Source organism: Schistocerca serialis, chromosome 8, assembly GCF_023864345.2.
Source record: "Schistocerca serialis cubense isolate TAMUIC-IGC-003099 chromosome 8, iqSchSeri2.2, whole genome shotgun sequence".
Classification (NCBI taxonomy): domain Eukaryota; kingdom Metazoa; phylum Arthropoda; class Insecta; order Orthoptera; family Acrididae; genus Schistocerca; species Schistocerca serialis.
Window position 1 is genome coordinate 148,247,433 of NC_064645.1, and position 72,089 is coordinate 148,319,521.

At 41.2% G+C, this 72,089-nt stretch overlaps 1 protein-coding gene across 1 annotated transcript; it reads right to left on the reverse strand.

Moving 5' to 3' along the window:
* Positions 1–7,371: 7,371 nt before the first annotated feature.
* On the reverse strand, positions 7,372–41,427 carry LOC126416887 (odorant receptor Or2-like). The gene is made up of 5 exons (XM_050084770.1): positions 41,207–41,427; positions 32,909–33,008; positions 31,347–31,460; positions 14,961–15,152; positions 7,372–7,419 (listed from the first exon to the last, which is right to left on the reverse strand). Exons 1-5 carry the CDS (start codon positions 41,425–41,427, stop codon positions 7,372–7,374), a joined length of 675 nt encoding a protein of 224 aa, XP_049940727.1.
* Positions 41,428–72,089: the final 30,662 nt, after the last annotated feature.

Below are 72,089 nucleotides of genomic sequence, written 5' to 3' on the forward strand. Positions count from 1 at the left end.
AACGGTGAGGACCCAAAACCTGAGTCTACAGTATTTGCAATATTGTGTTCTGTCATTTCGGATTCCTGAGGCGAGCTGTTGCCGACCGATCGATCGATAATGCTTCCCTTTTCACTAATTGTTTCGCTGCCTACACCATTATTTACAGCCCGCTCCATTTCCCTATGCACACTTGCCAAATTACTACTTTGAACATTAGTTAATTCATTACTCTGCGGCGCTAACACACTGCTTTCGTCTTCACTGTCACTTCTCAGTTTACTTTGAAGCCTAGTATTACGTTTTTCACACGCCATTATTGTCACAATATTTCACACGACAACACAGAAAAGCACAATTTGAAGAGCAAAATAACAAAACACATTAACATAGCATTGAAAATAATATCTAGTTAATTGCAAGCGCAGCTGCGAAATACTTGGTGCAAATATACATGCATGCCACAACTGTGTACGACAATGAAAAACTACAACTACAAAGGAAATTCTCTCTATAATTATGCGCTAGCAATAAACAAAAGCTACACTAATTACACAAACTACAAGAAAAAATCAGAAGATACCATCCTCGGCTAAGGGTCAACATATGAAACGTCCCCTTTGAACAATTATACAAGACTGTGCTTAAACTGACACACAATATTTTTAGCGCAACGCAATCTGACTTTCGCTGATGTCCGGGGTGTGCGGGGCCGACTGCCTTCACGTGTGTGGCCTTGACTGACTTCCGAAACCGGTTTCAGCCAACTGCTGCCGCCGCTCACTTTCTGCTGCGTCACGAGTCACTACTGCCCGAATTTTTTTGCGTACCTCTCCGCTGCCTAGCAGGTTACATATAAACGTCATGCACTGATTATCACATCTCACTCTCTCCGCGGCACTGTTCTCTCATAACACTAAGGAAATGTTCACTGTTTAATCACTGTTTACACTGTCCAAAGTCACTGTTTAAGTCACTGTTCAGTTAATTCTTTTTCCCTACCTCACTGCTCATGTTCAAGTTCTTTATTCACTGTTTAAGTCACTGTTCATCACGTTTGTATTCTCGCATGTACTGCTTTATAGCGTGAATTCTGTTACAATGACTGCTGTGTTACTCCACTTAGCAGAATACTCTTCAACTACATTCCCTCCAGGGATGCCATGTACAACGTCCCCAGTGGCATTGTAGTGAGAAGCAAGCGACTCTACCTTTCTACTCTGGTTTCTGTATCACTAACCTGGTGTCTTGCTGCTTCGGTAGTCCATCCCTCGTCGCAAAGTACTAGCGCTCAGGCGCCAGGTTCAATGTAGGTGATCCTTAACTGGAGTGTTTCGGGATGCCAGTTGTTAAATGCCAACAACGATTTGTACTATACTCGTTTTAATAAAGAAAATACTTTGACACACACTTCACAGAATTTCCAATATGGCAGCTATTGGCTGCACCGTTATTCCAACCTTTACAACACATTAACGTCTTTCTGACTTTCCATGATCGTGATACGTACTGCCCCCGACACGTGGCGTTCACAGATAACTAACCTTCACTTTGTCTCATGTTTCACAGCTGGAATATTTACTCAGGACCGATCTTTTAGCGCCGCCCACTCAACCATGCTTTTTGAACGGCGCCTCGCTACAAACTCGCCCTGTCTTCCCAAAGAGAGACCCCCCTTTTCTCCCTCAGCCAATAAGGACACATCCAAACTTTCAGCCAATGGGCGTTCAGATCGCTGTTGCTAGGCGGATCTGACGTCACATTTGCGGACATTGTGAAGGAAATTTATCTCGGAACACTGTATCAGACTGTAAGATCCTACTTCCGAATAGTCGGATCTTGTCCCTGGTAAGTTTTCACTACATTGCCTCCTATGGTTTCATCACTAATGCTCGTTGCTGATGCTTAATTGTTAAATGTACATGTAGCCTGGCTTCTACTGAGCATTCCCGATCGCATAAATGTGCATAATACTTGGCTTAAACACGTGAATGGAGTGCACATGTGCATTACAAATCAATTTTTGGTGGAGGTCACATGTTTTCAAGTTATACTTTGCTTGCTGTTTCATTTCTGCAGCAACGATCTGTCGTACTTCTTTAAAAATGTTCCCAATCTCTTTTATGAAATCGGATTTGATGCAGATTCAACAGATATGGCGTTCATCGTTCACAAACCTTTTTCGTACTTAATTTTCAATTGAAATGTATAATACTGTTTCTTGTGATATGCGAGTACATTAGCTGTTTCATAATTCTTTGATCGGCGGTCCTCCAATTCTATATTGTGCTCCTAACCCATATATCGATCTGCAGTCTGTCAAGCCTTTAATGTTGATCGTCTGCATAAGAAGAGTGTCCACGTTCATGCTACCATGCACTTGTAATATCTGTATATGAGGAGACCACCGACCTCCGCAGCTGAGCACACCTGGGCAACAGCGCTCGACTTTGACGTAAGCAGTTTCGAATACTCTGTATAATTTTCTTAACACAAATTATCAACAGGCGTTATATCTGTTGCAAAAATTAATTCTAGACGATTACCCATCGTCATACAATGCTGATTTCACTTTACATCACAGGTGGCTGCCGTTTATCTGTATGACTTCTGACAAACCCTTCATATATGTAACAAAAATTAATCCAGTATAACTAATAAGGAAATGAGAATTATACGTGGCGTGTTTGAATAAGAGATGGTAAATTATGTAGACATGTCACATACCTGATATTGTGTCTAATATGGCTCAACTAAAGTAAAAGAAAACCGCTCGTTTTTCAGTAAATTTCTGTCAGGAAACCCATACTTTAAATTTTATCTCTGTTTATGATAAATCTAGATGAAAAATACAGGATGTCTCACACCTTTTGGGTCAAATTGAAATAGGTGATAGTGGATCCACAAATGATTACATTATTTTGAGATGGGTAACCCATAGTCGGAAATCCATATTTATTGTGTTATGGGCGTACACAGCGCACACTGCATGACAGCAACGCAGCGCGTAGTAACTGTTCAAAGCGACAGCCGGCGGTCTCAGTGCATGTACTGCAAGGGCGCAAGCAGTTCTACTGTAATCTCGCAAAGATTCCTGTTGGCTGTTATACACTGGAATGGGGAGAGGATGATGAACAGCATACAAACATGACCACCACCAGACGTCTGTACATAGTTTGGGTCGTAGCACACGCGTCATGCAACGACCGCATCTATCGCACCAGCACGTTAACGGGTGACGCATGCACATCACTATCCCTGGTGTCACTTGTCCGCTGAATCAAACAGCTTGTAATACATAGTGAGTTGTCATAGCGTGTAGGCTTTCACGGCCGGCGTCTTCAGTAATTTAAACTTCCGGGCTAAGAGGCCGTGGTCCAATAGTAGAAATACTTCGCCCTGACGTTTCGTTGCCAGCTGCGGGCAACATCATCTGATGTGAGTCTACGACTGGCTGCTTGGCCGTGGAGGTCCTGTTTATATAGAGCGCGTAAAGGGCGCCACCACTCGTCACGTGTTGTCAACAGTAAAACTCTCTCTGGCTGGCGTCATTACTCTCGATCGAAGGTAATCGATTGTCACATCTTTGGTACAAAGTCGATCGCCATATCTTATCTAACTTCAAGCCTTCTTCTTTCCTGTTAAAATTATTGTGGTGTTTAAAAATCTCTACAGCCTCTCTATACAGACGTGCATAATAATGCGATGCCTTAGCTAGCATGATCGTCTCACTAAATTTTATTTCATGGTCACCCGTTTCAAAAACATGTTCCGCTACAGCCGATTTGTCCGTGTGTCCCAATCGACAGTTCCTTTTATGTTCAGTTAGGTGAGTACTGATACTTCTTTTTGTGGTTCCAATGTAAACCTTCCCACAACTACACGGAATCTTATACACACCAGGAGTAGCTAAAGGGTGTCGTGCATCTTTCGCCGATCTTAAGCATGCGCTAACCTTCTTGGTGGGTCTACAGATTGTTTCAACTCTGAACTTGACCAGCACTTTCCCGATACGGTCAGTAATATTGTGGATGAATGGAAGAAAAACTTTCCACACCGATGGTTGTTGTTGTTGCACGTTTTCGGACATTTTTCTTCTGGGATGGAGTGCTCGATCTATCTCCTTGTCAGCGTACCCATTTTTCTCGAAAGCGGTTCGCAAGTGGTTTAGTTCCTCCTGCAAATAAGCTGGCTCACAGATTTTACTAGCCCTGTCCACCAATGTCTTGATAATACATCTCTTCTGCCTGGGACGATGGTTTGAATCCTTATGAAGATAACGATCGGTATGCGTATCTTTTCTGCAGACTTTGTGACCCAGAGTCCTATTTGCTCGTTTAATTACTGAGACGTCAAAAAAATTAATCTGTTCATTACTTTCTGTCTCCATAGTGAATTGTATTTTTGAATTGATGCTATTCAAATGCTTCAAAAAACGGTTCAGTTCTTCTTCACCGTGATTCCATATGACAAAAGTGTCGTCCACATACCGATACCACTTCAAAGGCCTTTTTCTGGCTGACTGCAGTGCTTGCTGTTCAAAAAATTCCATAAACATATTAGCAACGGCTGGACTTAGAGGGCTACCCATCGCCACTCCATTCATTTGTTCATAGAACTCATTGTTGTACTGAAAATAAGTCGTGGAAAGGCAATGTCTAAACAAAGCTACTATACGATAGTAAGTGCTATTGGATCCCCTACTCAAGAGTTGGCTAGACATCTTGCCACTTTGTTACAACCGTTTATTGGAAAAACTGATCATCATATTAAAAACTCTTTGCACTTCATCGAAAAATTGGAGGAGATTACCGTCAGCCCCAGTGATATTCTTGTCAGCTTTGATGTGGTGTCTCTGTTCACCATGGTTCCTGTCAACGAAGCTCTTGCTTGCATATCTGACATATTTCCTACTGATATAGTAGCTTTGTTTAGACATTGCCTCAAAGTGTGTGTGTCATCGGCAAGTTGATGGGTGCTTATTTCTCTGAGTTCGGCTAACTATCCAACACCACAACACCATCTCCTCAAAGTCTAGTGTTCAGACACGTCTTTGGAAGCAAAGTTGGTTGGATCTCTGTGGCGTGAACGCCCTGATCTTTTGTAAGTTGGTACCCATGGACATAAATTTCTTCCATTTAGGCCGGCCGCGGTGGCCGTTCTGTTCTAGGCGCTGCAGTCCGGAACCGCGGGACTGCTACGGTCGCAGGTTCGAGTCCTGCCTCGGGCATGGATGTGTGTGATGTCCTTAGGTTAGTTAGGTTTAAGTAGTTTTAAGTTCTAGGGGACTGATGACCAAGATGTTAAGTTCCATAGTGCTCAGAGCCATTCTTCAATTTAGGATGCCACTCACTGAAAAAGCGATCTCTGGAAATTCGTGCTGCTTTGAGGGCACTACATCCTGCCACCCTGTACGTTAAGTAGTTGACTGCCAGCTCTCGTGACGAGTAATGACGTGCCCATGGTGAAATGTGTTATTGAGTACAGTGCATGATGTTACAAGCTGTCCAATGCAGTGGACTTCTGACACCATAGATTGTACATTCAGCACAGTTTGACAAGCCAGCGCGATGCACGTGGTCGTCGCATCACGCATGTGCTCTGACCTCAGCTGTGAATAGTTTGTATGTTTGGTGGTTAGGGGTGTACGCGGTTTATCACCCGCTGTCTATTCCACTGTACAAGAGCCACACGGGATTTTTGCGAGAGAACGGAAGGACTGCATGCGCCGTTACAACACATGCGCTGAAACTAATGGCTGTCGCTTAGCACAATTACTATGAGCTACATTGTTCTTATGCAGTGCACGCCGTGTACATCCATAAAACAATAGATATGCATTCCGACCATCTCAGTATACTTTAATCAGTTGTGGTCTCACTATCACGTGTTATAATTTGACCCAAAAGGTTTCAGACACCTTGTATATAACGCAATTCAGTTAAATATCTCATCAGATACAGTAGCCATATCTGGTGTAATAAATGGAATGAATTAGGGTATGTAAAATTTAAGACGTATCAATTTTCGCCCATTCACAATTCTCAAACTGACCATAGGTTTTTAGAGTGCCTTCATGACTAGTCTTTGCAAAAGTAACGATATCGACAAACTCTTTAATTTTAAATATTTCATCTAAAATGTAATTACAGATTAGTTAGAAAGTATGTAATTAAGGTACATTATGGAAGAATAAGACGTTTTACACCTCATTCATGCCGCACAGGTACTTATTTTCCTCAAACTATAGCTGTGCTTTTCTCATAATGCTTTTCTTTCATTTGCTTATGTTGCTGTTTTCAGAAATCTACGATAAAGACTGTTCTTACTGCTCGAGATGGTTCCTATTTTTTAGCAATGTATTTTTATCCCAATCATTTAATGTCAACTTTTTTCATTGTCATATCGTAATTTTTCTTCACAAGTCTATATTACTGTACTCTTTTCATTCCCCAAGGCGCAATTAGTGTTGGTACACACACACACACACACACACACACACACAGTGTGAGAAAGAGGGAGAGGGAGAGAGAGAGAGAGAGACTCACGCATGTATGCAATAGTGCAGTGTCTGTTTCACTTTAAAGAAATCATATTGAATGCTGGAGGCAATGTGTAGGATTTGAAGTGGTAATAACAGAGAACAGGAAAAGCATTTTATGCAAGAGAAAATTTTATTTAAGAACATGGTGCAGTTAGTGTCCTCAGATTTGACACAGTATCACGAGCCTAACAATAAAATATTCAGGGTCAGTGCGCGTGCATCTTATAAATCATTTTCTGTGTTGCATCTTGTCAACATCGAACTGTTTTTGAAACAGTACGTGAGAAGGAAACTTGCTACTCGCCATACAGCGGAGATGCTGAGTCGCGATAGGCACAATAAAAAGATTCACACAATCATAGCTTTGGCCGAAAGCTATGATTGTGTGAATCTCTTTATTGTGCCTATCGCGGCTCAGCATCTCCGCTGTATGGTGAGTAGCAACTTTCCTTCTCTCGTATTGTTACACTCCATACTGGATTTTCCATTGTTTGTTTTTTTAATAGTTTATTCAATTGTTGTTTCTAGTACTTGCTGCGTTCTGTAGTACAAATAATAGTACACTTATTCTATAGTCCCATTCTCCATACATGTGAAATCGTGACTTAGATCACTTGTACTTCTCGCAAAATTTGTTGGATCGAAACGTTTCTTTTACGTATTGACAACGCAGACTTCTAGAGTTATCAACGTTACAGTTTTCCTAGATGAAACTGGTCTGATAAGGAGATGCATTCAACTGTGTGCAGTATAAAAAGTGGCACTTCTTTGTGTGCAGTAATTGATATTGATCATTGTTGAAATAACAGCGGTCTGAAGTTGAAGCATCAGAAGCGCTCATTTCTTCTTTAGAAACTGATCATCATGTTGAAGATGGTGTACGATGTATTCAAAATCTGAAAAAAAGCAGAATCAGTTACAGTGAAAGGTAAAAAAAGACTTTCAAAAATTTCGAAAATTTGTATAGCAGTACTGCAAAAAGCGGTTACAGGCAAAATTCCTGCCGTGAATAACGTAGGTGTCGCGATGTGTAAGATATTAAAAGTATAAAAAGGTGTCGATCGTTGCAACAAACAAGTATGAACACAGAGTGGGGAGGAGAGGGTGGGCAATGATGATAAGTGAAGTGTTTGTAATAAGTGGCTGGGTTAGGGATAAATCATTGAGCTGACTGTGTGTGCAGAGCGAGAGACTGGTCATAGGACTGTTCCATGTCCGAGGAGACAATAATAGTGGATTTTTTGGGCATTGAGTTGGTGTTAGGAGATGAGGAAGGTAAAGGAACCCGTCACCAGGGGAGGAGTTGGGACGAAAGCCACACTGGTAAACAGGAACAAGGTGGTGGTGATTCAGGTGTTGGATACTTTGGGAGATGATGGATTAAAAGATCTTGAACAATGAGGCCAAGCTGGTGGGGCGATAAGAGGAGGTACCTGTAGGGGTCTGTGAGTTTGAGGAATCGTAGGGTTTTGCAAGTTTGCTACAGTTCAGGATAGCAACCTATGGAGAGGATCGTGTTATAAAGCATTGCAAGTGTGGCAAGAAAGGAGAGGGGACATTCTCTTAGATGCCGATAGGTAATGCGGTCGTGAGCATGGGAAAGACTTGTTTTGTGTCATATGCTGTTATACGAGTATTTAATTCTGTGTATGGTAAGTTGTCGTAGTAGTTGAAGCTTGTATCCAGGGATAGGACAGCAGTATTTGTGGTTTCAGAAAGTATAGGGAATCAGGAATGAAGAAGATGTCGGAGAGATATGACGCAAAATGGTCATGTTTGCTCAGGTTGTCAGGTAATGGATGGTTGTTGTGGAGGAGCGGTTAGTGAGGTATGTAATAACCGCTGTTTTGTTGATGGAATGCTTTCCAATATTTGGATGGGTTAATGCGTAGTGTGGCGTTGAGTCTCATGCATATCTGGCGTCAGTCACGGCGTTTACTCACATATTCTTACATTAAGAGCGTTATTGTGAATTACAACTGTGAAAATAGAAGCTTTGTTTCACATTACCTGAGAAGAATCTGACAAATGACGCACATGTGTCCTTAAACTTAACAACCAAGTGAGCAAAATTATTAATGGTGACTAACATCGTCACAAGATTCAAAAGCGTGATAATACTGTGATGAACACTCGTGTCCCGAGATGTAGCACCACCGTTCGAATGCTGTGCCTACAGCTGAAATATAAATAGCTTAGGATGTTCAGCCGATAGATGTCGCTGGCTGCATGTGCCGCGTGTCAGAATACCTGAGATATGTCGTAAGGTAAACATAAGCCAAATTAGGATTCGTCAAACACGTAAGAAAAACAAAGTTTAAGCGCAAAATTGAGTCTGTAATAAGACGTTAGGTAAAATCACAAATGCAATCTCTAAAATATGTGTGTACGACGTAAAAAGGACACTAGAAAATAGTTGAAAGCACAGTACTGAGACACGAGACAAGTCACAGGCTAAAGGTGCCCTCTACCACAACCACGATACGGTCGTTTTGGTACTCTGATAAATGACAGGATTACCTGTAGTATCGGTAGGAAGAGAAAAATAAATAAATGTATGAGAGAGAAACCGGCAGCCGACGACTGATTTTCTTTTTCTTTCCTCGCGTAACTAAAACTTCACATCGTTCAGTGTGACCCCACAGTGTATTCCAGCTGTATATTCTTACAAAATATAAATTGCATTTTATAAGTAATAAAAATTAGCTGATCGCATAACTTCTGCGCTCTATGTAATCAAAGGAATTACTTTCGACACAAGTATAGTTTACACGCACAAACATAAGAAAATTAATATTATCACTGCTGTATTTTGCGCTCAATAGAAGGGTCAACATGATCAAAGGCAAGAAGAGTGAAAGTTGCTTATGAATAAATAACATGTTTTATACAAGCTCAACGAAGTACTGAATAGATATTTGATGTGTTTTTGTTTTGCTTCTTTTTTTAAAATTTTACCTCTTTTTGAGGAAATAGCATTTTATTTCATTGTATGATAAATTTTTATATTTTTTCTTGTTTGGTCTACTGTATTTCTATATTTAACGCTAAAAAATCAACAATTTTCGAATAAAAACAGAATTAAATATTAATTTTTGCAATTTTCCTATATTTACATTCATTTTTAAGTATCACACAGGAGGATAACTATACAGAACAAAAATATTTTGTAGATTCCGTGCCACTGTATTTATCTTCACTCAGTTTCTAGACGGTTCACCACTTTTAGTTTCTTGGTGGATCTTGTGAGACAGTGATCGCATACACAAACAAAACGATCGAAATGACCTAAAGCCCAAGAAGTATGCAACACACCCAACCTACAAGTAACACGGTTACGGTCGTACTGAGCGAAGCTACTGGGAAACTATAGTAGTCTACGCATACTGGTTACAGTCTAATGTAACCTACGGTAGTTATAGAACTCTGCCACAGGCACAACGAGCTCAGAAAAAGAGAACAAAGACGCCGTGAAAAATCCAAAAGGGAAGGGATTTACATACTTGCGAACAAGCCGTCGACGGTGTTTGGCAGAGAATAGAAAGCAAACCAAAATGTAAAAAAAGCGGCAACAACATGTTATGCAGTGAAGAACGGGGATTCGTGCGAATTCGATTTGTTCATTCAGGATTTTGGGGGAAGTGGTGTTTCTTGTAACCTTAGACGTCTACTTTCTCCAGAAAGTTTATTAGGCGGCCCTTAGGCGCAGTATTTAATACTGTTATCTGTTATCTGTGTTATTTACTGTGTACTTGTGTTTAGTGAGGTGTGAATGAAATGCAGTTTTGGTCTGCAGATGAATGTTCCCTAGATCTAATACTAAAATTTCTAAGCGCCTGTCCAATGTAAAATTTTTCACTGTGTTTGTACCGTATTTTATAAACGCCTAAATTAGAAAACCCACTTTGTTTGTTATCTATATTATGTCGAAGCCGCAGTTTTAGAGAATTATTTATTTTAAAATCGCATGTGACCGTTGTGTTCTCAGAGTTTTTCTCACCGTTCAGAAACTTTCTACAATATGTGATCTGGGCCTAATTTTTAATATGTCCTGTGCTCTTAGATGTTCATGGTATTCCTTTTTTCTTTCTCGTAATATATGTTAACATGATAAAGCTCTCTGTGTGTCCGTTTGATACGGCTAATTATTTAACATGTGTAGTTCTTTCCATCTTTCTTGTCTAATGGCAAAAGAATAAGTTGGCATATCACGGATGTAATAAAGGCACCTGTCTAATGGAATGAAAATAATTTGGTACAGTATGGAAGTAAAAAAAAGCCCTTTCATATCACATTAGATGAGAACATTTGGTGAGATTAATATTATCAGTGCATGTAGGTTGTCCTATAAATGCTGAGCTCATGTCTATTGTTATTTTTAGTAAGGTCCGAACAGTTAACAGAATTATTTTTTTTCAATTTTTGTGGTGCATGGATGTGAACCGTCGCGCAAAGGCATCGATATCATTTATGTTACCTTTTATCATTGCTAAGATTGCTACATTGTCATCTATAGTAACTGACCTGGTCTTTCCAGCTTGGAAATTTATCAAAAAATTATTTGTAGGTCATAAATTTGATGTTCCAGCTAAAGTTTTTGTCCATTCAAAGGCCCTTTTTTTGGCAATATATTTTATGACCGAAAGAGAAAAAGTTGTAGAAAAACACAAGTGAAGCTTTTCAACGAGCTCAGTGTCTTCTGTTGTACTAATCTTCTTGTGAGTCTGTGGAATACGCTTTATAATCCCAGTGATTTAGTTAATGGGGACTTTAATATAAGTATTAGTAAAATATCAAGTGATTCTAAAGTTGTATCATCAGGAACGGTTACATCTTTAACGGCGGTCCTGCGTAACGCGCTGTGAGTGTTCAACACAGATTATCACGTTTTTATATCTTCTGGTGATGCCAGGCATTTGCTTCTTTTACTAAGTTTAAGGAGAGAGGCTTGTTATTTCTCAGGTGTAGCTCAAGTCATACAAATCAACACAGGAAATTACCCTGTAGTAACTTACCATAACGCTCTTACTCATACGGGAGTTAGAGGTATAGGTGCAGATATTTTTACAGGTGCCTGAGGAGAGTGTACTGAACAACATTATATCAGAATTTACTTTATTTTCAGACTAATAATTATAGCTATTGGGTGTAGTATGTAGTATATAGGTTCAATAGCACCAGGTGGCGAGGGCAGGCCATTAATGCTTATTTGTAGGATGATTAGAGGGGGGGGGGGATGGAGTGGAGCAAGTCAGGTGTAGAAGTGTGGACATATAGATGCAAAACGGATAGACGGAATCCACTTAGTGGTGCAATTACGAGCCTGCCAGCAGGAAGACTGTTAGAAGGATAGAGAACACATCTGACCCACTAAAGCTGGTATATATTAAGGTCCCAACGATGACAGTTTCTGCATTTACACCCCTAACACCATGAATATGTTCAAGTTAATCCTGTTTTAGATCGATCTGATGATGGTTGTAATGGCCGAAACCAGTAATTAAATAAAAAATTCCGACTAAATAGTGTTTTAGTTTCTGCAAATGTAAAATTGTACAAAATATTACAGTTTTTAGAAAAAATATTTGTAAGATATTGACAAGGACAAGTAATATGCAATGCGTACAAAAAGCAAGAGGGAACAATAAGAATCGAACATCTAGAACGAAGTGCAGGGAAGCATCTTTCGTCCCTTCTGTGCATCGAAGAAGAAAAGACGGAGGTAAATGGATAGTTCAGGAGTGGGATTAAAACAGAGAGTGAAAAGTTATCACTGATGACATAGCTTTCCTCTGCTGAAAGTGAAGAAGAGTTACAGGACTAACTGACTGGAGTGAACTCTAATGAGTACACAACGGTTGAGGGTAAATAAAAAGAAGACAAAACTGATGAGTAACAGAAATTAGATTAGCGAGAAACTTAAGACCAGAATTATTGACAACAAATTAGGTAAAGTGAAAAATGCTTCTGCATTGGAAGCAAAATAATACATTACAGATGAAACGAAAACACAGAAAGCAGACTAACACAGGCAAAGAAGGCATTCCTGGTCAGACGAAGTCTAGTGATATTAAACAGATACCTTAATTTGAGGAAGACATTTCTGAGAATGTTCATCTTAAGCACAGCATCGTGTAGAAATGAATCACGTGATGTGTGTTATCTTCCGTCCAAATACTTGTTTGATGCAACTCTCCATGCTACTCCATCCTCTGCAAGATTTTTCATCTCAGAATAACTACTACAACTTACATCCTTCTGAATCCCTATTCATCTCTTGGTCTCCCTCTAAGCTTCGCTAAGCTTTGTAACCCCCCCCCCCCCCCCCCCCACACACACACACTTCGCTCCAACACCAATCTGGTGATTCCTTGACGTCTCAGAATTTGTCCTGTCTGGTCAGGTTGTGTCACAATTTTTTTTTTTCTCTCCAATGCTCTTCTGACTTCCTCATTAGTTACATGATTTACCTATCTGATATTCAGCAATCTTCTGTTGCATAACATTTCAAAATTTTATTCTCTTCTTGTCTAAATTTTATCGTCCATGTTTCACTTCCATGCGTGGCTACACTCCATACAAGTAATTTCAGAAAATTCCTAGCACTGAAATTTATGTTAGATGCTAACAAATACGTCTTTTTCACAAACGCTACTTTCCCATTGCCCTACATTTTCGGTCGTGTCTACTTCGGAAGTCAATAATTTTGTTGTCTAAATAACAAAACACACCTATTACCTAAAGTGTCTCGTTTCCTAATCTAATTAGCTCAGCATCATATTATTTAGTCCTATTGCGTCCCATTATCCTTGTTTCCCTTCTGTTGCTGTTCATCTTATATCCTTCATTCAACACACTGTCCATTCCGTTTAACTGCTCTTCCAAATCCTTTGCAGTCTCTGATAGAATTTCAGTGTCATTGGCAAACCTCAAATTTTTATTTCTTCTCTCTGAATTTTAATTCCTACTTTTGGTTTCTTTTACAGCTTGCTAAATGCATAGACTGAGTAACATCGAGGTTATGCTACAACTGTGTCTCACTCCATTCTCAAGCACTGCTTCCCTCTGAAGTCCCCCAATTCTTATAACTGTCGTATAACTGCCGTCTGGTTTGTGTACTAGTCGTAAATAGCCTTTCGCTGCCAGTATTGTACCCTTGCTACCTTCATAATTTTAAATACAATATTCCACTAAACATTGCCGTAAGCTTTCTCTAAGTCTACAAACGCTACAAAAGTAGGTTTGCCTTTCCTTAATCTATCTTCTAAAATACTTCGTGTGCTCAGCATTTCCTAGCATTATCATACATTTCTCTGCAATCCAATCTGATCTCCCCCAAGGTCGGTTTCTACCAGCTTTTCTACTCTTCTGTAAAATATTTTTGTTAGAATTTTGCAACTGACAGTTCATCATTATAAATAACAGAACTTGGGAAAACCGGAAATGAAGAGAATCAAAGCATTTGGGATGTTATGCTATAGAAGGCTGTTAAAACGTAGGTGAAATAAGATACGACAGGGTTCATTGCATGATCTGCGAAGAAACGAACCTATGAAAAAGACTGACAACATGAAGGGATAGGATCACTGTACATTTAAAAACGTTCAAATGTTTGTGAAAGGCCGGCCGGAGTGGCCGAGCGGTTCTAGCCGCTACAGTCTGGAACCGCGCGACCGCTGCGGTCGCAGGTTCGAATCCTGCCTCGGACATGGATGTGTGTGACGTCCCTAGGTTAGTTAGGTTTAAGTAGTTCTAAGTCCTAGGGGACCGATGACCTCAGAACTTAAGTCCCATAGTGTTCAGAACGATTTGAACGATTTTTTGTGTGTGTGAAAACCTATGGGACTTAACTGCGAAGGTCATCAGTCCCTAAACTTACACACCCAGCCATGCCCGAGGGAGGACTCGAACCTCCACCGGGAACAGCCGCACAGTCCATACTGCAGCGCCCAAGATCGCTCGGCTAATCCCACGCGGTTCACTGTACATTTGTTAAGACATCAGGAAATAACGCCATGGAAGCAGAGGGAGCTGTAGAAGGTAAAAACTGCAGAATAAGACATAAATTAGAATACATCCCACATATAATTATGGTCGAAGAGTGCAAGTCGAAATGAAGAGGTTGGCATAAGAGGCGAATTCGTGACAGGCCACATCAAACGAATCAGAAGAGCAAGTTTAGTCGGTAAGAAGAATATCGCTGCAGAGACAGTTGGAAAGTCTGTTCTGTACTTGTTTTATTGTCTTATAATGTGTCAATCTAAGACCGAAAAGGATTTTACTGAAATTAACGCTGGACGCCGTAGGCTACGAGCTTAATAAGTATGAACAAGTTGCGAAACTCCAACAATCTAAATATTAATTTTCAGACTACCTTTCAATCCAGCTGATTATCAGTGCCTACGGCATTAAAGCATGTGTACACACGTCTACATACCTGCAGGAAGAGGTTTCTGGAGAGCGTGAATATCTTGCCTATCTGCAGCTTAAGCGGTCGCGACGCCTGCAGCATGAAGATGCGCAGTGAACTGCAGAAGCGCTGGTCAGCGTCCGACCAGCCGCAGCTGAAGGCAGACTCCAGCAGCCGCTCGCTCTGAAACCACACACGCTGTAGAGTAAGACGATGCCTCTGTAGCAACGAAAAAACACATTTCAGCAGTACCAGGCCTAATAAACTACTTATCCACCAGTCACACAAATGAAAAATTTGACCAAAATCATTTGGGAAGTATAAGTGTGCCGAGAAGATGTGATAATTGGTTATACAACACGAATAAAAAGAATTAGAGGGACACTTTTGAAACCCCACTGCGACGCATCTGGAGTGCCCCAGGGAAGTGTCGTAGGTCCGCCGTTGTTCCCTATCTACATAAATGATCTTTGGATAGGGTGTATAGCAATGTGCGGCTGTTTGCTGATGATGCTGTGGTGTACGGGAAGGTGTCGTCGTTGAGTGATTGTAGGAGGATACAAGACGACTTGGACAGGATTTGTGATTGGTGTAAAGAATGGCAGGTAACTCTAAATATAGATAAATTTAAATTAATGCAGATGAATAGGAAAAAGAATGCTGTAATGTTTGAATACTCCATTAGTGGTGTAGCCCTTGACACAGTCACGTCGATTAAATAATTGGGCGTAACATTGCAGAGCGATATGAAGTGGGACAAGCATGTAATGGCAGTTGTAGGGAAGGCTGATAGTCGTCTTCGGTTCATTAGTAGAATTTTGGAAAGATGTGGTTTATATGTAAAGGAGACCGCTTATAAAACACTAATACGACCTATTCTTGAGTACTGCTCGAGCGTTTGGGATCCCTTTCAGGTAGGATTGAGGGAGGACATAGAAGCAATTCCGAGGCGGGCTGCTAGATTTGTTACTGGTAGGTTTGATCATCACGCGAGTGTTACGGAATTGCTTCAGGAACTAGGGTGGGAGTATCTGGAGGAAAGGAGGTGTTCTTTTTGTGAATTGTTTCTGAGGAAATTTAGAGAACAAGCATTTGAGGTTGAATGCAGTACAATTTCACTGCCGTCAACTTACATTTCGCGGAAAGACCACAAAGATAAGAGAGATTAGGGCTCGTACAGAGGCGTATAGGCAGTCATTTTTCCCTCGTTCTGTTTGGGAGTGGAACAGGGAGAGAAGATGCTAGTTGTGGTACGAGGTACCCTCCGCCACGCACCGTATGGTGGATTGCGGAGTATGTATGTAGATGTAGATGTAGATGTAAAATTAGGCTAAGAGATGTCCTCTAACTTCCACTGCAAGGATGCAAAAGCGTAGCGCCCTGTGCAGTCATCCTCAGGAACGGCGGCGCTTCAAATAACTGAAGTGTTGACGCAAACGAAAAAAGGGCCAGACCTCAGTTCATATGAGGTGTAAGGTGAGTTCTTGATTTCATGTTGGCACCAAATACCACCAAAATTCTGCCCAGGGCCGCCGTGGACGTGACGTATGAGGAGAAGTTCACCTCTCACCCCTTAATATCTCATCCCTTCTCTAGACGTTTGTGCTGTGGAACTCACAACCACGACGCCATGGCTTGAAATCACACAGATTTCTTACGGATGGCCGAGGAAAACTTTTCAGACCATCGCCGCTCAAAATCGACATGAAAAGGCCTCAGTAAGTGGCATAAAGGGCATCAATGAAACCGTCCCTTCGCTTGGGGCGTTCATTTACATACATTTCATGGTCAAGAGAAAAAAAAAGTCTGCACAGTGGTGTGCAACAGAACGACGTTCTTGACACTTCTGATGCCCCACGGACGATCGGACACTTTTCTGTGGACATCAAAGGGCTGCAACCGGTTTTTATGTGATCTGACCCCTTCCGAGTGTAGTGTGACTGCAGTTTTTCTCCGTTATGCAGGGTGGAGCCACTAGGGTCCGTTCAAAACCATCTGACGAAATTTTAACGTGATATAAAACAGAAAAAGTTATTTACACTTTTTCGGCTGTCCTGCTTCGTGTCCTCATGTGGCGTTGCCAAGGGAGAGTGCGTCATTGATACGTGCATGACTAAAAGGAAAAGGGGCCCAAAAAGACCCCCTCAGTACCACCCATGCACTTTTGTTGAGACTTTAGAAATGTACTCATACAGAGACAACCCATAACTGATTCCTAGGCACCTGCAGGCAGGCAACCCCTTTGATATCCTACTGATTCCGCGTATCTGCAAGTAGGCATTGCAGCAGCAATGTAGCGCCACTCATCTGTGGGATGTGAAAAGGGTGTATTTACGTTGCTTTCTTTTACGCGAGTCATTGACACAATTTTCATACATTTGCACTAGCGATAATGCTTTTAGAAAACGCTTACTTTTTCTGGTGTGGACTGTAGTAAAATGCATGCCTGACAAGCCGCAGAATTCCTGACATTCACGCTCTTCTCAAATCCAGAATTAACTAGTTTACGTGGCATTCCATTCTTAGGTACTAATTGTCTTAGGGACATATACATGGAGGAACGTACTAGGTGTACCCAGTGCTTAATGTTATCAGAACGAAGTAACAAGATAACACTCGATTACAGTATGATAAAGTAGTTGTTGATTAGCTCTTGTTAAGGAAAATGTACTGAGTGGTATAGTATGAGGTGGTGAAATAGTACAATTAATTAGTTTACAGGCAGTTAGACATAAGATACGGATTGACACACAGTGGCATCTCACTCTGGGATCACATTAACAGCATAATTTAAGATCAGAAGATACCACTAACTCATATTTATGTAGATAAATTGAAGAATAATAATGATACAGCTAAGCATTCAAATTAGGAGATAATGATAAGAAATAACACAGACCTACATACATCATGAGAATATGTAGACAATGCCCTTTCTGAACAACACAAAACATTTATGAATAATTTGTAAGTCTTCTGCTATTGAGACCTTTCATGCTATTCAAATACTCGTGTATACGTAAGCCCTTGCATGTTAAGAAGAACATACAGTCAGTCTTCTGTCAGTTAGAGCTGCTTTGTCTTTGGTTGAGAACCACAAAAGAATGTCTGTAGCACGATACTCAGTCTTTGATACTAGACAGCCAGTATTACAGCTTGGCAGTGAGATCAGATAGCAGGGTCTCGTAGCGTGTGGCTTGTGGGACAAAGGACAGAGAACAAGCGCCAGCCCCAGTATTCAGATTGAAGGAATCGCAGGACAGTAATTATAAAACTGGGATCTGATAGATTGACTTTGGCGCTCTGATTGATGATTATTTGCCTTTGGGTCTGACGTAATCCAGCTCGAATCTTCCTGTGTCACTTGGCCTTTTCCAAGTATATCTCCACCTTTTACGAGTTTTGAACACTGTATTTTCTATTACTAGCTGAAATACAGGTAGTTTCTTGTAACTTGAGATAACTCAATATCTCGAATACGACCCACCATCTAAGGAAGTGTTCTAGGCGAAAAGTCAATATTAGCAGAGCTGACATCTATCTGTCTTACAACTGGCTACTTCCTAACAACCTTTCCCGCATGGGAGTGGTTAACTTCGTATTTTCAAATGGGAAGCACTCCTACCCCCCCCCCCCCCCCCACCCACCATTTTATTGCATATTTGAATTCGACGCAAAAATATCGATGGTTTACTCAAATCATTGCTTCCAACTCGTGGTAGATGGTGCTGTAATCGACATAAATCCCGTGTGCCTGTTTTTGTAACCGACGCATTTACGATGTAAATGTAAACCTTTCCGTTCTAACGGTTGATACTGATGCTCTAAATTTACTTTGGTGTAGCGAATGCGATTGTGCAGTACAAATAATATGGCTAGAAATTAACATTTCTGGTAAACAGGCTACTTGTATGGTAACGTAGGTTTCTGTCCCTAGGGGATTGATTGAGGTAAGTCCTAAGCATTGAAATGCTTGATTTCGGTGGGCGCCCTCGAACCCCGTCATCAGGGTGATTGATTTCAGTGTGTGTTTCCATACAACTGACGTAACTCTCGTGCTGGCCGGTACGGGGCTAACAGCGGAATACAAACCACAACCACTGCAATGATTTTAAAATTATATTTTTGTGGGAGTCCACAAGCATGAACGTGCTTTGACAATGAAAACAGGGTCGAAGTAGGCTTTATTCTTTTTATTATCTGTGTGATCGACCAGTTTCAAGTTTAGGTCACTTTCAAGCACGTATTAGATTATAATAAATAGCTGGTACATGTGGACACATTCCTGTCCATATGTACCAACAATGTATTACAATGCAAAATGAGCTGAAGACTTAAGTACGTGCTTGAAAATGGCCAAGTTTGAAACTGGCCGATCGCGCAGAGAATAAAGAAAACACGCCCTAGCTGAATCATGTTTTCATTCTCATTACAATAAGGTAAGACGTCCATGAAGTAGTAGTGAAGGGAGCACCTGTCATGGGCACTCACCACCCCAGTGGTGCCAGGCAAGGGAAACCACTGAAATCAAGCACATCAGTTGTGAGAGGTAAGGGGGCTCACCCAAATCAAACACGCCAATGACGAAAGGCAAGGCGACTCACCGATACCAAGCATCCGGTGGGATGACGCTAAACGTAATTTCTAATCAGACCTTTAATCGGCTAACCGTATTGTACCGTAAAATCAAATTCGCCGCACTAAAGTAAATTTCGGACATAAATGTCAACCACTAGAATGCAGAGACATACATTTACATCATTAATTCTAGAATCAAATGCAACGGTTCCTAACTGCAAAAAGAGGCACACTTGATATTTGTCGATTATAGCGCCACCACGAGTTAGAAACAATGGTGTGATTAAACTGTACATAGTTTTCGGCGTAGGATTCCAATGTGTAATAAAAATGGAGGGGTTCACAATTTTAAAATTCAATCTTGACCCCGTCCAAGCAGGATGAACGGTTAGGAAGTGGCCATATGTAGCACAGTCAGGTGTTCGCTTTACTGATATTAACATTTCAACCAAAACTTTTTTCGTACGATTCGTCGTTTTCTAGATATTTAGTTGCCCCAAATTAAAACTGACACATTGTACCCTGATAAGGCACAACATTATGACCACCGACGTACTATATACACTCCTGGAAATTGAAATAAGAACACCGTGAATTCATTTTCCCAGGAAGGGGAAACTTTATTGACACATTCCTGGGGTCAGATACATCACATGATCACACTGACAGAACCACAGGCACATAGACACAAGCAACAGAGGATGCACAATGTCGGCACTAGTACAGTGTATATCCACCTTTCGCAGCAATGCAGGCTGCTATTCTCCCATGGAGACGATCGTAGAGATGCTGGATGTAGTCCTGTGGAACGACTTGCCATGCCATTTCCACCTGGCGCCTCAGTTGGACTAGCGTTCGTGCTGGACGTGCAGACCGCGTGAGACGACGCTTCATCCAGTCCCAAACATGCTCAATGGGCGACAGATCCGGCGATCTTGCTGGCCAGGGTAGTTGACTTACACCTTCTAGAGTACGTTGGGTGGCACGGGATACATGCGGACGTGCACTGTCCTGTTGGAACAGCAAGTTCCCTTGCCGGTCTAGGAATGGTAGAACGATGGGTTCGATGACGGTTTGGATGTACCGTGCACTATGCAGTGTCCCCTCGACGATCACCAGTGGTGTACGGCCAGTGTAGGAGATCGCTCCCCACACCATGATGCCGGGTGTTGGCCCTGTGTGCCTCGGTCGTATGCAGTCCTGATTGTGGCGCTCACCTGCACGGCGCCAAACACGCATACGACCATCATTGGCACCAAGGCAGAAGCGACTCTCATCGCTGAAGACGACACGTCTCCATTCGTCCCTCCATTCACGCCTGTCGCGACACCACTGGAGGCGGGCTGCACGATGTTGGGGCGTGAGCGGAAGACGGCCTAACGGTGTGCGGGACCGTAGCCCAGCTTCATGGAGACGGTTGCGAATGGTCCTCGCCGATACCCCAGTAGCAACACTGTCCCTAATTTGCTGGGAAGTGGCGGTGCGGTCCCCTACGGCACTGCGTAGGATCCTACGGTCTTGGCGTGCATCCGTGCGTCGCTGCGGTCCGGTCCCTGGTCGACGCGCACGTGCACCTTCCGCCGACCACTGGCGACAACATCGATGTACTGTGGAGACCTCACGCCCCACGTGTTGAGCAATTCGGCGGTACGTCCACCCTGCCTCCCGCATGCCCACTATACGCCCTCGCTCAAAGTCCGTCAACTGCACATACGGTTCACGTCCACGCTGTCGCGGCATGCTACCAGTGTTAAAGACTGCGATGGAGCTCCGTATGCCACGGCAAACTGGCTGACACTGACGGCGGCGGTGCACAAATGCTGCGCAGCTAGCGCCATTCGACGGCCAACACCGCGGTTCCTGGTGTGTCCCTGTGCCGTGCGTGTGATCGTTGCTTGTACAGCCCTCTCGCAGTGTCCGGAGCAAGTATGGTGGGTCTGACACACCGATGTCAATGTGTTCTTTTTTCCATTTCCAGGAGTGTATATATATACCCGTCGAGGCGATAGCGACGTCATCTGGCAAGGAATGGCTTGTAGTCAGACACACGCACGGTGCATCTAGTATCAGTGACCGTGCTGTCCGTGTGTAAAATGGAGAAGGCGCGCGATATGTCTGAGTTTGACCGAGGACACAGTGTGATGGCTGTAGGTTCGGCACGAGCATTTGGGGTGTTCGAGGAGTGTTTGGGTGTGTGTCTTCAACACGTGGTGAAAGCAATGTAAAACCGCATCATGACGTTGGGCGGCCACTGCTCATTACATATCTCGGACATCGTAGGTTGGGCAGACTGGTAATACAGAACAGACGGCGAACTGTGTCGGAACTAACATAAGATGTTAATGCTGGCAGAGTACAGTGCACCGAACACCCCTAACCCATCCATGTGCCAATGTTAACACCACGACCAAGGCAACTACGACTGAAATGGACACATGAACATCGGTGCTGGACGTTGGCGCAGTAGCGGAGCGTTGCATGATCCGATGAATCCCGATACCTTCTTCTTCTTGCCAATGAGAGGGAGCGAACCCGTCGTCTTCCAGCGGAATAGCTCCTTGACATCTGTACTGCGGGGCGGAGACAAGTTGGCGGCGGCTCCATTATGCTATAGGGAACATTAACGTGGTCATTCACAGGTTCAGTGGAGCTTGTGCAAGGCACCATGACGGCCAAGGAGTATCGTACACTGGTTGCAGACGTCATGAAGATCATATTTCCAGACAGCAGTGGCATTTTTCAACAATATAATGCTTCACTTCACAAGACCAGGAGCGTGAGGAGTGGTTCGAGAAACTAAGTGGCGAATTCCAATTGAAGTGCTGGCCCCCTATTTGCCAGATGTGTACCTGATCGAACACAACTGGGATGTCATTGAACGTGGCATCAGACCTCATAACCCTACCCCCCAAGTCACATGACCAGGAGCGTGAGGAGTGGTTCGAGAAACTATGTGGCGAGTTCCCATTGATGTGCTGGCCCCCTATTTGCCAGATCTGTACCTGATCGAACACAACTGGGATGTCGTTGAACGTGGCATCAGACCTCATAACCCCACCCCCACGTCACATGACCAGGAGCATGAGGAGTGGTTCGAGAAACTAAGTGGCGAGTTCCAATTGAAGTGCTGGCCCCCTATTTGCCAGATGTGTACGTGATCAAACACATCTGGGATGTCATTGAACGTGGCATCAGACCTCATAACCCCACCCCCCACGTCACATGACCAGGAGCGTGAGGAGTGGTTCGAGAAACTAAGTGGTGAGTTCCAATTGATGTGCTGGCCCCCTATTTGCCAGATGTGTACCTGATCGAACACAACTGGGATGTCATTGAACGTGGCGTCAGACCTCATAACGCCACCCCTTTCCACGGAATTTACGGCAATTAGGTGACTTGTGTGTGTGTGTGGATGTGGTTCCATCTCTCTCCAGCGACCTGCCAAGGCCTCATTGCTCCCATGTCAGGAGCGTCGCCGCTGTTGTCCATGACACAGGTGGACGTACCGACTAATAAGTAGGTGGTCATAATGTTCTGGCTGATCAGTGTGTATTGCAGATGTCAATTAGTGTCTCTTCAATCTAATCTCCCCCCCATGAACCATGGACCTTGCCATTGGTGGGGAGGCTTGCATGCCTCAGCGATACAGATGGCCGTACCGTAGATGCAACCACAACGGAGGGGTATCTGTTCAGAGGCCAGACAAACGTGTGGTTCCTGAAGAGGGGCAGCAGCCTTTTCAGTAGTTGCAGGGGCAACAGTCTGGATGATTGACTGATCTGGCCTTGTAACATTAATCAAAACGGCCTTGCTGTGCTGGTACTGCAAACGGCTGAAAGCAAGGGGAAACTACAGCCGTAATTTCTCCCGAGGACATGCAGCTTTACTGTATGATTAAATGATGATGGCGTCCTCTTGGGTAAAATATTCCGGAGGTAAAATAGTCCCCCATTCGGATCTCCGGGAGGGGACTACTCAAGAGGACGTCGTTATCAGGAGAAAGAAAACTGGCATTCTACGGATCGGAGCGTGGAATGTCAGATCCCTTAATCGGGCAGGTAGGTTAGAAAATTTAAAAACGGAAATGGATAGGTTAAAATAAGATATAGTGGGAATTAGTGAAGTTCGGTGGCAGGAAGAACAAGACTTTTGGTCAGGTGATTACAGGGTTATAAATACAAAATCGAATAGGGGTAATGCAGGAGTAGGTTTAATAATGAATAAAAAAATAGGAGTGCGGGTTAGCTACTACAAACAGCATAGTGAACGCATTATTGTGGCCAAGATAGACACAAAGCCCATGCCTACTACAGAAGTACAAGTTTATATGCCAACTAGCTCTGCAGATGATGAAGAAATTGATGAAATGTATGACGAGATAAAAGAAATTATTCAGGTAGTGGGACGAAAATTTAATAGTCATGGGTGACTGGAATTTGTCAGTAGGAAAAGGGAGAGAAGGAAACATAGTAGGTGAATATGGATTGGGGGGAAGAAATGAAAGAGGAAGCCGCCTTGTAGAATTTTGCTCAGAGCATAACTTAATCATAGCTAACACTTGGTTCAAGAATCATGAAAGAAGGTTGTATACCTGGAAGAATCCTGGAGATACTAAAAGGTATCAGATAGATTACATAATGGTAAGACAGAGATTTAGGAACCAGGTTTTAAATTGTAAGACATTTCCAGGGGCAGATGTGGATTCTGACCACAATCTATTGGTTATGAGCTGCAGATTGAAACTGAAGAAACTGCAAAAAGGTGGGAATTTAAGGAGATGGGACCTGGATAAAATGAAAGAACCAGAGGCTGTACAGAGTTTCAGGGAGAGCATAAGGGAACAGTTGACAGGAATGGGGGAAAGAAATACAGTAGAAGAAGAATAGGTAGCTCTGAGGGATGAAGTAGTGAAGGCAGCAGACGATCAAGTAGGTAAAAAGACGAGGGCTAATAGAAATCCTTGGGTAACAGAAGAAATATTGAATTTAACTGATGAAAGGAGAAAATATAAGAATTCAGTAAATGAAGCAGGCAAAAAGGAATACAAACGTCTCAAAAATGAGATCGACAGGAAGTGCAAAATGGCTAAGCAGGGATGGCTAGAGGACAAATGTAAGGATGTAGAGGCTTGTCTCACTAGGAGTAAGATAGATACTGCCTACAGGAAAATTAAAGAGACCTTTGGAGAGAAGAGAACCACTTGTATGAATATCAAGAGCTCAGATGGCAACCCAGTTCTAAGCAAAGAGGGGAAGTCAGAAAGGTGGAAGGAGTATATAGAGGGTTTATACAAGGGCGATGTACTTGAGGACAATATTATGGAAATGGAAGAGGATGTAGATGAAGATGAAATGGGAGATAAGATACTGCGTGAAGAGTTTGACAGAGCACTGAAAGACCTTAGTCGAAACAAGGCCCCGGGAGTAGACAACATTCCATTAGAACTACTGATGGCCTTGGGAGAGCCAGTCATGACAAAACTCTACCATCTGGTGAGCAAGATGTATGAGACAGGCGAAATACCCACAGACTTCAAGAAGAATATAATAATTCCAATCCCAAAGAAAGCAGGTGTTGACAGATGGGAAAATTACCGAACTATCAGTTTAATAAGTCACAGCTGCAAAATACTAGCGCGAATTCTTTACAGACGAATGGAAAAACTGGTAGAAGCAGACCTCGGGGAAGATCAGTTTGGATTCCGTAGAAATGTTGGAACACGTGAGGCAATACTAACCTTACGACTTATCTTAGAAGAAAGATTAAGAAAAGGCAAACCTACGTTTCTAGCATTTGTAGACTTAGAGAAAGCTTTTGACTATGTTAACTGGAATACTCTCTTTCAAATTCTGAAGGTGGCAGGGGTAAAATACGGGGAGCGAAAGGCTATTTACAATTTGTACAGAAACCAGATGGCAGTTATAAGAGTCGAGGGGCATGAAAGGGAAGCAGTGGTTGGGAAAGGAGTAAGACAGGGTTGTAGCCTCTCCTCGATGTTATTGAATCTTTATATTGAGCAAGCAGTAAAGGAAACAAAAGAAAAATTCGGAGTAGGTATTAAAATTCATGGAGAAGAAATATAAACTTTGAGGTTCGCCGATGACATTGTAATTCCGTCAGAGACAGCAAAGGACTTGGAAGAGCAGTTGAACGGAATGGACAGTGTCTTGAAAGAAGGATATAAGATGAACATCAACAAAAGCAAAACGAGGATAATGGAATGTAGTCAAATTAAATCGGGTGATGCTGAGGGGATTAGATTAGGAAATGAGACACTAAAAGCTGTAAAGGAGTTTTGCTATTTAGGGAGTAAAATAACTGATGATGGTCGAAGTAGAGAGGATATAAAATGTAGACTGGCAATGGCAAGGAAATCGTTTCTGAAGAAGAGAAATTTGTTAACATCGAGTATAGATTTATGTGTCAGGAAGTCGTTTCTGAAAGTATTTGTATGGAGTGTAGCCATGTATGGAAGTGAAACATGGACGATAACCAGTTTGGACAAGAAGAGAATAGAAGCTTTCGAAATGTGGTGCTACAGAAGAATGCTGAAGATAAGGTGGGTAGATCACGTAACTAATGAGGAGGTATTGAATAGGATTAGGGAGAAGAGAAGTTTGTGGCACAACTTGACTAGAGGAAGGGATCGGTTGGTAGGACATGTTTTGAGGCATCAAGGGATCACAAATTTAGCATTGGAGGGCAGCGTGGAGGGTAAAAATCGTAGAGGGAGACCAAGAGATCAATACACTAAGCAGATTCAGAAGGATGTAGGTTGCAGTAGGTACTGGGAGATGAAGAAGCTTGCACAGGATAGAGTAGCATGGAGAGCTGCATCAAACCAGTCTCAGGACTGAAGACCACAACAACAACAACAATCTGATCTCTCTTTCATTCCCCCATAATTATTAGGTTTTCATCTCTCTTTACATGTTATACTTCCGCAGAAGTAATTAAAAAGCCAAGATCGTTTAAATAATGTTTAGTGGATAACCGGTTTCAACACACTTAAGGTGCCATCATCGGATCTGAATGTAGCTTAACATTTATAAACCATTTGGATCTAACGATACATGAGGCAGACCAGCTAATATAAAATCACTGTCACAAAAATAAAAAACAACTGCTCTCATGGTCATTCTCACATGCCAACCGTTGTTAGTCGAGCCGCGCTCATGTACCAAATAGTTTTATCTTGTGACTTCGGTTTTACATATCTGATGGAATAAAATGACCATGAGAGCAATTGTTTTTTATTTTTGTGACAGTGATTTTATATCATCTGGTCTGCCTCGTGTATCCTTATATCCAACGATATTCAGTTGCGATGATGGCACCTTTAGTGTGTTGAAACCAGTTATCCAGTAAACAGTATTTAAGCGGTCTTGGCTTTCGAATTATTTCTACAACAGCGTGATCGCCCCACAACACACTAAGTGTTCACTGCTGTTGTACTTCCGTTGAATGTCCTCATGTTCTTTGTGCATCTCTTCATCTTCTGCTTGTGACGTCAGCGTGCATATCGGAACAAAGGAGTTGGTGTTGGTTTTCTTTCGATTATGTTGAGGTTAATCATGTCACTAAACTGTTCACACTAACTCAATATCTTCCCTACTTTCCTGCTCAGTGCGAATGCTACTCCCGTTATACCACTTTCTGCTGCTGTTGAAATGATCAAATTCTCGCCTGACCATATATGTACAGCCTAATTTCGATTGCCTGTTGACTACTGGCGTCACTGATACGGTCAAGAAGGATGTTGTTGTGGTCTTCAGCCCAGAGACTGGTTTGATGCAGCTCTCCATGCTACTCTATCCTGTGCAAGCTTCTTCATCTCCCAGTACCTACTGCAACCTACATTCTTCTGAATGTGTTTAGTGTATTCATCTGCCCTCCAATACCAGCCAATCCCTTCTTCTAGTCAAGTTGTGCCACAAATTTCTCTTCTCTCCAGTTCTATTCAATACCTCATGATCAGTTATCTGATCTACCCATCTAATCTTCAGCATTCTTCTGTAGCACCACATTTCGAAAGCTTCTATTCTCTTCCTGTCTAAACTATTTATCGTCCACGTTTCTCTTCCATACATGGCTACACTCCATACAAATACTTTCAGAAACGACTTCCTGACACTTAAATCTGTACTCGATGTTAACAAATTTCTCTTCTTAAAAAACGCTTTCCTTGCCATTGCCAGTCTACATTTTATATTCTCTATAGTTCGACCATCATCAGTTATTTTGCTCCCCAAATATCAAAACTCATTTACTACTTTAACGTCTCATTTCCTAATCTAATTCCCGCAGCGTCACCCGATTTAATTCGACTACATTCTATTATCCTCGTTTTGCTTTTGTTGATGTTCACCTTATATCCTCCTTTCAAGACACTGTCCATTCCGTTCAGCTGCTCTTCCAGGTCCTTTGATGTCTCTGACAGAATTACAATGTCATAGGCGAACCTCGATGTTTTTATTTCCTCTCCATGAATTTTAATTCTTACTCTGAATTTTTCTTTTGTATCCTTTACTGCTTGCTCAATATACAGATTGAATAACACCGTGTAGAGGCTACAATCCTGTCTCACATTCTTCCGAACCATTGCTTCCCTTTCATGCCCCTCGACTCTTATAACTGCTATAACTGCCACCTGGTTTCTGTACAAATGTATACCAAGATAAAGGACACAAACAGTCAGACTCTAGACGAAGCGCTGGGAAACACAGAACATAGCTTATTACTTAGTAATCCTTACCACCAATTTACTGAAAATCAAAAGTGTTTTCTAATAGGTTACAGGGTGCAAACATAAATGTGTCTTTTCTTTTGAGCAATACAAGCTTTCAAAAAACCCAAAGCATAAATATATGTTTTCTTTAGAACATTATAAATTCTAAAGGACACCAAGCATTAATGTCTCTTTTCTTTAGAACGAACAAACTTTACTGAATACAATTTTACTCGAGCCTCACTTTAATTTCCAAGCATACTTCAAGATTTTCTTGTCGCGAGAAGGAAGTATATCAAACATGAAAAAGTTACAGTTGATCAGGCCGACGTCAGATCATGGCACAAGGGTGCTGGCGACACAATAGACACAAAGGTACATTTCCATAGCCAGTTCCCGGCTTCAACGGGTCAGGAAAAGTAGTGTTATTCCTAAAACACACATAGCAAAGCTCACTTGGACTATAAAAAAACACAACAATAAACATTTGGCCCGCCCTGGTGATATCGCACTTAAGGGAAGTAAAAATGTGGGCACAGAAAAATTTAAAAATCATCAAATCATTAAACACAGACAATATTTTATCCACCTTATCACATGTAAAAGCAGCTTTCAAAAAACAGCCTCCACAAGCCACCAACCACGTTAACAGATGCAATACAAACGCTACTAGGCTAACCTGACAGTCTAGAAGAATTTAAGGCAGTTGAGTTATCTTCAGAATACAGCTACTGGATCAATTCAACCAGAAACGTAGTGGATGTTACAAGCTTCTGAGCATTAAAAAGAATCTACTACCGGCCGTTCTGCAAGATGGCTGTGGCACCTTAAAACACAAGGGCCGGAGTGGCCGAGCGGTTCTCGGCGCTACAGTCTGGAACCGCGCGACCACTACGGTCGCAGGTTCCTGTCCTGCCTCGGGCATGGATGTGTGTGATGTCCTTAGGTTAGTTAGGTTTAAGTAGTTCTAAGTTCTAGGGGACTGATGACCTAAGATGTTAAGTCCCATAGTGCTCAGAGACATTTCGAACCATAAAACACAGGTTATGCTACCATGTACAAATACGGTGGGTGCTACAAGGCAGAGCGGAACTATCTTCTTAACCTAAAAGAGTTGCAATATTAGATCCCACTTACAGCACATCCCACACCACTAGGCCTTAAAATCACAGCACTAGTCACTGCCACTAAATCTTGAATTATTGAATTAAAGTAAGGCGCCCACAGTTTTCTTGAGAGTAACAAACTCTAATAGGTAAACCATTTGCTCTACGGGAGAGCTGATCACGCGTTGGTGATTCGTTTAGCTAAGAACCAGTCTATAACCGTGGGGCCGTATGACTACCAACTTCAGACCACTAGGCGAGGCAGCCACCAAGATGTTCCAACACAACAGCAGTCCGCCAACCAAAGATCCTCTCAGGAGCAGACTGTTTACAACCAACCGTGCGCGAGGTATCGATCACGCCGCGCGGCTCACTCACATGCTGGTATGATGTAGGGCAATGCAAAGTCAACATGCTTGCCCATCAACATAAAACCATTTATGATTTGTACTCTCCGTAGTCTCTACTATCTGGAAGTTTTCGTGACTTTCCACAGTTAAATGGTTTGCTGAGACGGAAAACACTTTCTGTTACGCTTTGGAAAATTTGAATGAAAGAGAGTGGAACGAATCATACCACAGGTATGTTGGGAATAGTCTCCACTATTTTACAAAGCACGTACATTTGCTGAAATGTTTGGCAGTCGAGACGTCGGATTCCGTTGTGAGATCCCCACAATATTTCATGCGACGAACAGTGTGAGGTCCCGACCGAGATCCATTTCTACAAGTAATCCTTCGGGAAAGCATCAAGCAACACACACACATTTAAATGACGAAAACTTCCATGAGAGTACATTTCCGCAGTTGCGGGACACACTCCTTCATTGCTGTCAGTCACAGCAGTAAATAGAGAACGCATTTACTTCGAGAAAACCCTTTAATCTCGTGGAAACTTCCGACGCCATCGAAGTGATGGACGGCGGATATCTACAAAGAGCTATGAGTTCAATTTTAGTATCCCGAAAGCAATTTCGTGATGTTCTCCACAAGTTATAGTTATGTCACCCAACTGTAGTTGTGAGTGTGTAATGATTGTACATGGAATACATTTTCCGAGAAACGTAGTCTAAATGAGCTTTCGCAAACATATCACCAAATTCATTCCACTGTAGTTTTTTTAACCCCTCAGTAAATCTTACACCTGCTCTCGAGACGTAGTCTCGTGTCGCTGACAAACCGATAAAGTTCATTAACTTTTCATAACTGGGATTTCCACTATAGCAATTTCGACCTTAGTCCATTATCAAGTGCAGATGTTTTGGCTTTAAGACATGTCTACTTTATACAAGGTGATATTTGCTGTTATATAAATACACATAAATGTGTCAGCTTGTGTAAAGTAGACGTGGCTTAAAGCCGAAACATCTGCACTTGATAACGGCCTAATGCCGAAATTGCAATAGCGAAAATAACAAGTTTAACAGCCACTGACGTAAACATGATATCTTTGCAACAGCAGTAATTTTTAAATTACTATTTCTGTCGTAATTTCTAGTCGGAGGTATAAAAAATTAAAATGCTTATTTCCCACGTTTGTCACTAGCTGCTGATATTTCGACCTAGGTTTTGTGTTATTAGTCCACTGTACGGCAGCACTGTTGCTCAGCATAATGGCACAAACATAAACAGGAGACAAATCACAATGATTTAATAAGTGTATCGTTAATACTAAATATGGAGAAAATATATTACTAATAACAGAGCACTAAAAAATTAGTGAAAGAAGCTACACTATTTATTCATGTAATATTGTTTCACCAAGTGCCTACAGTTGAGTCAACAGAAAATCTGACTTCATCGAGTGTACCTTACTTCACGTAATAATGCTTCGCCAAGTACCCACAGGGAAATTAACAGAAAAACTAATTTCACTAGCTTGTTTGTGAACAGGGAAGGAAACTTATATAGTTAAAACATTAAGCTAATGAACAGTCCACCCATCTAACGAAACTGTCACATAATCTCCCAATCACCGGCATCAGTCGACTCCACCACGTACCTGGTCTATGATTTCCTGGCCGTACCAGCAGAAGTGGGCGGTCTGGTTGATGTACGCTGGGAAAGTCAGCACTTTCTTCAGAACAAGTGTCCTCTTCGCGCCAGGACGGAAAGCCTAGCGTATACAAATAGAAACCAACATTGCATCTCAACTTTTGAAATGGCTGTATAAAAACAAGATCTGGCGTATATATTAAACATCAGGTTTTTCACGTAAAAATACTGTCGCAAGTATATCCGAAAGAAATTTTTAGTTAACTACACACAGGATCTTAAAAATTTAACCTTTACGAAAGTCTCGAACAATAACTTGGAGGACAGGTTCACAATTTTCAAATATAACCATGACTATTTCTTAAATGAATGATATGTGTAATCCGAAACACAGTGAGGCTTATTTTTTGTGAGATCTAGTTAAATCTGTTTTTCTTGCTATTCTCTCCTTCTGCCATCGTGATTTATTTTGCTTCCTCAATAGATAAACTCATTTATTGGTGCAAGTAGTAGTTCTATATCATTACAACGTGTCTGCGGAGGGTAGCCGTGCGGTATAAGGTGCCTTGCCACGGTTCGCGCTGTCTAGGGCACCTTACCACGATTCGCGCAACTCCCCCCGTCGGAGGTTCGAGTCCTCCCTCGGGCATGGGTATACGTGTTGCCGTTAGCGTAAGTTAGTTTAAGTCACATTAAGCAGTGTGTAAGCCTAGGGACCGATGACCTTAGTCCCAAAGGAACTTACCACAAATTTCCAAATTATATCATGCTGTAACGTCATCCACTTTGAAATGAGCAACCAATAACTGATTCGTACCGGCAGGAAATCTCGACTGAGCTCATGAAGTGTGATATGAGCGTCATCATCTTTTCTTCGTTTGGGCATTCCGACTAATATGATGCGACCCTCCACGAGTTCCTCTTCTGCGTCAGTCTCTTCATCTGAGAGTACCACTCACATTATATCTGAACAAAAGTATCCGTAATCCACTATATAAACGCGAACTGAGCACCAGGTAATTACGAGAGGTGGACCCGCCGGTATAAAAGATGGCGGGGAGTATTTTGCTGTCACTTGAGAATCGGTAATAGCGGAATGTTTCGGCCAGGCGAACTCAGTGTCTTTGGCCGTGCACTTGTCATTCGATATCACCTGAGTATCAGATCCATCAGGAACATTTCAACTCTTCTGAAGCTGCCAAGGTCCACTTTTGGCAATGTGATTTTGAAGTGGAAACTCCAAGGAACAACCGAAACCTGGCAGACCTCACGTAATGACAGACCTCACGTAATGACGGGTAGTCGAGCCCTGCGGAGGGTGGTTGTAAACTATCGCCCAAAACCAGTTGGAAGGACGACTCACGAGTTACTAAATGCTACCTGCAGCCCAGATTGCACAACGACTGTGCATAGGGAGTTACGAAGAATGGGGTACATCTGTCGAGCAGCATAAGCGATACGTCAGACGATACCGTTGGAGGTAAGTGACTGATGAGGAAGTGCAGTTTTTTTTTTTACTCTACTGTAGTTACCTTATCCACAGTACTCTAAACATGATGCAGTACTTACGTCTACAAATCCAAGACCTTGTAGGCAGATGTTTATTGAATTTACGGCCAGCATGAGGACACTCGATTCGCTCATGATAGATTCCAAGTCGTTGATGATTCTGTAACACCAAAAATACCAAATGTGTTTCACTCGTTGACGGCTCGTTTCTCAATATATTTTACGTCTTGAAAACAGCAAGGAGAAATAGCGACTTAGTACGAAATATTACTCGCTCGATATGTTTGTCTTCACTGTAGAGGCAGCTAAGGTTCTTGAAAATTCCTAGCGAGATACAACGTGGAATAAAGCACCATAAGCTTGTAACTTGTGGTTGAATGGACTGAAATATGTGGCTTGTGAATGTTTTGGAGGGTACGGAAATGAAGACTTTCTCGGTGATCATCACTGAATAAATCTTCTCGGCTTATCAATGGATTCTTGACGTCATGTTGCAAAGTTTCGACGAGTTTCCTACTCGTCATCGTCAGATGACAACACGAAGCCACGACTCGGCTGATAACCCGAGAAGATTTCATCAATCTTTGAAGTGGTTTCGTTCACATATTTTCTCTTCGTGTGCACCGTTTCAGCGCAGCTGTCTCTGGAACAACAATAGATATTGAAAAACGACTTTCACGGATATCAATGTCAGGCAGGGGCTCATCAGAGAAAATTCTATGGGACATTCTAAACCGTAAGTATATATTGTTTTCAACTCAAACTTATGTTGTTTCTTTGAAATAGACAGCCCTTGTTATTTCTTAAGCCATCAATAACGTAAACTTCACAAAATAATGACGTTGTTTGCTTCACAGTACATCAATTACATTCCGAGAAATTGCAAAGGGAATTTGATGCTTGAAATAAAGAAAGCGCGCCGGTGTTGCACATCCAGAGATGCAAGTGTGAACCCCATATTGCTCGTCATTGCGATGCGACTGACGTCCGTAATCTTGCTTTCGCTGTTATCACGAGGGCCGAAAGTAATAGTAGAGTTTCCTGCCACAAACACTCATACATATGTAATGGTTTTCCTCTTGTATGTTCTATTTCTCTACTTTCACAACAGTATCGGTCAATGGACGCTGACCTGTTATACAACCCAGTACAACCGCTGGCTTCTGCAGCTGTTTACTGAAAGGGACAGCAGTCGGCGCCATGTGTGCGAACAACAACTCACTGTGAAGGAGACTGATTTGTGTGGAGGCAAAGAGCGCTTGTCTACTGTACACTGTAATTGGTATCAGTGTCGATCTGGTACAAGAGAGTAACATATGAAGCAGCAGCAGTTACTGTTCTAGCGGCCGCTGCAAAAAACTCTCATGCCAGTCTCGTGATATCCAAATAGACTGGCGGGAATCCCTAAAACGAGCATGCTGTGCATCCTTCACAGGCATAAATACTACCGGTATCACGTTTAGCTACATCAAGGGCTTCAAGGCCATGACTTTCAAATCAGTCTGGAATACCGTCCGTGGGTTTTCCCATACGGATAAGACTCTGTGCTTAGGGTACTGTTTGATGAAGCCATGTTTACAAACCATGGGAAGGTCAGCTTACACAGTATGCAATGCTGGTTACCGGAAAAATCATATTTCCTTCGTCAGGTGGAACATCTAAGTCAGTGGCGTGTAAATGTACTGTGTGTTATTGTAGGACAACACGTCACTGTCCCATATTTCATTGGTGGCACCTTCAACAGGGCAACAGTAATGTCGGTTCTGGCGAAGTACTTTATCTGGAGAGATTGAAGACCTACCTCTTCATTTGCGTCAAATACTCGTAATGGGGAATCAGAACGATGAATACCCTGGGCATAAGTCATGTGGCGAGAAATGCACTAAATCAACAATTCCCATATCGACGGTCCTATGGATAGTGCGGGGCAGTCCTGCTCAGAGGTTTCCATCGCGGTCGGCGGACCTAACCTCCACGGACTGTCTTATCCGAGAAAAGATGTGGTATATCAGCAGGTCCCAGCAATATAGTACAACATGAAACCTCATGTTACAGTTGTGTGTGCTGTACTAACACCAGAAATACTCACAGCAGTGAGTCGCTAAGTGTTGCAGTATGCACAGCGGTGTTTCAAGGTAAATGATCATCTATTCGAACATACGTCGCAGCGTTTCTGCTTTGAGAAATGTGATTGCATACCGATGTACATTTTCTCTATTTCTGAGAAGATGTGTGTTTGTTTTGTAGGTACTACAGTATTGTACGTTTAAGTACTCGTTTCGCCATTGCAGAAGCTCAGTTGTAACGCTCTCATTAAAAGTGTTTACTGATATGCCTGTACGTGTCATGTACCGTTATGTCATTAATTTACAATTACTTGCAACTAGCATTTACCCTTCTGTTAGATTCTTGGTTAGCCATTAATTATGTTTTCCTGGGCCGATGATATTCAGTATTTCGTTAAAGTTAGTCCATTCTAGAACTGTAGTAAAGATAAATAAAGAACGAAAGAATATACCTTTTACTTACACTTCATTGTGCGTGATTGGGCATTTGTATTGTTTCCAGTCCACGTAATAGTTGTGTAAATCGCAATCAGTCCAGCGTTTGTTGTATCAATCACATTGCAGTTATGTCAACGAGGGCTTCACGTCTGCATATCGGAGAAATATCGGAGCGTTTATCTTATTTAAAGCATGAACTTCGCTTTGTAATTTCTCAAAATGAAACTGACTTATTACGATGCAACCAACGCCATTCTTTTTGTTATTTTTCATGTTATTGATTGCGTGAAAAATAATGTGGAGTGCCTATTTATAAAAAAAAACAACATAAGTTTGTGTTGAAACTAGCATCAGCTTACATTTTAGAACATCCCATAGTATTTACTTTCATGAGTCCCTCCCTTATGTTCACACTTGTGAAAGTCGTTCTTCAATTATACCGTTGTTCCAGAGATATTTGCGCTGATACTTGTAAATGGGCCACGCTGTGTATATGTATACATTTGGAGTGTTTGTCAGTAACAAAAAGGTCATAGAGAAATACGAGTAAAAGCCGTGGTGTCTTTTAATATAACCAAGAGTTTGGGACAAACGAATCGCTTATGTCCTTCAACACTGCATTAGAAATGAAAACACAGCAAACATCCAACAATAATTTTCGCGCTGATTAAAATGTAGCTAATTCAATGATCTTTTAGAATTCTTTTCTTCTTTTTAAGCAGAAGGCAGTTACAAAACTTCATAAAAACCATTAGTAGGTTTTAGCAATTGAAGCAAAAAGCACACATATTTTACAGCGCTCAAAAGATTTAGGGGAACATGATTTTGGTTGTCTGCCATACTACACCGAACAATAATGGAGGACTGGATACGTTATAAAACTACACCCTTCTCTTTCGCAAATGAAGTACACAACAAAACTTCATTATATTCTCAATAATTGTTTGCCCTCCGTGAGCGTTTATCATCGCCTGACACATACGCACCATGCTCCGTGTAAGTGTACAGAGATCACCCTGCGATATTCTTTCCCACTCTTGAATGGGAGCCCACGAGAGCTCTTGCAGAGTTTACGGTGCAACCGGACGACCGCGAACATGCCTGCCAAGCATGTCTCATGTATGCACGATGGGGCTCTTGTCGGGACCAACTGAGTGCCATTCCATTACTTCAGTATCCAGGTTTCGCAGAACATCTCTTCTGACGCCCGCTACGTAGGCCCTGGCATTAGAAGCATTTCAGGGCCACCACCGTATGCAGCAGTCACTACATGGCCTAACAGGATCCCTTCGACGTACTGCCTGGCGGTGAGGCGACCACGAAAAACGATAAGACCCGTATAGCTATCAACATTGCAGCCCTCCCACAACATCACAAAACCTTGAAATCTGTCGATTTCCTGCACAACATTTGGCAGGTACCTCTCACCACAGGTCTTCGCACACGAATGCGACCGTCACCTTGCGTCAGAGGACATCTGGACTCATCTATGTATCACACCTTTCGCTAGGAACGTAGTTGCAAGTTGTCATCGGAACAGGAGAACTGAAGGCAAGCTGCAAGCTTTTGTGTCTAGCGGGGTAGTCGAACACGACATCTCTGTGGCAACGTCCTTTTCCGTAACCTATTACATTGTAATCGAACACAGCGACTCCAGTAGCACTTCTGAGATCGTCTTCCAGTGTGCTGGCGTTATCTCTCTGACGCCGCAAAGCAAAGATGGCCAGATATCGTCCTTCACGTGCTGTTGTAACGCTTCGACGATTCGACGGCCTATCCAACTCGCCTTATGTACTGATCTATGTCCTTGTGGCATGTCCTCAACCTACGCTTGACACATGGAGAAACATTGTAATCTGCAGCAACACGAACGGCAGTCCATCCTTTTTGGATCAAACAGAACGCCCTTGAAGCTTGTACTGCCTGAAAATGTCACATTGCATATGTGTGGTTGAATATAACGTCCATAAATGACACCTACCATCCGTCTGGGATACCGGTACTCGCTTCTTTCTGAGGGGTCAACTGACACTGTAATGCTTAACACAGCGACCAGGTGGTGAATGATTTTAATTGTTGCCAGCACTGAAACCGAAAATCTCAAATCATGCAATAAGGTCAAAACAGATTTAACATACCGGACACTGACATACGGGTTCCCCTAATTCCTTTGAACAGCGTGTACGCGATCACCACAGAATATGTTGAGCACTGTAAAAAAATTTACAGAGAATAATTTTATAAGTAAATTGAAATAAAAACACTATTGTTATTCTTATTACAGAAGTTTATTCACCCAGATCGCACAAAAATACACAATTATTGCAGGTTTCAGTGAAATTAAATCGGCATCTTCCGATCACTTGTATAGAAAAAACATTTTATACAAGTCTTATGCAATTTAGTTGAAACTGTTGTGCACTGTTCGCACAGATGTTTTCTTATTGTATGACGAGAGACGGTATTATTCTGTGTCACCTATGTCAGTTATGTCCAACTAATGTGAACAGTTGACGAAATGGATTGGCCATGTAAATTTTTATTTATGCCAATGATTTGAAGATAACGATTTAATTTCGCTGAACCTAGTAACCACTGAGTATTTTGGTGAGATCTGGGCGAGTAAACTTCTGTAATAAGAAGAACAAATGTGTTTAAATTCTGAGATCGCCTCCGAAACAGCTGACAGTTTCAGGTAAATATCATAAATTGAAAAAAAAAAAAAGTTGCGTGTACTTTCCTACTGGGGCAAACCTATGAAGACTGAAATTTGTCTTCCTTTGAGAGTTGCTAAAAGAACAGAATAGTTAGAGATAAAGAAGTCGCGGAATTGGAAAGCAGCTCAAATCGTAAGACAGACGGTGGACTATAGAACATGAATTGGCTCCAGTGAAATTCTGTCTTCAGTAACAGGAGATAAGAGAATATCTTCTAGCATCAGGTTACCGTAGACCCTGTAACAACACCATTTCACGCGACTAGCGGAAGGTGGCACTCACATCTTCACTGAAACTTTGTTGCAAAGTAGCGGAACACATACTGCTACTCGCGAGTAAAGCAAGGCTATCTCGAGTAGAGAACAATGACCTCTACAGCGGATAAAAAGAGATGCAGGAACTGTAAGTGCGATGGAAAAGTGAATGTCCCTAAAATTAGTGTAGGAAATGGTTGTTTAATCGTCGTAAGCGGTAGTAGTTACAGCAATCAAGGTAGGTTAACAGTTATACATGATTACCGTTTCAACTCCTTCTTTCACGACTGGTCAGTTCATCGAACCAGGTAACTAAGGAGTGTAATGTAAATGTCTGTGCCTCTGAAACATGTTCTGTGATTATGTATCATTTAAGTGAAAATAGTAGAATACGTCTGCTGAGTCGCATACTGTAGCAATTGATGCAAGAAAAGTTGTAGAGAGAAATCCAAATGTTGTCTAACGAAGCTACTCGCCATCAAAACACAGTAAACAGGTTTCTATGAATTGACTTAAGGCGGCTTGGATTCGTTCTCTGGTGACGACTGAAGATTGTGTTTTATGGAAAAATAGTGGAGTCATGTAACCGCCACAATCTATGTATTTGCGGTGTGATATACAGCCTATGTCTTCGAGCCCGTACGTTATTCTATGGGAGATGCGTTGTAAGATGTGTAGAAATGTTGGAGTCAGGCGATTTGAGCACTTTCAGAAATATTGTTGCTCCACTTTCAGCATCAACTTGAATAACACACCTTACGTTTTATAAGATATTATATGTACCGCTGCTGTAACATATCATTTACATATCTTATACTTCTGGTTTGTATTTATAATTCCTTTCCCTTAAATTAAAGAACCTTTTTTAAATTTTTCAAGTCTTTATGGTCACTTTCGTGTCTCTAACGCACGAATGACGTATTAGTACGCACTGATGCCCAAATTCCAAAATTTTCGGTACTACGTTGCATCGCTGGTTACCGAATCCATCACACTTTTAAAGTTTTTCCGTGTCATTCTTGAACAGCCCGTATGATACGCTGAAAAGGACGGTTATCCGTTTACTTTCGCAGCCCAAATACGTTTTTTCTTACATCAGAGCTGGGATTTCCGAATTAACTTGGCAGCCCATTTTGTTTCACGTCATAGCAGGTAAATGTAAATGCCGTGTGGCCAGAGCCTCCCGTCGGGTAGACCGTTCGCCTGGTGCAAGTCTTTCGAGTTGACTCCAGTTCGGCTACTTGCTTGTCGATGGGGATGAAATGATGATGATAGGGACAACACAACACCCAGTTCCTGAGCGGAGAAAATCTCCGACCCTGCCGGTAATCGAAAGCGGGCCGTTAGGTATGACATTCCGTCGCGCTGACCACTCAGCTACCAGGGGCGAACATAGCAGGAGATAATATGCGGGACAACGGTGGTTTAAGCGTAGTGATCGATAACGGGGAGAACCATCGCATGAACAGTTGGTATACAAAACAAATTGATGTGAACCGAAAACAGAACAAACAGTACTCCTAGAACGACTGCGTTACTTTCAAAAGCGGAACGAATCGAATAACAGGAAAATAAGTGAATGAAAAAGAGGGGAGAAACAATGACAATAGCCGGCCGAAGTGGCCGTGCGGTTAAAGGCGCTGCAGTCTGGAACCGCAAGACCGCTACGGTCGCAGGTTCGAATCCTGCCTCGGGCATGGATGTTTGTGATGTCCTTAGGTTAGTTAGGTTTAACTAGTTCTAAGTTCTAGGGGACTAATGACCTCAGCAGTTGAGTCCCATAGTGCTCAGAGCCATTTGAACCAATGACAATATTGCGAGGAATAGAGCACCTGCGATAATGGGGTTGCCGAGAAAAGTAAACAAAAGGGTTGTTGAACAGATATTTTGCAGCGCTGTATATGTACAAATGTGCAGTTATATGGATTTCCCATTAGGGCTTAGTGTTACCATAAACATTTGCGGTTTCCGATTCAAACATGGTAAGTTCTGAGTTATTTTCGCATATAATTCGGAAATTAATGACTGAAAATCTAAACGTATTGAATTACTCTGAAATAATTCCCAGTTACGAGAATGAATAAAACTGAAACATTATCCAAGAAATATAACTGCAAGAAACTACGTGTAGATTACAGCAAAAATCATGTTGTTATTTACATCGAGGTTTTAGGTTCCAAATGCAAGAGTATAATGTTCAGATAATCTCTGAAACAACTGTGCTTATAAGAACGCAAAAACTAGGCCCCATTCGTTTCAGTCATTACATCTGCAAACAGTAATATTATAGAGAGATCTTAATAAAAGGATGAAAATGGGAGAAAGAAGAAAATAATGAAAATAAAACTTACGTGCAGGATAGAAAACTACACGACTTCATAAAAAAAATTCAGGAGACTAAAGAATGAATGTGAAGTTTCTTGTGACTACTTCCTCTACAAGAGAACAATAAAGTGCTTTTGACTGACGGGTAATTCTACACTGCTGGGGAACATTTTGTTTAACTTCAAACAGATTTCTGTGCTGTACACCATTCGTGATCCTCTTGCGAAGTACATTCAGTATCTCACGAATAACCTATTGAAATCTGAAACGTTGTGAAGGGGGTAAAACGCCAGAGCAACAAAGCCTTATTTCACTGGTAATATGTTTTGGAAGGAGAATTTTCCAGGAAGATGTATTAGAAATTCGGTATCTTAATTAAGGCTTTCTGATCATGTATTAAATAACCACACCCAAGAAAACTGGCCAGACTAACAAACTAGCATTTGTGCAGGACAAGAGAATATTTATTATAGTTTAGCTTTAGTCATACTTCGCCGCATTTGGTGGTTGCACAGCGTTGAAACTGAAAAATAATGAGACAGAAATGTAAGTACTTACGACATTATAGCTTGATGGTGCTGAATATTCTTCGCTAACATTCTGTACAGTTGCACGTTGGGTTCGGTGGTATATTGTGTGGTCGTGGCTGCGTTCTCGTCGTACGGTTCACCTTTCTCTGCTAGTGATTTTTTCCTCTTATATATGACTTCCCGCGCACCTGATATCTTGACTCCTTCCGCCGACTTCTTTATAACTCCATTTTCTTTATGCAGTCGCATGTTTGCGATGTTATCATTCAGTATAGCTATATCGGCTGTTATATTGATCATTAAGCAGGCGAAAAAAAGATCAACTAAGACTGTCGCTTGGACAACGCCAACAAGGAGTAAGATCTGTATCACGTACGTTATTTCGTAGTTTGGATGTGTCTGCGAGTCAATAGGCATCCACATGACTAACGGAGTTTTCCGAATGACAATTGTGGTGTTTTCAGGTGTCGTAACCAGTGTCTTGGTCAGTGCGGGCTCCATAAACCACATGGGTATGGCGAGCAGCGGGAAAACCTGCAACATACAGTTCCATGTTGAAGATGAGCTCCAAAGAGCAGTACTCAGTTATTACTCTTCTTGTACTCTTTTGGAGGTATTTCCAAAATGAACACTTTTATCTTTTGTGAGGTAATAAGTGTACCATCAGCTCTCAGCGCTCCAAAAGCACTGTGAGACAACGACATTCATTTTAAGAAAATAATTCAGTATATTGTTGATCTGTAACATTACAGAACTAAGGAGAATTTTCTGTAGACTCATCCGCGACAGGGCAATAGAATGGTACTGACAAGGTAACGTTTAGCATGGACAAAAAAGTACAGTTAGATGCCATTCCGCAAGAAGTTTTGGACCATAAATCTGATAGCTGTACAGCATTAAACGCACCGATTGTGTGTCACTCACTAGCCACCCTCAGACGCCTGACGGTCGAGTGCCAAGTTCTGTTTGGCCTGGTTACAACCACAGCCCTCCTGTTCTTGGGATGTTGTAGGCAGGTCATACCTGCCCAACGTGTTTTGATATTTTGTTCTGGAACACCTATTTTCTACTCGAAAAAGGAGCAAGTAATCTCAAGCCAGGCTAATATCCATTATATACACAGCATAAATTACGACCAATCCATTGATGTGAATATTGATCGTTTAAAAATGTCCTTACGATTCGTGAGTAATGTGGCGATGCACCACTCAATTGCATCCACATTCCTTTCTGGTCTCTAAGTCAACAAGTAAGCCAGGCAAATTATGTCTCAACGTTTGAAGAAAACTATGTTGATTTGCGTAACTGTTGAAAACAAGGACCGTTCAGCCAGCCATTGACAATTCCGAAACAAACGTTAAGGATGCAAGGATGCTAGTTGTCAACAGCTCTATCCAGTGTTGATGGGTATCTAATCAGTAATGACAGTTGTGCCTCACCAGCATTTGTACACTACTGGCCATTAAAATTGCTACACCAAGAAGAAATGCAGATGATAAGCGGGTATTCATAGGACAAATATATTATACTAGAACTGACTTGTGATTACATTTTCACGCAGTTTGAGTGCAGAGATCCTGAGAAATCAGTACCCAGAATTACCACCTATGGCCGTAATAACGGCCTTGATACGCCTGGGCATTGAGACATACAGAGCCTGGATGGCGTGTACATGTACAGCTGCCCATGCAGCTTTAGCGCGATACCACAGTTCATCAAGAGTAGTGACTGGCGTATTGTGACGAGCCAGTTGCTCAGCCACCATTGACCAGACGTTTTCAATTGGTGAGAGATCTGGAGAAATTGCTGGCGAGGGCAGCAGTCGAACATTTTCTGTATCCAGAAAAGCCCGTTCAGGACCTGCAACATGCGGTCGTGCGTTATCCTACTGAAATGTAGGGTATCGCACTTATCGAGTGAAGGGCAGAGCCACGGGCCGTAACACATCTGAAATGTAACCCCCATTGTTCAAAGTGCCGTCAATGCTAACAAAAGGTGACCGAGACGTGTAACCAATGATACCCCATACCATCACGCCGGGTGATACGTCAATATGGCGATGACGAATACACGCTTCCAATATGCGTTCACCGCGATGCCGCAAAACACGGATAGTATCATCATGATGCTGTAAACGGAACCTGGATTAATTCGAGAAAATTACGTTTTGCCATTCGTGCACCCAGGTTCGTCGTTGAGTACACCATCGCAGTCGCTCCTGTCTGTGATGCAGCGTCAAGGGTAACAGCAGCAACGGTCTACGAGCTGATAGTCCATGCTGCTACACTTCTCAACATCCCTAGGTCCACTGTTTCAAATGTGTTAGTGAAGTGGAAATGTGAAGGGACACGTACAGCAAAACAGCGTACAGGCCGACCTCGACTGTTGACTGACAGAGACCGCCGAGAGTTGAAGAGGGTCGTAATGTGTAATAGGCAGACATCTATACAGACCATCACTCAGGAATTCCAAACTCCATCTGGATCCACTGCAAGTGCTGTGACAGCCGGTACGTGAGAAAATTTGGATTTCATGGTCGATCGGATGCTCGTAAGCCACACATCACGCCGGTAAATGTCAAACGACGCCTCGCTTCGCGTAAGCAGCGAAGTCATTGGAGGATTGAACAGTGGAAAAACGTTCTGTGGAGTGACGAATCGCGGTACACAATGTGTCGTTCCGATGGCAGGGTGTGGGTATGGCGAACACCTGGTGAACGTCATTTGCCAGTGTGTGATGTGCCATCAGTAAAATTCGGAGGCGGAGGTGTTATGGTGTAGTCGTGGTTTTCATGGTGGGGGCTTAAATCCCTTGTTGTTTTGCGTGGCCCTATCACAGCACAGGCTTACATTGATGTTTTAAGCTTTCTTGCTTCCCACTACTGAAGAGCAATTCGGGGATGGCGACTACAACTTTCAACACGATCGAGCACCTGTTTACAATGCATCGCCTGTGGCAGAGTTGTTACGTGACAACAACGTCACTGTAATAGACTGGCCTGCGCAGAGTCCTCGCCTGAATCCTGTAGAACACCTCTGTGATGTTTTGGAACGCCGACTTCGTTCCAGGCCTCACCGACCGACATCGTTACCTCTCCACACTGCTGCACTCCGTGAAGAATAGGCAGCCATTCGCCAAGCAACCTTCCAGCACCTGATTAACGTATGCCTTCGAGAGTGGAAGCTCTCGTTAAGGCTAAGGATGGACCAACACCATATTGTATTAAAGCATTACCGATGGAGGGCGCCACGCACTTGTAAGTAATTTTCAACCAGGTGTCCGGATACTTTTGATGACATGGTGTACATAACCGTTTCCTTCTCGAACTGAGCGTCATCTACAAGAACTTCTTTCCTTTGTTCAGAAAACATCACTTCATACGTAAATTGTGCTGCTCTTTTCAACTATTAAATCAGTTACTAGGATTCCCATCTAAGAAAATCACACTAAGCTCCAAATCACTTTGAAAATCACGGTCATGGTCACGACATTGGCAGTAATGCGAGGTCATCTATGTCATCTACAACTTTTATCTCATCTCTATCTGGAGCTATTCCGCTTTGTGATTGAAATGGACCACCCTATACACTCATATAAAAAAAAATGTTTTGGACCACTCGGTTCTGAGAGTTCCGGAACCTGTACAGAAAATTGGTATAGACATCAACACAAACATAATTTCCGCTCTTTTTATTGCTCATTAAAACCACACATTGCATGTTGTACCACCATACAGCGAGACCGTCAGAGGTGGTGGTCCAGACTGCTGTATACACCGGTAGCACTAATACCCAGTATCACGTCCTCTTGCACTGATGCATGCCTGTATTCGTCGTGGCATACTATCCACAAGTTCATCAAGACACTGTTGGTCCAGATTGCCCCACGCCTCAATGGCGATTCTGCGTAGACCCCTCAGAGTGGTTGGTGGGTCACGTCATCCTTAAAAAGCCCTTTTTAATGTATCCCAGGAGTGTTGGATAGGGTTCATGTCTGGAGAACATGCTGGCCACTCTAGCCGAGCAGTGTCGTTATCCTGAAGGAAGTCATTCACAAGATTTGCACGATGGGGGTGCGAATTGTCGTCCATGAAGACGAATGCCTCGCCAATATGCTGCCGATGTGGTTGCATTATCGGTCGGAGGATGGCATTCACGTATTGTACAGCCGTTATGGCGCCTTCCATTACCACCAATAGCGTACGTCGGCCCCACATAATGCCACCCCAAAACACCAAGGAACCTCCACCTTGCTGCACTCGCTGGGCAGTGTGACTAAGGCGTTCAGCCTGAATGGGTTGCCTCCAAACACGTCTGTGACAATTGTCTGGTTGAAGGCATATGCGACACCCATCCGTGAAGAGAACGTGATCCCAATCCTAAGCGGTCCATTCGGCATGTTGTTGGGTCCATTTCCACCACACTGCATGGTGTCGTGGTTGCAAAGATGGGCCTGCCGTTGGTGGCCGAGCGGTTCTAGGCGCTTCAGTCTGGAATCGCGCGGCCGCTACGGTCGCAGGTTCGAATCCTGCCTTGGGCATGGATGTGTGTGATGTCCTTAGGTTAGTTAGGTTTAAATAGTTCTAAGTTCTAGGGGACTATTGACCTGAGATGTTATGTCCCATAGTGCTCAGAGCCATTTTTTTTTTTTTTTTTTTTTTTTTTTTTTTTTTGCAAATATAGACCTCGTCATGGACGTCGGGAGTGAAGCTGCGCATCATGCATCGTATTGCGCACACTTTGAGTCGAAGCACGAAGTCCTGTGGTTGCACGAAAAACGTTATTCAACATGGTGGCGTAGGTGTCAGGGTACATACGAGCCGTATTCCGTAGGTTGCTGTCATCCACTGCAGTAGTAGCCCTTGGGCTGTCTGAACGAGGCAAGTCATCAACAGTTCCTGTCTCTCTTTATCTCCTCCATGTCCGAACAACATCGCTTTGGTTCACTGGTTCACTCCGAGACGCGTGGACACTTCACTTGTTTTGAGCCCTTCCCAGCACAAAGTAACAATACGGACGAGATCGAACCGCGGTATTGACAGTCTAGACATGGTTGAACTACAGACATCAAGAGCCGTTGACCTACTTCCTGATGGAATGACTGAAGCTGATCAGCTGTCGGACCCCCTCCGTGTAATAGGCGCTTCTCATGCACGGTTGTTTACATCTTTGAGGGGTTTAGTGACATCTCTGATCAGTCAAAGGGACTGTGTCTGTGATACAGTATCCACAGTCAAAGTCTGTCTTCAAGAGTTGTTGGAAATGGGGTGATGGAAAACTTTTTTGATGTGTGCAAACAAGATTATTCACCTGCCCCTAGCGCTGAGTTTTATGCAACCCACAATGCCTTCAAATACCGCATGTAAGATTGTCATTATTCCCTCGTTTGCTACTCCCAAACTATTAGTCCTTCTTACTGCTTGTGGCCACCATTCTACTTCCTATCTGGACAACATATCAGTGACACAAATTTCTTGCATGATCTCTGTGAACTAATACCATCTATGTTTTACTAGCTGAGAACCAAAGGTTGGAGAGTGCAAACTCACATTGTTAAAAATTTCTGCAAAGACAAGAGAGCTGTTAGTGCTTTCTCTTTTACCTATCTCATTACAACTATTATATTGCAAATGTAGTAGATCGTACCACCCATGCAACGCACACAATAAGTGCGCGCCTGCGGTAGGATTTGCGTAAGACTGCGCTGTTTTCAGTGAACTGCTTCCTCATGTTCAACACGTCCACCACCAGCTGCTGCACTCGGCTCTGCCGTACTAGAACCGACATCATCTGCAATGCAAACAAGGCAACAGGTAAAACGCGTAAATAGAGAACATCTTAAATACAAGAAAGTTATGAGACACTTCATACTTGTATAATCACTGGAAAAAAATTGCAGGATGTATAATCTTACGAAAAATAGTATTCTTGCCGCTGCGTTAGAGAAGCTACAATAAAAAGTATCATAAACAGACAGTGCACAGAGACGTGCAAGAAGTATCATAATCAACTTCAACTGTACGTGAAGATTCACGTCTAATATTCCTTAGTTTTACAGTTACAGCTGAGGCAAGTCATGGACACTGACGCATAACGCCTAAAATATTTATAGTAGCAATTTTATGTAACTGGCTTGAATTGTAACCGCTTGGTGCTGTTGTAAATAATTACTTCAACTATCGGTTTCGTAGCCAGGTTGAGACCTGTTAAATTAGATAAAGCGCTCGATACAGTGGTGGTCAAATTACAGTAACAATGAATAGTGAGAAAGAGCAACTTACTTACATGTTAAATCATAACATTAAAGTTGCAACACGGCCGTGACAGAACATTCCTTGTCTATGAATAAACGGTGCACTTTGCGAATCGTCTGGTAAGCAGAAAGTATGGATTCACGGTTTCTCCAGCGTGCCGAAAAATTATTTTAAAAGTTATAAGAATAGTCAAGAAATATCCTTCCAACCTCTTGCCATTAAAGACCAATAATGGGCTGAAACACTCAGCTATAAGTTAAAAACATTTACTCCATCTGTTTGCCTAAAAATTAATGAACAACCTCACTAAAGATTTTTATTAAAAAAAAAAAAACAATGTTACCTACGATGTTCTCATGACGTAGTTTCAGTAGGCCATTTAGGGTCTGCTCCGGACTCTGCTTAATGAACTTCATAATTTCCACACCTACAAGGACATTAAGTGCATTCGCCTGATTTTCTCGATGTAAAATGCAAAAGTTTGAGACTGGGTCAGTAGCTGTACACCCTTGGTGCCAAAAAATGATACTTAGTGCCGTTCTAGAACCTGAATCGTTAAGATGGTCATTAAATCTATTGTTAAAACTCTTGTTGGTTTGTCCTGTGTAACATATATGGCAGGAACTAAACACAGTTCCGTACATGATTGTTGAGTTAAATCTAGTAATCTTTGTAACTGATTTGTGACGTCCTGTGCTACGTCACATAAAGTATTTCTCTCACTTTGATCTGGGACTATACAGGATTTCAGAGACCGGAATGGACCAAACAGTGACTTGAAAATTCGTCTGACTGTGAGGTAAAGTTAATTTCAATGTAACACATGCCTTGATATTTGGCCCTGAATTAGTCTTGGGACTTGTAAAGGATTCACAGAATACATCAGTAATTAATTCGACATTAACATCCTGTTGCCAGAAATGTGTAGCAGCAGAAATCACTTCATTACTACAAAAGTGAAATGCAATCTTTTTTTTTTTTTTTGACACATCAATCTGCAGTCTGCTTCGCAGCAGCTTTACAGTAATTTTCTCCTATGCCAATCATTTCATCTCAGATTAACACTTGGAACCATTTCTCTCAGTCACTTACTCCAGTCACTGTCTTCCTATACAATACTCTCAATTACTTACACCAATTGCTGTCTTCCCATGCAATTTCTAACCTCTGTGGCTCGCATAGAATTTATTCCCTGATGCTTAACTTATGCCCCATCATTTTGTCCCTTTGTCTGCATAATTCTTATGACATTTTTCCTCATTGATTAGGTTTTACACATGTCATACTATATCATCCCACTTAATTTCCAGTACCTCTCTATAAAACAAAATAACGTGCATCAGTTTTCCTTTTTTCACTTTTCGCACATTTCATGATTAACTGGCATGAAATGCAGAGTTCAGGATGGACAATTCTATAAATTTGATACTGAAATTAAGTCCTAGATTTTATACTAAACAACTTTTGGAAAGAGAAAAGCTTTCATTCCCAATATCACACTGTTTCCTATGTCCGCCTTACTTTGGTTGTGTTTTGGTTGGCAGGAGAGCCAACACCGTGTTACTAGAGGAGGCCGAAAGGCACGCGTTTTAGCTCATACAGGCTGGCGTGAGGTCTGGAACAGGACAAGGAAATTAGAATTTAGAAAAAAGGACGTAACTGGTGGAATATTTAACTTTAATCCATTAATGATGAACGTCAGTCTGGACGGTACATTATTACAGCATCAGTAGTAACTGGTACTGGCGCCTTGCTAGGTCGTAGCAAATGACGTAGCTGAAGGCTATGCTTAACTATCGTCTTGGCAAATGAGAGCGTATTTGGTCAGTGAACCATCGCTAGCAAATTCGGTTGTACAACTGGGGCGAGTGCTAGGAAGTCTCTCTAGACCAGCCGTGTGGCGGCGCTCGGTCTGCAATCACCGATAGTGGCGACACGCGGGTCCGACGTATACTAACGGCCCGCGGCCGATTTAAAGGCTACCACCTAGCAAGTGTGGTGTCTGGCGGTGACACCACAGGATGTCATGTGTTACTTTTGTTTCCAAAATAGTAGAATTCCTTGCTTTGCCTACTATATAGTGGCTAACCTCATTTCAGCTGTTAACACTCCTTTGGATTTGATGCACAAAAACAGGCAATAAAAAATAAAATGTACTGCTCATTCCTAGTAGACATCGTTGTGGTTTCTGGCTCAGTTTCTAAGAATATTAGAAAATACTGAATTGTAAGTAAATATCGACAAAAATCATGGAATTATGATAAAAAAGTTTATCCAAGTTTTTTGAAGATTATCTACAAATCACAGTGAAATTGTTCTCACACAGATATGAGTAAAATCGCCCTCTATTTCACCTATTTTCATCACTTTTCGATCATTTTTCTCTACTTCTTTCATGATTTTTCGAATATTTTATATTTCCACTTTTTTCCAAATCATCTTTTAATAGCTAATGTTTCATTTACTATTTCTCAAATTTTTTACTGCTTTACACACTGTTTACTTAAAATTTCGCTATTTTTTTTCCTTGGAAACTCCGAACTCTATATAAAATGGATTTTAAACAAAAACTCCAAAAAATGATTTAACCATAAAAATTTTTAAATTCCGATATCAATATCATAAAATTCATTATAATCATTTGTTTTTTGTTCCTTCATTTCTCATTTTAATGATTCTATCTCCAAACAATTAAACATCTAACCAAACTATTAAATTTGACAAAATAATTTTAAACTCATTATTGATCCTCATAGAAATATTTTCTACTTATTTTGTATTTAGGTAATCACATCCTATGATTTTATATAAAATTCTTTTTACAGCTCATTGATTTTCCTAAACGATTTAAAACATACTGGGACACAAATGTACGATAAATTTTCTACCTCATTGTTCACCTCAATTGGATAATAGAAGCGAATAAACAAAATTAACTGCATTTCAAGCAATTTTAAACAATTTCCACTGTTTTTGGAATATTTCCTTAACGTTTTGAAACAATTCTGTATTTTAATCAAACATTTACGTTTCATTAACCAAATATTAGACAGCAATAATCGACAACAAATATTGAAAAAGTGTGAAACCAGATGCAGATTAAGGAAAATAAAGTAAATGGCTCGAAAAGAATTAAAAATAATCATAGTCAATGAAAAAGAAGGTAAACAACTAAAAATGGTGATAAAAGAATATATAATGAAGTCAGCTCACTCTAAATCGCCAAATTGCACAGATGACTAAAACTGACATTAAAGTGAGCTACAAACATACAACAGAAATTGGATAGCAAAAGAAATCTACAACAAACAATGGAGAGTAAAAAAATGACCATCAAACGGACAACAAATGCAAACAAAAATAAACAAATGCAAGTGAATAAAAAATTCAGGTAAATGAATACAACATTGAGGTTTATGTAAGTAACTGAATAAACAATTTATGTAGAAAAATATTGAGCATCAAAACTTGTGGCAAATGAAGGTAATTGAATGAAAAATATAGATAAATAAATAAAAAGTGGAGATAATAAAAAAAAGGTAAATGAATAAAGAATTAAAGCTGATGAATGAAATATGAGGTAAAAGCTACAAAAAGTTAAGGTACATGAAGACAAAAAGTTGTTATATGAGAATAAAAAGTTGATCATGAGAAACTGTGGTAAATGGGGCTGGATGTATGAAAAATTGAATTAAATAAATAAATAATTGAGGTAAATGAATAAAAATTGAAGGTAAATCAATAACAAATAAAGGTAAAAGAATGAGACAAATGGGGCAAATGGAAGACAAATGAAGCTAAATGGACAAAACACTGAGGTAAGTGAAATAAATATTAGTGAAATGAAGTAACAGATTGAGGTTAATAAATAAAAAATTGATGGTTATGAACACATGGTAAATAATTTAAAAATTATGATGGACAATAGTAAATCATGGTAAATAAATGAAAAATTAAGGTAAGTGATGGTCAGTGAAAGAAAATGGTAAATGTGGAAACTTTAGTTTAGTGAAGATAAATTAACAAGAAGTATTGTCCCTATAGCAACAAAAGTTAAGCACAAAAAACTGATGTAATTGAGCGGAAATGAAGGAATAATACACTACAATCCCAAGAGTAACTAAAAAACACAATACACCCAGCAACCATCGGCACTATATGATCACATACTGCCAACTAACGGGTGTCCAGGAAATAAGGAAGAATTTGAATTTTGCGCCGTTTTGTCGTATGATGGTTGACAGCCATGGTTTTTTCATGTTTATAATCTGCGACCCTTCTCATTAGTAGCCTGATAGCTTTTGTGTGGTGAGAATTATTTTCGTCATACAGCAGATGATAGCTGAACAATGTATGTAAGTCATAAAAAGTTTTTACAAAAACAGTGAAAGTCCCACGGTAGCCGTTCGTGAATTACGTGTGACACTCGGACGTAGTGCTGGTACAGCCGACTCATCTGTTCGGAAGTTGATAAGGAAGTTTGAGACCATGGGTTGTGTTTCAAACGTTAAGAAAACAGAACAACCGCATTCTATTCGAACACAAGAAAACATTCCTCTCGCGCGTGACAATTCACTGCATGAAATCCTTTCAAAAGATCTGAAGAAAATGCGTACAAGATTCAGCTAACCCAAAAGTTGAAGCCTGCAGATCATGGAAATATACGTCGATTTACGTACGTACAAGCGGAGAACGAGAACTTCACAGAGAGAATAATTTCCTCAGATGAGTCGCACTCCCACTTCAGTGGGGACGTCAGTAAGCAGAAATGCAGAATTTGGGATAACTAAAATCCGACACTGAAAGATGAAATTCATCCTCAACTCACTACTGTGTGGACTGGGTTCTGGGCAGGAGAAGTGATCGGCCTGGATTTTTTTTTTTTTTTTTGAAAATGTTGCGGGAGCTGCCGTCACCAAGAACGGCGACCGTTATCGAATCGTACTTTCTGACTCGTATTCCCTCTTATCGAAGAAAATCAGGATTTTTGGTTTCAACAAGGTGGTGCGACATGTCACACGTCCCGTATAACGACTACTCTCCTGAATGAAAAGTATTCGTGAAATCAGAAGTATATGTGAACAAACAATCAACAACACCTCAATTGAAGAGTGAAATTAAAACTTTTACTAACGACGTCCCAAAAGATGTTTGTGAACGGGTCATCCACAACTTAAATGAACGCATTACTCTTCGCTGCGCGGCATTGCGTGGTCTTAAAGAGGACATAATTTTTCATAGGTAAATAGGCGAAATTACGTAATGTTTGTAAAAAAAATTCATTTTCAATAATTTTTTTATGTTCTGTAGTACTTTAATATTTGTCCCTACTTCCCGGACACACTCTATGAAGAATGTTTCCCGTTTGCTTAGGCTAGGGAAGAATATGGACGGTTCTTTCAGGTCAGCCCACACTTGTTTGTATATACTTGGTTCAGATGCGTAGCAGTTTCCCATCTCGATCTCCATTAAACATGTGAGTACCTAGCCATCAGGTTAGCTAGTTGCATTATTACTCTTCACTGTAACATAATACCTCATCTCCACCTTGCTGGACCTTTCATAAAGTAATTCCTGTGATGAGTAGTTGAAGTAGAACAATCTGATGTATCTAGAGTACTTGCATATAAAGAGTGTGTGTGTACGCGCTTCTTTTAATTGTTTCATTTAATGTCTGATTTCATAATACATTACTTAGCCTTGTTCTTAAATGAGAAAGATACTCTATTACTCTGTTATGTAATGGCAGCAGGGAAGGTTTACCTTTTCCCTTGCACAGAGAGGTCACTGTCAGCAAAGTAACAGCATATGGACCTTTCCTGCAAGTAGTAAAAGAAATACGTGTTGTAAGGAATAAATTATTCAATCACTCTTGTTGCCTGTGAATAAATTTCACCAGTCACCATCACACATCACCTAATCAATCTTAACTAAAATAACTGCTCCATTGGCTTTTTTTTTTACAAGAGCTGCAAATTATTGACTAATTTAATCTAGTACATCTCAATAATCATAAACAACTTATCATGATCTACATTTCTGATTTCCCTATTTGAAGAAAAATTTGTTTTTGTCTTTCATATGTCTTGATTCTGTATCTTATTATTGCACGATTCCATGAAATTCTAAACCAGTTTAGAGGCACTCTATCCTGTAAACTTTATTTATGGTTTCAAGAAAAAAATCGTTACTAAACAGTTCCATTTGCACTTGTCAGCTCCATTTCCTTTTTTACTGTATTTGGGAGGAGGCTAATGAGAATAATCTACTCTTTTCAACTATGGTGTGAACTTTTTCATCTCTGGTATGGTGTCGACAGTTTCCCATTAGAGAGCTATTGCTTCTTGCCCTACCGTTACATTAAAATGTTCTATTAACAACTTTTAGTAGGATTACCTAGCCGTCATAAATTTCTGAAACTACTCTTGGAAATCTTCTGATAAACTTTCAAACACCAGAAAAATTGTTGGACAGACAATTTGGTCAGAAATCTCCGCCAAACGTATTTCCACCGATTCCTTAACAATTGAATCTCAGAAGAGTCTCGTAGGAGAATATTTTTGTGGCAGAACAAGGAATGTCCTGTGGAGACACAATGCTTGGATATGGCTAACTTACTGGACTGCGAAAGGCGAGTGTGACGATCGTGTTCAACGTTGTGTGGGTGTTGTCTGACAAGTGTAGGCTTCGCCATACTCGCAACATCTTCTGTTAATTCAAGCCCTCCACAATCGTAGGTCATCGTTTGCCGAACCGAGAAAGGCACAAGCGTTTCTGGGTGGGCTGAAATTGCCTTGACATTATATGTTTCATGAAGACTGTGCATTACGAAGGCGCAATATTACAGTCATACGGACCAATGCCCTGAACTGCAACCGCTACTTCTCCTCTTGATCTTGTGGGACGTCAGGTTTATTCCTCGTTCTGATATGGAGAATATCCATTATCTTTGAACACAGACTTTAGGTGATCCAGCTCTTTCGCAAGGCTGTGCCCGTCAGACAATTTCCCACTATTCTTACTGCTGCAAAATAAATTCAAATGGATAAAATAAATGCCCATGTGTCAAAAAAATGTATCCCTAGTAAAATAAGAAAATTACACGAACAAAAGCCTTTCACAACAATTTCCATGGCGCCTGTAGTTCCTATATAATTAATCACATTCAATAAACACTCTCAACATACACACAGTATCCTATCTATCCTTTTGCGCGATATTAGTATGTAGGGCATTTTGCTCGCATCCCATACATTAGTTTCTGTATCCTTTCTCCATCTTTGGCCTCCTGTCTTCTTCCCAGACAGCAATGCTGGCACCTGCAGTAAGACGTGTGGAACGCATTTGAAAGATCTAATCTCCACCACTTGGACAATGGTTCTCCACGTTTGCGGTAGAGTCAATTCCACAACTTGTGTATCCTGTAATATCATAATCACCATCGTCATTATCTCCTTTCAAAGATTAGGCGTTATAGCCACTTCTCATAAGGTATACCTAGTTCTCTCTTTCCAGTTGGCTGATAATTCCTAGTTGGTTGATAGTTCGTTATTTTTTGCAACCTATTTTCTATCATATTATCAAAATGACACATCTAGTTCATTCTATTCTCTTCCATCTTATCGTTAACTGAAAGGGTTTTTAAATCTGATCCTTTCGTTTCATTCCTTTTTTATTCTTCTTATTACAGACCCTGACATATCTCCTGGAATTCAATGGTGATGCATGTGTATGTGACTTTTCTTTTTCTTACTGTTGTCCTTGATTCACAACTGTATACAAGAGTAGGTAGAAAGAAAACTTTTTGGAATTTCACTTGTGTTTGCTTTCTTGTTTTTCTTCCCAAAGTTCTCCCTATAGTCCGGCAGATAGCTTGAATTTGATTAACCTTCTTCTAAATGTCATTGTCGTAGTTACAACTAATAATACGTCCTAGATAACTGAAGTGAGATACATGTCCTAATGCGATATTTTTTTATTGTATTCGATCTGACAGTATTTTTCCCTTTGAAAATCATTATCCCTGTCGTGTTTGCACACATAGATAAATAGTAGTATACTACATTTTTACTCTATCTTACACTGCTCTTTGTAAATTATCTTCTGATTCCTGTATAATTATCTGGTCTTCAGCCTGTAATAGGTTATTTTTCTTTATGCTTGACCTATTTTAATTCGTAACTGTATTTTGACTTTCTGATTCGTAACCAGGTCATGAAAATACAAAAAAAAAAGATTGATATCACAAGATAACTTTATTCGCCTGACCCTTCTGTGTATACAGGCTAGTGACCATCACCCACTGGCCATGTCAGTACGTTGGCAATTTACCAATACACCATTTTTATTCAGGCACAAGTACCATAATGTCCTCCTTCTGCACTCACTTCCACACATCCTTCAATGTTATAGCAAAGTTCTATATGGGTTCCTCATTTTTTCCTAACTTTTGGGTTAATAACTCAATATTTTTAAGGTATTTTCCTTCTTTATACTACCACATATAATTAGAGATTGCTGCTGTCATGCACTTTTGAATTATACGCAGCCACATCATATGGTAAGTGAATATCCCAGTCGTTATGGGGGCTATCGACAATTATGTGGTGAACATGCTGAGCTTTCCCATTAGCCTCTGCGTGCAGTGGATTAGTTCTTATTTCTCCACTATGTAACAGATGGCACAGTTGTTTCATTGCTTCTGACGTGAAGCTGGTGCCTTGCTCTGTGATTATCATCTCAGGGATACCAAACTTCAACAACCAGTCATTACCCATCGCAAGCACTACCGTACTCATTAGTAGAAGATGATTGACAGTAATTGCAATCCATCACAAAAGAACAAGAAGAAGAGAAAAATTCTCAGATTACCACAGACATATGGATATTTTTCTCTCCAAATACTGAACGTCTACATCGTAGATACTATAGCGGAAATAAAAGAAACATTTAGGAGCTGGATTAAAATTTGATGTGAAAGGAATTTAATTATAAGATTCAATGATGTCATTGCTATCCTCAGTGAAAATGTGGAGGAATTAAAGAGGCTTCTGAATAAACTGTACGGTACAATGAGTATGGAGTTTGACCTGAGAGTAAACGAAAGATAGATGAAAGTAATAAGTTATGAGGAGTATTAGAAATGAAATTATTGATGAAATGAATAGCAGAACTGAGGTTCACCTTGTAGTAGACAATCTGATGAGATTATACTACCTTTGAACCGTAATAACAAGAGGTGGACGAAACTAGGAGCATTTAAGTAGTAGACTATCATAGGCAAAGGGGGCATTCATCACTAATACACACCTGCTAATATCGAAGATAGTGCTTAAGTTGAAAAATATATTTATGAGAATGTACGGTAGGTGCACAACATTGTATGGAAGCGAATCATGGACTGTGGTAAAATGCAAAGATCAGATTCGAACCACCTGCTATGTTGAAGAAAAACGCTGAAAATTAAATGGACTCAGATTCTTCGAGAAATGGAATGTTTGGAGAACATTTACTAAAAAAAGTGAAAGGTTGGCAAGAAGTGTATGAAGACATGAGGTGATGAGTTCGACTGTAGCGTACAGAGATGAAGAGGGCAAAACCAACATGGGTCAATAGAGATTTGAATATGTCTAACAAATTATCGTACAAGTGCGTCTCTGAGGTTTGCATAAGATAGGAAATAGTGGAAATCGAAATGAGAGGCGTCGGCAGACTTATTCAGAACAAAGAATTCGTTTGTTTTACTCTGTAATAGTAATATTTCAAGTAAAGTAGTTTACTGCTGCTAACCACCTGATGATTTTTTACTTTTGGTACTCTGATCAACTGTGTGACTATCTCTGTATCTACGCGTTACCCTCACGTTCTTGTAATAGTAACTCTTCAATTATCTGTGTACTGATACCTTCATTGATTATAGCTATATGTCCCTTAATTATAATATTACCTATTTTTGTTTGCTGTTAACTATGTTTGCCCGTGAATTCTCTACTTTGTATGCAACAGTAGCACTGTAATTGTTACTCTTCTCCTGATTACAATACCAGCTGGCCTACTTGGATTGGACTACCATGAAAAAAATGGCAAATAGTGTTATTTTAGTGATTTCTTATTTAATTAAAAGCTTTCTCCCTTAATTCCGTACTTACTAAATCTATTACTCTCTGCCGGCACATCGGCCTTCTAAATGATCTTCTTCTCTCCTCCCACCCTAACTGTATAGCGCACTAATTACTTTTCAACATTTGATACAGATCACCATTCGCAGCCACATTCTGCCACAGCGAATACTCTCTGCTCCCCACTCCTTCGTAATCATTGCGACCTCCACGCTTTGTGCGTCGGAAATGTTTCCGACCCCGAGCTCTTCATCTTCTCCAGACACTTAGTGGCGTGTGAGCCCCTCCAAATGCTTCCCATCCACCTCACATACCGCCAGTCTGTGGTAGAGTCCATAGCAGCCATTGTCCCTCCTTGCAGCGTTGTAGTGGAAACGACACGCGATGGCTTTACGCTACAACTCGCGTATGCAAACGTGCAGTCCTTACCTTCCCGCTTGACTGAGTTCAGGACCTCAGCTTTCATACTGTATTTCCTGTGGAGACTTTGCTGAGGCCCAGTATCTCTTCCCGTTCTGTAAGCCTTGATGACTATGTCCTTCTAAGACATGAGAAGTTTAACAGAAGAGGTGGCGGTATGGTTGCATAATACGTCCAAACTTAAATCCCCAATATCGTGCTCAGGTCCAGAAACGAGGAAAAACAACCCGAATACATGTTTATTGAAATTAAACCTCTCAACAGAAAATGTATTTGTGTAATATACAAACCACCCACAGCTGCATAGCTCCCTCGTTTTTAATCCGCAATCGCTTATTTTGAATGTTGGTATGAACACATGGCTGTAGCAGGACATGTGAACATAAACTTTATAAACAACCGTTTCTCAGTTGCAGAATTCAAGCGTATATTTACTTTTGGAAATCTTACAATGCTTCCACTTTGGCCAACTCATCATACAGCAGAAACTCATATCTGCATCGATATTTTTGCAACGAAGTCTCCTTACCGAGTAATTTGCACTGATCAAATTTCTGTATGTATCTTATCCGCTCATGATGAAACATTCATGACTTATGCGCTGTAGCGTCCACAGAAAAATTCACAAGAGACCACTTTTAGAGGTTTAAAGAGCTTGAAGCGACTGAGTTAGCAGCTGATGTCTATATCTCTTGGCAGGGAATGACAGGGAATAATTTCTACATAAAATAAAAAGTACATAAATTTATTGAGAGACTCAATAATTTACGCTCCGAAAAAAAAGTGAGAATCAGGTGAAAACCAGCACCATGGCTAACCAATCAACTGAAACACCTGATGAGTAACAGAGAAGCTACACAACATACTTCCGAGAATCATCTCGCCCACAAGCGACTCTGCAACCGAATTATAAACGGAAAACTAAAGTAAGATCACTCGTTAACTAAGGATAACAGCATTCCGTCCTGTGGAAAAATTTACGAAGGCTGGGAGTAGGCAAGCTTCAATCTGCAGTTGAACCTCCAGTTCCTATTAAGAATCTAAATGAGTTTTTCGCCACGCCTACATCTGTACTTGAAGTGCTCGCAAGGATGTAACCTATCAATTCCCTTGAATTAGCTGTGTTCGGTACACACGGAAAAAATTTTCTGTGTGAGGTAAGCGTCAACACAATCAGGAAGTCAGTTCCGCGATTTCGTTCAGCAGCTGCAGGACACGACAATTTTGTAATGCAAACGGTCAGTCTCCTCATCAATCCATTCTGCCCATAACAACGGGTATTTTTAACCATTCTCTGACCACTAAAATCTTCCCAGTGGCCTGGAAAAAGGAATTCATGTAGGCTCTACCCAAAAGTAATCTGGCAAAGAACCTTCTGAATACGAGTATATTCCCGTTTGCATTACACCAGCATTATCTAAGTCGTTAGAATACATCGTTCACGATCAGATTTACAATTACTCAACATCAAATAACATACATGAATACCAATCTTGTTTCTGGAAAAATCGCAGAACGACGACTGTTCTTCTAAAAGTGGCTGCCGAACAGAGACAAGCTGTGGAGAAACAATAGGCAACTATTATGTGGTTTTTCGACTTCTGTTAAGCAATCGACACAGTCCGCTGTGATATTCTACTTGTTAAATTCAAGAGTGAAAAATTTTCTTCAAGTGCCTCTCAATGGTTCCACTCGTAGCTTACATACCGATGTGTGTAATGGTCGGAACGAAGTGGTCATAATGGAATTATGTAGCATCAGTGGTCCCACAAGGATCAGTATTAGGACTGTCACTTTTATCATTGTATGATAGTGTTGAGTCGACTATTATCTTCCATTCCAAATAGCATTTACACGCTGACGACCTCCAGGTATACGTAAATGCAAGCCCAAGAAATCTGTGCACAGCTATTCAGAGCGTAAATGCTCACTTAGTTGCTCTGTCAGAACAGGCACAGATCATAGATTTGAGACATAACGCACCTAAAGCGCAAGAAACCTTAGTCACTCACAGGAGACTTTTTAGACTTTAGTTCAGAGAATCTCTTCCGCCCCTAATGCTGAACAAATCTGAACTCACCTTTCTTTTCCTGCAAAGAGTTTTGAAATAATTTTAGACTACCCCCTAGATTGGACTGAACACACAAATGCAGTCAGTAATATGTCAGTATTATTTCATTCATCAAAGGAATATAAAGAATCATTTACTCTCGAGCTTAAAAAGAAACTCGTACAGTCACTAATACTGACCACCTTTGATTATGGAGATCCTGTTCGACAAGGACTTTCATATGAGGGTTCACATCTGCTGGGGCTGGCAATGAATAGCTTATGTGCGATAAATTTATAATGTATGCTATTTCTACCAAATCATTCCTGTGTATCATCCGTTATCATGAGTACATGATGATAAGCACAGAAGTTATCATACCCTGTGTTTGCTTTATCCGCTTCTCAAGCATTGTGCCCCTACCTGTTTATCTTCAAAATGTTCAAATGTGTGAGCTCATCGGTCCATAGACTTACACACTACTTAAACTAACTTAAAGTAACTTATGCTAAGAACAACACACACACCCATGCCCGAGGGAGAACTTAAACATCCGACGGGAGGGGCCGCGCAATCCGTGACATGGCCCCTCAAACCGCACGGCCACTCCGCGCGGCTGTTTATCTTCAACCCTCCACTACTATCTGAACAGTACAGCAAAAATACTGTTCTCAACAAAGTAAATCCTCTCTGTACCACTAAAAGCCACTGCCATGTTCTCAAAATCATTTTACATATTAGGAACCCGAGTTTAAAAAAAATCTTCTTCAAATACATATTAAAATTCTTTCAAACTTCAAAAGGCAGCTAATAGCCTGTTTTCTATCAAAATAGCTATCTTCTTCTGGCAGCTCACTCTCGTCGATCCTCCCTTCAATATCACTTTTCTCTCCCCTTGTCTAAAGAGTTCTCTCTTAGAATTCTCTCCCTTCGTAGTAGACACTGTCACTTTCATTTCAATCCCCTCCCCTTTATTACCCCTTCCACTTCTTCTAATAAAAACAAGGCTTCAGAAGTGCTAAATTAGTCAATGTCAATCCTTACGCCTCCATTAATTTATTGTTATTGTTATTAGAGCTATTATTATCATTCTTTCAAATTACCACTTTTTATTAAGAACGGAAGCTGTTATAATAGAGTTTCCTATGAAAAAATGATTTAATTTCATTCTTAATTCCGCCATTACTGTATCATCATTATCATTGTTATTATTATTATTATTATTATTGCTGATCATTATTCATATTAATAATGCAAAAAATTAATGTTATTGTGATTGTTGCTTTTTTTGTACGTGTTGTTCCCAGTGCGCTGTAAGAGAGGGCCTTAGGCCCTAATATGGTCAGGTTAAATAAGCAATATATAAATAAATAAATATGAATTTCAAGCTCTCTCGGGGCCTAAAATCGGGACATGGGGTACTCTCTAATTTGTTTATTACATGGTGAGAAATATTCTTGTTTACTCCAGCCCTATCACTGTGATCCTGAGGAGTCCTAAACAAATTTGGCAGACCCTATCGAATCACTGAAAAGACAGACGACGGTCTTACAAAAATATAAAACAAATAAAGTCTGGCTCACTCTGAGTCCCCAGGTGAAGCTGCAGGCGATAGTGAAGATCGCCTCTAAGATGACGTCCAGAGGCGGCGGGTCGATGACGATTTCCACGAGGCTCCCGACGAGGATGGCGAAATGCTGGAGCAGCAGCACGGCCGTGATCAGAAACTTGGCGCCCGCTGGCTGGCCTCCGGGCGGCTGCCACAGCCCGATTCCGCGCATGACTACGGCGCAAGGTCCCAGAAGCGCTTCCACCTCCTTCGTCGTGTCCCACATCTGCTGCCAAACATAAAGCACAGTTGCAAAAAGCTAAGCCTAGACACAGTCCTACACTTCTGACCATTAAAATTGCTACACCACGAAGATGACGCACTACAGATGCGAAATTTAACCGTCAGGAAGAAGATGCTGAGATTTGAGTATCATTAGCTTTTCAGAGCATTCACAAAAGGTTGTCACCGGTGGCGACACCTACAACGTGCTGACATGAGGAACGTTTCCAACCGATTTCTCATACAACAAACAGCAGTTGACCGGCGTTGCCTGGTGAAATGTTGTAATGCCTCGTGTAAGGAGGAGAAATGTTTACCATCACGTTTCCGACTATGATAAAGGTCGGATTGCAGCCTATCGCGATTGCGGTTTATCGTATCGCGACATTGCTGCTCTCGTTGGTCGAGATCCGATGACTATTAGCAGAATATGGAATCGGTGGGTTCAGGGGGTAATACGGAACGCCGTGCTGGATCCCAACGACCTCGTATCACTAGCAGTCGAGATGACAGGCGTCTTATCCGCATGGCTGTAACGGATCGTGCAGCCACGTTTCGATCCCTGAGTCAACAGATGGGGACGTTTGTAAGACAACAACCATCTGCACGAACAGTTCGACGACGTTTGCAGCAGCATGGACTATCAGATCGGAGACCGTGGCTGCGGTTACCCTTGGCGCTGCATCACAGACAGGAGCGCCTGCGATGGTATACTCAACGACGAACCTGGGTCCACGAATGGCAAAACGTCATTTTTTCGGATGAATCGAGGTTCTGTTTGCAGCATCATGATGGTCGCATCAGTGTTTGGCGACATCGTGGTGAACGCACATTGGAAGCGTGTATTCGTCATCGCCACACTGGCGTATCACCCGGCGTGATGCTATGGGGTGCCATTGGTTACACGTCTCGGTCACCTCTTGTTCGCATTGACGGCGCTTTGAACAATGGGCGTTACATTTCAGATGTGTTACGACCCGTGGCTCTACCCTTCATTCGATTCCTGCGAAACCCTACATTTCAGCAGGATAATGCACGACCGCATGTTGCATGTCCTGTACGAGCCTTTCCGGATAAAGAAAATGTTCGACTGCTGCCCTGGCCAGCACATTCTCCAGATCTCTCACCAATTGAAAACGTCTGGTCAATGGTGGCCGAGCAACTCGCTCGTCACAGTATGCCAGTCACTACTCTTGATGAACTGTGGTATCGTGTTGATGCTGCATGGGCAGCTGTACCCGTACACGCCATCCAAGCTCTTTGAGTCAATGCCAAGGCGTATCAAGGCCGTTATGACGGCCAGAGGTGGTTGTTCTGGCTACTGATTTCTCAGGATCTATGCACCAAAATTGCGTGAAAATGTAATCACATGTCAGTTCTAGTATAATATATTTGTCCAATGAATACCCAGTTATCATCTGCATTTCTTCTTGGTGTAGCAATCTTAATGGGCTGTAGTGTAGTTGATACTGGATATACTCACGTTCCAGTTGAAAGTAGTGCACTCTGTTATCTAACAGTGCGAGCATGGGAAGTAATCGCGAGAATCAGCTTTACAGGCCAGCAAGTTAATGTCTCTAAATATGCTGATAACAAGCAAGAAAGGAAGATGACGGAATTTGCAAGCAGTATGTGAGGAACATAGTATGAAGGTTTCACGACCGGATGATATATCTTCTGGTAAACCTTCCGGGATGTAAGGTTGTGGTCCATGAAACTCTTCAGCTCCTAACGTTTCGTCCAGAGCTGCGCTGGACATCTTCAGAGGGGTGTTTCTCCTCCGGTGAGTCTTGCCGACTGACGGGTCGGACGTCTGAGAGCGACTTATATATCGTAGAAAGTGGGCGTGACCAGAGTTACACGTGATATGCAGAGATAATCTTTGTCAGAGATGAAACTTAACTATCGATCGTAATCTCGTCACGGATAAAACTGTCTAGCAATTCTGTAGTGCTACTGTCCAAATATCACTAAGTTTCATGGTCTCTTCTTTCCGATTAAAATTATCCCTATGGTTATATATTTCAATTGCTTCTCTACAAAGTCGTGGGTAATAGTTCGTCGTCGTAGATAAAATTTTTGTTTCGGAAAACCTCACTTGATGATTTCCTGACTGAAAAGCGTGTTCTGCTACAGCCGATTTATCTGTTTTTCCTAATCGGCAAAGACTTCTGTGTTCTTTTAACCGTGTATTTACGCTTCTTTTTGTTGTTCCAATATAAACCTTTCCACATGTACACGGAATTTTATATACGCCACTGGCTGATAGAGGAGCGCGTTTATCTTTTACAGACCGGAGAACATGACTTCTTCGTTGGTCTAAAAACAGGTCTAATATCATGTTTACTTAAAATCTTTCCAACTGATCCGTTACTTTCTTTATGAAAGGGATAGAGACTGTATTCTTCCATCGTTTCTCGGTCTTGTCCTTAGGCTTTTTGTTGTTTGGGTGCAGAATTATGCTTACTTCTTTCTTTGAGTAGCCATTTTTCTCAAAAGCGTGCTTCAGATGTTTACTTATTTCTTTGAGTGTATGTGAGGAAGTTGGTGGTGCACAAATTACAGCAAGAAGGAGTAATGCTGAGCCAAATATCTAGAAGTACATGCCTGGAAACTGAGAGGTTACTGTCTAGAATCCCTGTGGAACCACAGGTATTAGCCAGTCTTCCTTTACCCTTGCCGTCACCTTTCAAGGACGTGAAGAATCGCCACGGATTGGAGACTAGACTGTAGGTCCCGTCTCCCCAGTAGGTTTGCTGGGGGATGCAAGAGATGCCCAAGGATGCATCTCCACCGGGCCATTTAGCCACAGAGAATTGTCCGATTGACCATGTGGATAAATGCGTTACTACCCCGCGACTTCTTATGTTTTGAACAATACGAACACTAACTTTGCGAAAACTTCAATTTTTTCCCTGACACAACTTTACTTCAGAACTAGCAAGGAAACAAGAATCAACTTGTAGTATGTGTGCAAAATAGTGACATAGTAAAAAAATTTATATTTTTACGGAAAAATGAAGCATCTTTTTAGTAACTGACATATTGCGAGACATAAGTATGCGAGCTCTTAAACTTTTATATAATTATTTATTACCCAGTATCACTTGATAATTACAAAATTCACAAGAATAATGGTTTCCACAATTGATTGCTGTTTTGAAATATTAATCCACTAACAGTTTCCTCATGGTGTACAGGATGTCCCACAAATGTTGCAACAAATTTCGACTGGTTTTAGAATGTGTCTTGTGGAGCAAATCAAGGATAGGAACCTATTTCTAGAAAAGTCAATCCAAGACGATACATCACCTCGAAGTTATGGGCGTCAGCGCCTGCTACGACGCCACTCATACGGCAGAAAGCGTGACCTTGCACGCTGATGGACCGTAGGCGGAATGTCTCGCAATGTAGTTTGTGGTTCTATGATGGCAGCTAGTTGCCACGATCGCTAGTGGAGAATATGTAGCTAGTTTCTGCGTAGAAAGGCCTTGTCTCCTATGAAAGAGAGGCTCTGTTGCCTCCGTGGACGACGGTTTCACACAGCGTTTCCACATGCATTTTGTTTTTCTTCAGTGTGACGAAAAACGTTGCAGATTTTAGAGCGTTCCAGGAGAAAAATAAGCTGCAGAAGAAAACCCGTGTCCGAAATCGTGATCCACCACGGCAATAGAACTTCGTGTTCGTAGTAGACGAGTTCTTCTTACGAAGCAACTAGCTCCATCTTCTGCATTGGCGATCGTAGCAGTCAGTTGTCATCACTGAGTAACAAACAACATTGCGAGACCTCCACCTGTCGACCAGCAACATAGAAAGTCACGTTTGCTGCCGAAAAGGTGGCGTACCGGCAGGCTGCGGCGTCTGTGTCGTCGACACTCTGCAGCGTCGTTGGATGACGTTTACGGAGATGGGTTCCTATCCTCGATTTCTTTCTCAAGACACCCTCTAGAACCCCTGGAACTTCGGCGCAACATTGCTCGGACATTGTATATATAATTTCCGGTCATGCCCTCTAATTATCACAAACGGACTTTTCAAACAATTTCATGACGTTCAGAGTGCATGACAGGAATTGTTACATTTTACAATGAAGCTGTTAGTGGATCAGTGACATATGAAGATGTCAGTCAAATGCCGAAACTGGTAATGTGAACAGAGTAATTACCGAGCGATCTTGATATTATAATTTGTTGTACAATTAAAACAATAGTATTAAAACGGCCAGCGTTTATATAGATGAAGTGTGGATTCATGCACAGCGAATCACATTATCGAAGTGTATGTAGAGAAATAAAAGTGGAGGTGAGTACTGAATTTTTGTACAGATCTGGGAATCAGTGTATAGACGTGTAGCTTTCCTCTGTAAGAATAATGGAGAGTACGAAGTTAACAACTCGCTCCCTTTCTGCCGGGCGTAAACTCTACAGTGTAGCCATCCTCACACGTATTCATTTCACTTTGCCAGTTAATATAAGGACGACATTTAATATGGGACGTGGCCTCGAGCGTACACGAGAGTGGTGGCTGCCGCAGGAAGAACAGCGCTGCAGGCCTGGCATTCTACACCTGTGATTTGTGCTTTCACTGAAGTAAAACTTTGACTTGATCATAGGGTTCACAAATTCTTTCCGTCTCGTGTAAGCCATACACGAACCTGTTGTTGGACCTTAGATTAGTCTATGCACTTATCTCAAAATAAAAGAAAACAACAAACAATGTACAATAATGGCAAAGAGGGCTCACAAAGTTTTCAGTAGTGGCTACTGCACTTTTGTTTTCCAAGGTTGCCAGTGCTATAAACAAGCTACTGTACAGGACATACTCTGATGGTATCTTACTCGTACATAACAATAGTTGCCGCCGCAATATAGCATCGCTGGCGGTAGCCACACTACCGCCCACTCACACTCGGAGGCACTTCGATACGTGATGCTAAGCAGACGTTACCTAGTAATTGCTCCGACATAATTATTCATGCTATACAATAGAGAAGCTTCAGTGTTGACAGTGAGAGCTGTTGCATTATTTGTAAAGAGTCTTCGTGCACTTAGGGAAATACAAGCTAAGTAAATTTTCTGTTTTTACTTGTTTGCTAATCATTTCTGCCCCTGTCTAGCATTCCTACAACGACAGATGCTGCATCACTCTCTAGCCCACTACTCTTTACCCTTGTCTGTGAAGTCGTGCACAACAAGTTTGAAACACCATCCACGTAAATTTAGCGTGTTAAGTGCCTGCATAAGAGTCGACTTGAACCTCCGTACTGCCGTCCAGCCTAAGTGCTTTCGCCTCAGATTTCCTTCCACTGCCAAACCGACGATTCGTGAATGCCTCATTGTGGATCCTATTCTTTTTGTCAAGTTTCTTCCTCATTCCATTCAAAAGATCTCGTTTCCAGATTTCTTCTGTAGAACTATACATTACTAGCCTCTATTCTCGTCACGTCTGTATTGTTTATTGCCATTGATCAATGGCATGAGGATGTAGAAGGCAATGGAAATCACTGCATCAAAGACACATAAAGTGTATCTAAAGGATATGTAACTTGTAATTGAAAGAGTTTCATCATGATCTGTCCATTGGCAAAAGAGCCCACACTATTCCTCCATTCAGACCTCAGTCTGGGGCTGCCAAGGGCCAGGTGACCATGAGAAAAAAATTGAACCACCAAAGAAAGGGCAACGTTGAACGCTACGGGGCGTGGAATGTCAGAAATCTGAAAGTGGTAGGAAAATTAGAAAATCTGAAAGTGGAAACGTAGAGGCACGATCTAGACATAGTGGGGATCAGTGAAGTGAAATAGGAAGAAGTTTAGGATTATAGCAAGAGCAGCAGAAAATCTTATAAAAGGAGTAGGATTCGTTGTCAACAGAAAGTTAGGGCCGAGAGTGTGTTACTGTGAGCAGTTCAGTGTTAGGGTTGTTATGATCAGAATTGACAGCTAATGCCAACATTGGATCAGATATACATGCCGACTCTTCTAGGGAAGGATAGATAAACTATATGAGGATACCGGGCGGGTAATTCAGTACGTAAAGGGAGAGAAAAATCTGATAGTCACGGGCGATTGGAATGCGACTGTAGGGCAGAGAGCAGAAGAAAGAGTTACGGGAGAATATGGGATAAGTACTAGGAATAAAAGAGGAGCTGTGTTCAATAATCCCAAGAGGAGGAGGTGTACTTGGAAAAGGCTGAGAGATACGGGAAGATTACAGTTAAGCTGTGTCGCGGTGCGGCAGAGATTCCGAAATCAGATACTGGATTGTAAGGCATACCGATGAGCGTATATAGACTCAGATCGTAATTCAGTAATGATGCAGAACAGGATGAAATTCAGAAAGAATTAAAGCCCAAAGAAATTGGATACAGAGAGACTAAGGAATGAAGAAATAGGCTTGTAGTTCTCTGAGGCTGCGATAATAGTTCAGTAGGCAGTACAGCTGAAGAGGAATGGACGTCTTAAATAAAGACAATCACAGAAGTTGGAAAGTAAAACATAAGTAAAAAGAAAAAACTGACAAGGAACCGTGGATAACAAGAGAAATAAATCAGTAGATCGACGAAAGAAGATATGTTCGGACAAATTCAGGAATACAGAAACACAAGCCACTTAGGAATGAAATAAACAGGAAGTGCAGGGCAGTTAAGGCGAAATGGCTGCATGAAAACTGTGGAGGATGCGAAAGAGAAATCAAAGTCGGTAGGACAGACTCAGCATACAGAAAAGTCAAAGCAGCCTTGAGTGAAATAAAAAACAAGGTCGTTAACATTAAGAATGCAATGGCAATTCCTCTGTTAAAGCAGAGGAGACAGCAGATAGGGGAGGATTTTTCTGATGACGTGATAGAAAAACAATTGTGGTCGGTGATGAGTTAGGGGATAAAGTATTACAATTGTAATTTAAAATACCCATGGACGAATTAAGATCAAATAAGGCAGAAGGGATAGATAACGTTTCACGACAATTTCTGAGGACCTTGGGGGAAGTGACAACAGAACGACTATTAACATTGATTTGTAAAGTGTATTAGACTGGTGATATACCATCAGACTATCGGAAATACGTCATCGCAGATGACACCGAAGATAGCAAGAGCCGATAAGTGCGAGAATTATCGCACAGTCAATTAGCAGCTCATGTATCCAAGTTGCTGTCAGTAATAATATACAGAAGAATGGAAAACAAAACAGAGGACGTGTTAGATGACGAACAGTCTGACTTTAGGAAAGGTAAACGCACCAGAGAGGCAGTTCTGTCGATGCGGTTGATAATGGCATATATGATACATTGATGTTTGGTGTTAAGATTTCAGCTGAAATACTGAGGCGGTGTACTGAAATATTCCTCCAATGAGTTGTGCTCTTGAATGTCAAGTAAAGTCGTATATTGTAGCTATGTTGCAGCTGGAATGTGTCGACCTACACCTCTACGTCGGCCATAATCGTCTGGACATCTACCGGTAATTTTTGCGAAAAATAGCAATCATTACAGTACCATATGTCCCATTCCAAGACAATTCACGTGGTCTGAGGAAGGGTATATTTTTACTTTAAAAAATAGGAAGAAGTTATTGTTACTGCAATTCTTAAATAGATAAAAATAATGTAAAGATTGTGAAAGTACACAGAGAAATAGTCATTCTCTTATCTGCTATCCCTCATCAAAACCATGTTTATGTAAACTGAATTGTTGTCTTACTTCGTTTATGGATCTTCTGAAATTGATCTGCTTTTACATTAGATGTTGTGATTTATTCGTTTATTTTACAATAAAAAAAGGTCATCATATTACATTACGTTTTTTACTCGCAGCACACTAATGTAATTTTACTGTTCGAAACTACAGGCTAAGTACAATAATCCCAATTTTAGCAACTGGCAGTCGTACCATAAACAGAATTCACAATGTGTGTAATAGTGTTTAAAACTTTAACTAGTTGACAGCGGAGTACTCTAAAATACATTTCTATTGTCTAGTTTCTCAGAATACCGCTGATACTCTTCGAGCGTTAAGTAGTAGTGGATAATACGGCCTGTTTTTCCCAAAATAGACCATCATCTGTTATGTGTGACCTATCGGTATTACTACGAAATATATTTTGGTGGTTACATACGTAGACATTCATAAAGTTTCTTAATTATTCAATATACTAATCATTGTTAGAAGTGTTCTTTGGTGTTAAAGGCACCATCCTAGCAAAATAAAACTATTAAATTAGTTCTGCAAAGAATAATATTGCTTTTTTTAAGAAAGCTGACATGATGCCAACCATAAGTATGCGATCTTTAAAATGTTAACAGTTATCAAGCAATCTTGACGTAGTAAATTATTATGTAAAAAAATATTGTGTCCCTTAATTAGCTTTATTTTTTTTTATTTTTTGAAACAGCTACACAGACTTAGTGGTTACAAGTGACAAAAGGATGAACTCCGTTTGAATAAACTGTTTTAAAAAGTACTAACTGCAATTTCAGTGGTGAACAGCAGTAACCAGTAAATAATTTGTCAAATAAATCCTATTCAAAGCCTTAAAAAGTACAACTAATTCAAACATAAAACGAAATAACACATAACATGTACTTAAAAAGTACAACTAATTCAAACATATAACGAAATAACACATAACATGTAAAATACCATAATATCTGGGAAAGTGAATAAAAATACAATACACAACTGAAAGAAACTCGAGGTAAATCGTCATAAAGGAAATGGTGGAGAGCGGTATAATACTCTTGTACAGAACAAATATAAGAAGTCGATACAAGGGACTTTAGTGCTAATTAATGAGTTAGTAACAGTACATCTGCAGTTTTTGTTCCTTACGAAGGTATTGGCAAGGAGGCTGTCATACCTTTTCGTCTCTGTACACGTGGGATGTCATCGCCCGCAGTGCTGCAATGCAAGTGGACCTAAGTATAAATGTCGCCGTTAAGCGACAAGACTTGGGACGTGACGCGACGCTCAGCTGTTTGCGTCAAAGCGTTGTGGAGCGTCGCAGGCCAGTAAGTACCGGGTCCGACGATATGGCCCTGCAGAGTTATCCAATCACATAGAGGCACACAAAAGAACTTGTTAAGTGCCGTATTTTGATGACTGTTAACAAGTGGACGCTTTGAGCAAGTGGAGTTCGGACGTTGATTGGTATTTGCGAGAGACTACTGTATTGTCTCCAGATCAGAATTTTATCCCTCGAGTCGTTCATTACTGGAATGCATGAATTTATGAGGCTTTCTCTGGAATGTCGAGTAATGTCGTGTGGCTGTCAGGAATATTTTGTTGCCATGCTGCCGCACCTGTTTTTGAAACTTGGAAACGGAACCCCTAATATTGAATAGTTATAATTTTTACTGGCAATCTTACTGAAGCAGTTCGTGTACCTGTCCTCCCCCAGACGTTCCCGGTGGCTGTCACGCAGATGATATTGTTTATGCATATGAGAAGCTACAAATGTTCTACCGAAATTTCCACAACGAGCACACTACTTTGCAGCGGCACCAACAAATGCCTGAGTTTTACCGTTGGAATCCTTCACTCGCTATCATACGTACATCCCAGGAGCGTTAATAACGTCACTGGCAACATAGATTGTGCAGGAACAACATAGTATGAAAACAAACAGGTGGTTATTGTGTTTCATGAGAGTTGTAGCTCATGTAATGTATAGGAGATTTTTTGGCAATCGTGAGAAATCACTCTGATCCTTTATCAGTCACAACTGTTAATGAGCAGAAATTTCCTCTCCTCCTGTTAACTGCTTCTCAGTGAGGGAATTTACTTCAGGCGATAATGTTGCTGTCATTATGGTCTTTGAAACACTAGTGTCGTGCAGCTCTCTACGCTAGTCTTCAGGGGAGAGTATATAGCGAGTCGTTAATACAAGTTTAATACATTTTTTATTTCATTTTTATATAAATGTCGCTACATTTTTTGGAAATTACAGAAATTACATCAGAATATTAAGATTTTACTAATTGGAAACATAATCCAATAAAATTTAAAAACGTGGCATCCAAGAAAATTTTGTGAATACTGTATTTAATTGTCTGTCTATTACAGTGTTACTCTGCGACACACTGATAATCACTAAGTGAAATCAAATTAAACAGAATGGTCCAAAACCACTTGCAAGTAAAATACATCTATTAGAAACTGCCACAAATATCAATTTTCAGGACAGGTAAAACTGTTAGGACATTAAAGAAGTTAACATATTAAAGAAACTCGGTTCACTATCA

Bases quoted from the DNA above. Each gene is read 5' to 3' on its own strand.
- LOC126416887 (XM_050084770.1), bottom strand. From the start codon at position 41,427: ATGCGACTGCATAAAGAAAATGGAGTTATAAAGAAGTCGGCGGAAGGA. The intron at 33,009-41,206 runs GTAAGTACTTAC...TTGGTGTTACAG, and splicing joins CACCATCAAGCTATAATGTC to AATCATCAACGACTTGGAAT. The intron at 31,461-32,908 runs GTAAGTACTGCA...TGTATACGCTAG, and splicing joins AAGGTCTTGGATTTGTAGAC to GCTTTCCGTCCTGGCGCGAA.